At 36.4% G+C, this 72089-nt stretch overlaps 1 protein-coding gene across 1 annotated transcript; it reads right to left on the reverse strand.

Annotated features, from left to right (window-relative positions):
- Positions 1 to 50500: 50500 nt before the first annotated feature.
- On the reverse strand, positions 50501 to 51154 carry LOC116764575 (GTP-binding nuclear protein Ran-like). The gene has a single exon (XM_032653295.1). The coding sequence runs from the start codon at positions 51152 to 51154 to the stop codon at positions 50501 to 50503; it is 654 nt and encodes a 217-aa protein (XP_032509186.1).
- Positions 51155 to 72089: the final 20935 nt, after the last annotated feature.

Here is a 72089-nt window from a genome sequence, read left to right on the forward strand (position 1 = left end):
TCAATATAAACTTTATTCAGTCTTTTAAAATTATTGCAACCTGATTTATGATCAACATATAGTTTATCTTGGTGAATATACCATGTGTACTTGAATGCATATTCTTCTGTCATTGGAATATTTTATGAGTGTCAATTTATAGTTATTTAGTCTTCTATATCCTTACTGATTTTCTGTCCACTTATTTTATCAATTACTTAGAAGAGAGTTTTGAAATATTCAAGTATTTATTTCTCCTTAAATAGTCAGTTTTTGCTTCATTTAAGTTCTACTTTTAGGAGCATAAAAGTTCTACTTTTAGGTGCATTTAGTTTTTGCTTCATTTAAGTTCTACTTTTAGGTGAATTGATATTTTTATCATTAGGATTCCTTTATCTTTATCCTTGGTAATATTTCTTGTTGTAAAGTTTACTTTGTCTAATATTAATACTACCACCCCAGATGCTATAGACTGAAGATTTGTGTCCCCAAAATTCATATGTTGAAACATAATATCTAGTTTGATGGTATTCGGAGGTGAGGCCATTTGGAGATGGGTTAGGTCATGAAGGCTCCACCCTTATAAAAGATTATAAGATTAGTACCCTTATAAGAGGATCCAAGAGAGCTCCCTTGCCCCTTCTGCCAGGAGAGAGCACAGCCTTCTGTAAACCAGGAAGCATGCCTTTACCAAACATGGAATCCGCTGGCACCTTGATCTTTAACTTCACAATCTCCAAGACTGTGAGATAAAATTTCTGTTATCCCAGTTTATGGTATCTGTTACAGCTGCCTTAACACACTAAGACACAACTTTATGATTAATATTTGCAAAGCACGTGTTTTTCCATGAATTTACTTTAAATCTATCTATATCTTTATATTTGAAGCTTTTTTTTAAAAGATAGTATATAATTGGGTCTTACATTTTCATCCACTCTGACAATGTCTGCTTTTTTTTTTTTTTAAAGAAGATGTTGGGGGTAGGAGTTTATTAATTAATTTATTTACATTTGCTGTGTTGTGTCTTTGTTTCTGTGCGAGGGCTTACTCTAGTTGTGGCAGGTGGGGGCCACTCTTCATCACGGCGTGCGGGCCTTTTACTATCGCGGCCTCTCTTGTTGCAGAGCACAGGCTCCAGACGCACAGGCTCAGTAGTTGTGGCTCATGGCCCTAGTTGCACCGCGGCATGTGGGATCCTCCCAGACCAGGGCTCGAACCCATGTCCCCTGCATTAGCAAGCAGATTCTCAACAACTGCACCACCAGGGAAGCCCAATGTCTGCTTTTTAATTAAAATGTTTGGACTGTTTATATTTTAGGAAAATATTGGTTTAAGATTGGAGGGTTGTAGTTATTTTTTTCTCAAATGTTTGATAATACTTGCCAATGAGTTTCAGTTTTGTTAGTTTTCTCTATTGTTTGTTTATATACCAGTTGATTTACACATTTATTCTTTCCTCCCTTTACTTATTCTGAGTTTAATTTGATCTTATTTTTCTTGTTCTTTATAGTGTCTTAGATCATTGATTTTAAATGTTTCTTCTCTAATATAAGCATCTAAAGATATAAATTACCTTTTAAAGACTGTCCTAATTGCATCCCACAAAGTTTAATATGTTGTGTTTCCCTTATAATGCAGGTCAAAATATTTTCTATTTTCTTTTGTGATTTTTTTTCTTAGGCTCATGTCTTATTTAGAATTATATTTCTTAGTTTCCAAGTATTTGGGGATATTACAAGTATCTTTTTGTTATTGATTTTTTAATATAATTCTAATTTAGTTTGAAAATGTATTCTTTATGTTTACAATCCCTTGAAATTAAGGCTTGTTTTTTTGGCTCAACACATGGTCTATATTGTGAATGTTCTATGTGTGCTTCAAAAGAATGTGAATTCTGTAGTTGCTTTATGTAGTGTTATATAAATCCCAGTTAACTGGTTTCACCTAGTGTTCTTTAATTGTTTGATAGTGTTTTTCACATCTTCAATATTCTTTGATCCTTGTCTCATTAAGCCATGTCCCTCAATCATCTTTATTATTATTCCTTTACTTGAAGCATTCTTTGTCTGATTTTTAATATAATCAGTCCAGCTTTATGTATATTGTTTTTGTGGTATATATTTTACCATCATTTTATTTCCAACCTTTCTGCATATTTATATTTAAATACATCTCTTATGGAGAGCATGTATTTGGTCTTGATTTTTTCCCAGTCTGACAGTCTTTGCCTTTTAATTAGAATGTTTAGATATACTGTAATTTTGATATGGTTACATTTAAGACTACCATCTTACTTTTGTTTTTCTATTCTTTCCCCCTGTTCTTTGTTTTTTTCCTCTTCTTCCTTATTTTTGATTAATTGAATATTTTCTACTCTTCTATTTTATCTTTCTTTATATCTCCTTATTTTGTTATTTTAGATGTTGCTGTAGAGATTAACATATACATCTTTAACTTACCACAACTTAACTTGAGTTAATATTATTCCATGCTATGGACTGAATGTTTGTGCTGAAGCCGTAATCCCCCCAAGTGATGGTATTTGGAGGTGAAGCTTTTGAGAGGCAATTAGGTCATGAGGGTGGAACCACCATAATGGGATTAGTGCCCTTATAAGAAGAGACATGAGAGAGATGATTCCTCTCTCCTCCTCATGTGGATACAGCATGTCATCTACAAACTAAGAAAGGGCTCTCATCAGGAATAGAATTGGCCAGGACCTTGATCTTGGATTTTCCAGCCTCTAGAACTGTGAGAAATAAATGTTTGTTGTTTAAACCATTCAGTCTATGGTATTTATTATAGTAGTCTGATCTGACTAAGGCATACCCCTTCATGTATAATATAAGGATATTACAGTGCTATGTTTCTATTTACTCCCCTTGTATTATTTTTCCTATTATTGTCATACCTTTTGCTTCTACATGTGCTTAAATCTCTTAATCCACTTCTATTACTTTTGCTTTAAACAATTTTTTAAATGAAGTAAAAAAAGAGGAAAGTTTTTTTTTTATATTTGTCTGCATATTTACTATTTTCAGTGCTTTTCATTCCTTCTGATAGATCAGAGGTCTGCACACTTTTTCTATGAAGGGCCAAAGAGTAAATATTTAAGGCTTTGTGGGCAATACAGTCTCTGTTACAACTACTCAACTCTGCCATTGTAGAGTGAAAGCAGCCATAGATAGTTTGTAAGCTAATGATTATGACTGTGTTCTAATAAACTTTTTAAGTGAATAATAATATTTGAATTTCACATAATTTTCAAAGTATTATTTTTTTGATTTTTTTTCCAACCACTTAGATGTGTGAAAATCACCTTAGTTCATAGACCAACCAAAAACAGGTAACTGGTTTAATTTGGCTCACAGTCATTAAGGTATACATCCTTAATGCTAGAATCATTAAGCCTCAACCTGAAGGCCATCTTGTAACATTTCTTGCAGTGCAGGTCTACTAATGACAAATTTCTTTTTTGTTTGTCTGAAAATCTACTTACAGTGTTTTCAAAGCCTTAAATATGTACTCTTTGGCCCTTCACAGAAAATGTGTGCAGACCTCTGATCTACCAGAAGGAATGAAAAGCACTGAAAATAGTAAATATGCAGGCAAATATAAATACAATTCTAGGCTGACAGTTTTTGTTTTGCAATACCTTAAAGATATTATTCTGTTGTTTTCTGGAAAGTTGCATCTCTGTGCTCTGTTCCCTCTGCCTGAAAGTGAAATCTTTGGTCCACAGCTGCAGCTTGGAAAGGTAGAATACTGAAGCAAATTCAAAACTCACCTTGTGCATTTCTCTTCTCTCAGGAACACAGTCTACATTGTCTTTTGTCTAGTGCCTAAAAAGTTGTTTTATATATTTTCTTCAGTTATATATTTCTTTTTTACAGTGAGAGTAAATCCCATTCCTGTTATTCTGTTGTGGCTGATCCAGAAGTCTTTTGAAAATGTTCAAAACATAAGTAGTATAATCATAAAAAGTCATGTTTGGGTCCTGAGAAATATTTAGTATTTAAGAGTAAATATTTTGCTCTATAATTAACCTCTTTCTCACTCTGGGTTTTCTAAACTTTTTTTTAAAAAATAGGAACCCTAGACATTTGGACTGTGGGGTCATAGCAAAAACCTTATCTTAGGCCATGAATCTTGATGGACATAACCTCAACCTATCAATGTTTGTTGAGTACTATCTATGTATAAGATGCTGGTAGGCCTCAGAATTGTTACTCTTGCAAACTCAAATATTATAAAATAAATCATGATATAATATCACTTTTTGAAGAAAAGTTAAAGAATAATGTCACAGAAACAAGATTCCACAATTCTAAATCATTGGAAGTTGATCTGAAAAATGAGTGTTTTCTGAAAAACAAAACAAAACACTGAGAACTGAATTTTAGTCCTAACTCTTTTGGAATGATATTTTGCAGTTCACAATATTTCCAGGCATTGCTTTCTTCCTCTTTGGTGCTCAGTGATCTTTAAGTTCTCTTAGATATCTAAAATTTGTGTTTCTCTCTGCATGTCCTTGTGTACCATTTGTACCTTTCTTCTGTCTCATGCAATTAGGACATAAATAGAAGAGCATAACGTTTTTGAGATTCTGCATACTGAATATGATTTTCTTTTTCTTTTTTTTTGCGGTACGCGGGCCTCTCACTGTTGCGGCCTCTCCTGTTGCGGAGCACAGGCTCCGGACGCGCAGGCTCAGCGGCCATGGCTCACGGGCCCAGCCTCTCTGCAGCATGTGGGATCCTCCTAGACCGGGGCACGAACCCGTGTCCCCTGCATCGGCAGGCGGACTCTCAACCGCTGCACCATCAGGGAAGCCCTGAATATGATTTTGATTTTTTAAAATACGAAATGTTAGAGTGCACTTAAGTTGCAAAAAATGGTTTTCTAAACGTAATAGCTAATTACCTTACATGTATGCTTTTATGTGTCCTCTGAGTCATATCTACTCTCAGTAGCTGCTGACAAAACAGGATTTTACTGCTGAAAGAGCAGCAGATCTAATACTACTGCAAAAGAGCAGGCTGAATATTATTTTGCCTTGGGTCATCAATAAAATTCTAGTCATGCTCTGATCCTACACTTTTTTATTGTTCCCCATGATACATGACAGGTAAAAGAAGACTTTACTTTTTCAGGCATTGCAGAGCTTAAATGAAGTATTGGAAAATACCTAAAAAGTCACAAGTCTTAGAGAGGTTGGAAAGCTTTCTCCCTGACTTAGTGACACACGCAAATTGGTGTGTTTGTTAGGGTAATGCTGAATGCTATAACAAATACACCCACATATAAAGTGGCTTGCAATAATAGGAGTTTGTCTCTTGCACATGTAGTAGTCTCTGGCAGGTGAACATGTGAGCAGTGCAGGTCTCCTTTTTGTGGTTGTTTTGGAGCCTGTGTTGATGGAGGCTCTGCCATTATTCAGGGATATAGGCAGATAGGGACTCTGTCAACACAACATACCATGTCCATGGCTGCAGTAGTCATATCCATTCCACTTAGTCAGAAGTGGGGAAAGAGCATGAAGAAGTTCATGAGAGGTTTCTGTGGGCCATTCTTCTTCAATTCCATTGGCTTCATCTATCTAGAAAACAGAAGGAGAAATATCAGAACAGGAAATAGAACCCAAACTGTCTGACTCCTGAGCCCATGCTCTTAAGTCTTCTACACTGTCTTTTCTGATCTTGAAGCTACTTGTCTGTCTTAGTCCATTTAGGCTGTGGTAATTCTGGAAGCAGAATTCTGAATATGGTTTAGGTACCTGGTAATTTTGCATGCTTTATTTTGGTGTAAAAATAGTTTGGGGGGAATATAACTGATGTGCTCAATGGGAGTGATTTTGCTATTTTTTAATTGTGGTAAAATACACATAGCAAAATTTACCATCTTAATCCTTTTTAAGTGTACAGTGGTGTTAAATACATCCATAATGTTGTGCAACTGTCACTACCATCCATCTCCATAGACCTTTTTTCATGTTATGAAACTGAAATTCTATATCCATTTGACAATAACTCCCCATTCTCTCCTTCTCCCAGTCCCTGGCAACCACCATTCCACTTTCTCTCTCTATGAATTTGACTACTCTAGGTACTTCATGTAAGTGGACTCGTATAGTATTTGTCTTTTTGTGATTGGCTTCTTTCACTTAGCATAATGTCCTCAAGTTTCATCCACGTTTTAGGATATGTTAGGATTTCCTTCCTTTTTAAGGCTGAGTAATATTTCATTGTATATATGTACCATATATTGGGTTGCTTCCATGTTTTAGCTGTTGTGAATAATGCTGCTATGAACGTGGGTTTATAAATGTCTCTTCAAGATCCTGCTTTCAATTCTTTTGGGTATATATCCAGAAGTGGAATTGCAGGATCATATAGTAATTCTATTTTTAATTTTTTGAGGTGCTGTCATACTGTTGCTCATAGCAGTTGTACCATTTTACATTCCCACCAACAGTACACAGGGATTTTTTCCCATGTTTTTTAAATAATTAATTAATTAAATAATTTAATTTTGGCTGTGTTGGGTCTTCGTTGCTGTGTGCGGGCTTTTCTCTAGTTGCGGTGAGCAGGGGCTACTCCGTTGTGGTGCATACACTTCTTATTGTGGTGGCTTCTTTTGCTGCGGGGCATGGGCTCTAGGTACGCGGGCTCAATGGTTGTGGCTCGTGGGCTCTAGAGCGCAGGCTCAGTAGTTGTGGTGCACGGGCTTAATTGCTCCACAGCATGTGGGATCTTCCCGGACATTGGCAGGCAGATTCCTAACCACTGCAGTATTCCTAACCACTGCGCCACCAGGGAAGTCCTTTCTATGTTTTTTAAGGGAGGGTAGCTATGATGCGATAGTAAGTGCATCAGCTTTAGATGAATTTTAGTCCCTGCATATCATTCATGTGACTCAGGACTGTATGATTCTTAATCTCTCTGAATCTCAGTTTTCTCCTTTTTAAAAAATACCTACTTCACAGGATGCTGTGAGATTAATAAGATAATGTGTGTAAAGGCCACTGGAACTGTCAAGTGCTATAAAAGTGTGAAATATTTATTATGATATATTTGAATATTGAGAAATAAAAATCTGCATTTTCTTTCCTGATCCTGTACATATGTGTGCACACACATGGACATGGTGTCACTGAGGATTTCTCTATAGGGCTTACTATGTACAACACATACTGAGTTTCAGTAAAAGTTAAATTTAATGCCAAGGATAATAATCTCATGGAGAAGAGCTCCATTTTATACCATTAGCATAAGAATATCAATAGAAAAATCCCTGCTGTGTATAGCTAAACCTATTAGCCAGTAGTGTGCTATGCCATAACTTTCCTTTCTGAAGGAAAATATTTAAGACCCAGGGAGTTGTGTACAGTCACTATGACTGACTTAGGTGGATTTAAGTAGCTTTGGCATTTAGTATCTATGTGACAAAGGCCAAGTTCCTATGTCTCTGAGCTTCAATTTATAAGTTTCAAAACTGAGGGAATTAGAATAAATCATTAGGGGCTTTTCCAGATTTGAAAATCTCTGATTCTAGGGTCACTGTGTGGTTGGTCTAATATGATCTGATTGTTAACTCCTGTCAGTGTTCTTGAGTTCAGGTAACATAATGGATCCAGAAGCAATTCATTAAGAAAGTAAAGTAATAATAGAAGTAAGAATAATTTCTACCAAGCATGAGTGAAATTTCTCAAGTCCAACAAAAGAATGACTTGTGGTTGGATAAGATCTGATAATGTTTGTAGTCTTTGGAAGAAAAATTATATAAAAAATGAAAGACTGTGATTATTAGTATGCAGTTAAGAAAAATAGTATAATGTCCTAGAGTAGTTCTGTCCAATAAAATATTGTGCAATGATAGAAATGTTCTATACCAGCGCCACCAATATGGCAGTCATTAGCCACTATGTGTCTATTAAGAGCTTGACATATGATTAGTGAGACTAAGGAACTGAAAAATTTGAATGTTATTTAAGTTTATTTAATCAAACTTAAATAGCCATATGTGGCCAGTGGCTACTTAACTAGAGAACAGTTATAGAGAATATGATCTGTTCCCTGAATTATAAACTTCTTTAGGGCAGGAAATGTGATTCTTCATCTTGCTATGCATTCACTAAAGCCAACACAAGGAGATCAATAAATAATTGTGTCAATAAAGGATGTTCCTTAAAAAAATGATTTGTCGTCAAGTATATTTAGAAAATACTGTATCTTCTATCACATTTTTTGAGATTTGTAATGCACAATAACACATTAAATTCTTTGACAAATTCTCTAATAGATAGATATATTTTGTTTTAAATCTACATCTTTCAAACTTATTTCACTACAGACTTCTTTTATATATGTGTGTGTGTGAGAGAGCGAGAGAGAGAGAGAGAGAGAGAGAGAGAGAGAGAGAGAATGAATATCCCATAGAACACAATTTGGGAAACAGCTCATTTATTGAGAGACATGGGGCTTGGTTGGTAGAATACAGGACCACCTATCAGATGGATGAGCTCACTCTGTCCAGGTGCCTAGATTCTTCTCTCTATATAATATAGATGGAAGATATTGATGGAGTGAAGGGTTTGGAATAGAAACCAGAACGTAGGCATCTAGGAAACGGGGATAGAAAATATTTAAGGACTCAGAACCCTCTGTGGAATTGGGGAAGGAGGCTTGTATCTGGAACTCCATGTGAGAATGGTCTTCATAAGGTGAATACCTGCTCCCTTGAGAAATACCGTTTCTGACTGTTGAAAGTAATGTATGTTCTTAATGTTTGTTGTTTTTTTGAGTCCTTAAGGATCGTTTATGTAGATGCTTTTTCTATTCCTTTTGGAGGAGTGTCAGCTTTAAACCTGAATTTGGTATTTAAAGTACTAGGATTTCCCTGAGAGAGATTTTTGAAATTTGTATTAAAATGAAACAAACAAAACCTCCAATCCTTATCCTTGGGTTTCCATGATTGAAATTTTGGTTGGAGTTGGATCACATTTACCTAAAAATCAAATATGGTTAATATCAAATATAAGGAGCAAGAGGAGAAAGATCAAACCTTCTTGTTTATCTAGCTTTGTATAATCCTGAGAGTCTATGCATAAAAGTGTGAGTGAGAAGTAGAGCTGCCTGAAACTACCTGGTATAACACATTTTTTCCAGAGAGTAAAAATACTTGGCTACCTCTTGATTTATGAGGCAATGAAATATTCCAGCACATAAATATTGACGCTGAGACCCATGGGATATAGGAGTGCTAAGCACATTTGCAAGACATAAAGACCAAAGCTAAATGAAGTTACATCTTTTCCTATAAAATGCAAGCTGTCCCTCAATGGATTTTACCATTCTGTTGATTTTATTTCCTCCATCTTTATAATTGGAGACATTCTGCCAACCTGTTGAAAACACCGCTAGTATTTCTTCCTGAAATTTAGCCAACCTACTAATTATCCTTAAAATTCTGATTAGGCATTTGCCCCTAAAATTAACACATCAGCGAAATACCAGAATTTTGAGCCAGAAGCTGAGAACAGGAAAATGGCTAAATAAAGCTACTAAAAAAAACAATCTATAGGAACAATTTTCTGACATGAAATAGATTTTTAAAAATTAAAAATATTATATTTCATTTAACTTGCCTTGGAGCAGGAAGAATCTTTTTTTTTTTTTTTTTTTTTTTTAAAACTGTGTGTGTGCAAGCACGTGTGTGTGTGCGATGATGCTTATTTATTTATTTTTTTGCGGTACGCGGGTCTCTCACTGTTGTGGCCTCTCCCGCTGCGGAGCACAGGCTCCGGACACGCAGGCTCAGCGGCCATGGCTCACGGGCCCAGCCGCTCCGCGGCATGTGGGATCTTCCTGGACCGGGGCACGAACCTGTGTCCCCTGCATCGGCAGGCGGACTCCCAACCACTGCGCCACCAGGGAAGCCCAGGAAGAATCTTAATTCTGCATATTGAATACAGCTGCCCTAACATTTATTTTTTTATCTGCATGGACAGGGGCACCATGGAAACAGGGTAGAGGTTAGCATATACAGATGCAGATGCTGGTAGGTGTATAGATGTTAGAATTCTCTTGTAGAAGGTTGCATAAAATAAGTCGGGGACATATTGTGTTGTATCCCAAGGATTGGTGGGGAAAAATGCATTTCCCAATCAGGCCCTGCTTTTCAGCACCATATAAGAATCCCCTGGGAAGCCATGAAGCTTTAGAAATCTTACTTCAGTTGTAATTATCTCTCTTCTCCCATCAGATCATATCATCCCTGAGAATAGAGATAATAATAATGATTGTATTCTTTAAACAAACATTTATCTCAGGTCTGCTAGATTCCAGGTATTGTTCTAGGTATTATAGTCGTGGTTCTTGCTTTCAAGGAGTTTATATTCTCTTGTTGGGGGAGAGACAAACAATAAGCAAATGAAGGGCTGAATATATTTCAGATATTCACAAGTGCTGAAAAATAAATGAAACAGGTAGCATGATAAAGAATGAGGGTAGTCCAGGAAAACCTTTCTGAGAATGGAACTTTAGAGCTGGGACCCAGCATGAGGAAAGAGCCAGTCACAAGAGGGCAGATTGAAGTAAGAGAAATAAGTACAAATGTGCTAGAATAGGAGAGTTTTAGTTTTCAAGGACAGAAAGAAGATCAGTAGGCTGGCTGGAGTAAAGGATCTGTTGGGAGAGTACAGCCAGATTACATAGGGCCTTGAAGGCCATGTTAACACTGCTGTTTTGCTGAGTGCTTTACCTGCATGGTCTCACTTTGCAAAACCACAACTCATTTAAATTTCAACTTTGTCTCTTCCTCTGTGATGTGAACAAGGCAATGATGGTGACTCTCACCACTTCTATCCCATGTAGTACTGGAAGTCCTGGACTGAACAGTTAGGCAAGAAAAAAGAAATAAAGGCATCTAAATTGGAAAAGAAGATGTAAATTTATCTCTGTTTGTAGACGACGTGATCTTATATTTAGAAAACCCTGAAGACTCCACCAAAAAAAAAAAAAGTTAGAACTAATAAAAAAATTCAGCAAAGTTGCATGCCACAAAATCAACATGCAAAAGTCAGTTGCATTTCTGTACACTAACAATGAACCATCAGAATGAGAAATTAAGAAAACAATCCCATTTACTATGGCATTACAAATAATAAAATACTTAGGAATAAACTTAACCAAGGAGGTGAAAGACTTGTATTTTGAAAACTATAAAACACTGATGAAAGAACTCAAAGCAGACACAAATAAATGGAAAGACATCTCATGTTCATGGACTGTAAGACTTACTATTGTTAAAATGTCTATATCACCCAAAGTGATCTACAGATTCAGTGCAATTCTTATCAAGGTCTCAATGACATTTTTATAGAAATAGAAAAAACAATTCTAAAATTCATACGGAACCACCAAGGACCCCCAAATAGCCAAAACAACTTTGCAAAAGAACAAAGCTGGAGGCATCACACTTCCTGATTTCAAAATATATTACATGCACCATGGGAATATAAATTGATACAGCCACTATGGAGAACAGTATGGAGGTTTCTTAAAAAACTAAAAACAGAACTACCATACGACCCAGCAATCCCAGTACTGGTCATATACCCTGAGAAAACCATAATTCAAAAAGTCTTGTACCGCAATGTTCATTGCAGCTCTATTTACAGTAGCCAGGACATGGAAGCAACCTAAGGGTCCATGGACAGATGAATGGATAAACAAGATGTGGCACATATCTACAATGGAATATTACACAGCCATAAAAAGAAACAAAATTGAGTTATTTGTAGTGAGGTGGGTGGACCTAGCATCTGTCATACAGAGTGAAGTAAGTCAGAAAGAGAAAAACAAATACCGTATGCTATCATATATATATGGAATCTAAAAAAAAAAAAGGGTCTGAAAAACCTAAGGGCAGGACTGGAATAAAGACCCAGACGTAGAGAATGGACTTGAGGACATGGGTAGGGGGAAGAGTAAGCTGGGACAAAGTGAGAGAGTGGCATGGACATATATACACTACCAAATGTAAAACAGATAGCTAGTGAGAAGCAGCTGCACAGCACAGGGAGATCAGCTCAGTGCTTTGTGACCACCTAGAGGGGTGGGATAGGGAGAATGGGAGGGAGATGCAAGAGGGAGGAGATTTGGGGATATATGTATATGTATAGCTGATTCACTTTGTTACAAAGCAGAAACTAACACACCATTGTAAAGCAATTATACTCCAATAAAAATGTTAAAAAATATATTACAAAGCTACAGTAATTAAAAGAGTATGATACTAACATTAAAATAGACATATAAACCAATGGAACAGAAGAGAGAGCCCAGAAATAAACCTTTACATATATGGTCATCTGATCTTTTGACAAGGGTGCCAAGAATACACAATGGGAAAATGGTGTTTGCAAAACTCGATACTCACAAAAAAATGAAATTAGACCCTTACCTATGCCATACGCAAAAAGAACTCAAAATGGATTAAAGACTTGAACATAAGACTTAAAACTCTTGGAAGAAAACATAGGGGAAAGGCTTAATGACATTGGTCTTGGCAATATTTTCTTGTATATGATACCAAAACACAGGCAACAAAAGTAAAAACTGACAAGTGGACTACATAATCTAAGAAACTTCTGCACAGCAAAGGAAACAGAGAGAAAAGGTAACCAGTGGAATGGAACCTGTGGAGAAATAATTTGCAAACCACATATTTGATAAGGGGTTAATCTCCAAAGTATAAGGAACTCCTACAACTCAATAATAAACAAATAATCTGATTAAAATATGAGCAAAGAATTTGAATAAACATTTTTTCCACAGACAACGTATAAATGGCCAACAGGTATAGCAAAAGATGCTCAACATCACTGACCATCAGGGAAATTCAAATGAAAACCACAATGAGATACCACCTCACACCTGTTAGGATGGATTTTATCAAAAAAAAAGATAACAAATGTGGAGAAATTGGTATCCTTGTAAACTGTTGGTGGGAATGTTGGGGTGCAGCCACTCTGAAAAAAATTATGGAAGTTCGTCAAAAAACTAAAAATAAAACTACCATATGTTTCAGCAATGTATATATTCAAAGGGATTAAAATCAGTATCTTGAAGAAATATCTGCACCCGTATGTTCATTATATTGAACATCTGCTTCATGTTCATGCATCATTGTTCACAAATGTCAAGACGTAAAGCAACCTAAATATCTATCAGTGAACGAATGGATGAAAAAATGCGGTATACATACAATGGAATATTATTCAGTCTTAAAAGAAAATCTTGCCATTTGCAACAGCATGGATGAACCTGGAGGACATTATGCTAAGTGAAGTAAACCAAACTCAGAAGGACAAATATTACATGATCCAACTTATCTGAGGAATATTGTCAGAATCATAGAAACAGGGATTGGAATGGTTATTTCTAGGTGATGGGGAGATGGGGAAAAGGGGAGGTATTACCCAAAGGGTAGGAAGTTTCAGTTATACAAGATGACTAAGTCCTAGAGATCTACTATATAGCATAATGCATATAGTTAACAATACTGTATTGTATATTTTAAAATTTGTTAAGAGGATAGATCTTATATTAAGTGTTCTTATCATTTTGCCATGACTATCAGGAAACTCAAATATAAATTTAATTATAAAAAGTACAATAACCACAGGAGCCTAGGTATATATTAATTTGTATCTCCCAGTAGCTGTAGGCTTGAAATTTTCCATTTCTATTTTAATACTCATACCTTATATGTGTCTTTAATTGCAGTACCCTCAAATCCTTTTCAGACAGGTAAAGCATTATTTGTAAACTAACATGCTTAATAAACAACCATCTGCAATGGTAATAGGCATTTTCTCATTCCTGTAGTCATAATTAATTTCACAGTTTCATTCTTTGGGGTTTTTAGCTTTATAACTAATTCCCATTATCCTTTCACCAGTTATTTGTGTGCTGCCCAAATTACCTCAGATCCTTCTACCTGCCCTCCCAAGTTGTGTAGACTTTCTTCTAGTGGTTTATATCCAGATTCTCTTGGAAAATTTCTCTATGGCTGCTAGGTGCATTAACAGTTTACACAGAACTGGAAGTACCTGGGAGTTCACATCCTTCTGGAGTGGCCCTTAGTCAATGACCAATTAAGGCCTAGCTCCTTTACCTCCAGTTGGGACGAACTATGATATGTAAATTATACTGTAGAGCTTTTAGCTCCAGCAGGCTGAAGCTGAGGCTGGTGGTGAAAGTGAGGCTAGGACTTCCCATGGAATCACACCTTTGCATGGCTTCTTCACCTCTGTTGTCCTGCTTTCCTCATTTCCTGACTGGTTACTCTTGGGAGCACTTCCTTAATAAATTTCTTGCACATGAATTCTCCTCTCAATGCTTGCTTCTAGTGAACCTGATACCATTTATTGAGTTTGGATCTTTACACACACACACACACACACACACACACACACAGACACAGTCTTAGAACACTGACTGTAGAAGAAAAGGGCTGAATATTAATATTTTAATTAAAGCATAGAGACATTCAGAGTAGAACGACATAACTATCCCAATCCTAGGGTAATTAACAATAAGTCCTTACTGGAAGAACCAAACTTCTTCAGGGATCTTTTTTTTTTTTTTTTTTTAAACATCTTTATTGGAGTATAATTGCTTTACAATGGTGTGTTAGTTTCTGCTTTATAACAAAGTGAATCAGTTATACATATCCATATGTTCCCATATCTCTTCCCTCTTGTGTCTCCCTCCCTCCCACCCTTCCTATCCCACCCCTCCAGGCAGTCACAAAGCACCGAGCTGATCTCCCTGTGCTGTGCAGCTGTTCCCCACTAGCTATCTACCTTACGTTTGGTAGTGAATATATGTCCATGCCTCTCTCTCGCTTTGTCACAGCTTACCCTTCCCCCTCCCCATATCCTCAAGTCCATTCTCTAGTAGGTCTGTGTCTGTATTCCTGTCTTACCCCTAGGTTCTTCATGACATTTTTTTTTTCTTAGATTCCATATATATGTGTTAGCATACGGTATTTGTCTTTCTCTTTCTGACTTACTTCACTCTGTAGGACAGACTCTAGGGCTATCCACCTCATTACAAATAGCTCAATTTCATTTCTTTTTATGGCTGAGTAATATTCCATTGTATATATGTGCCACATCTTCTTTATCCATTCATCCGATGATGGACACTTAGGTTGTTTCCATCTCCGGGCTATTGTAAATAGAGCTGCAGTGAACATTTTGGTACATGATATTGTTGATGAAGATATAGTACCTACAGTGGGTGGAGTGAGGCAGAGTGGTGGCTTTGGAGTCAAACAGATATTAATGTGTATCCTGACTATGACACTCATTAGATGTACAACACAGTATGTCTGCACACCTTATTTTTCTTACGTCTAAAGTGGAAAACATAATACCTACCTTGTAGGAATGTTGAGATGATTAGAGATTGTGATGTGTAAGACAATAGCCTCAGTAAGATGTTCATTCTCCAATTAAACCTACAATTTTTAGAGATGTAGAGGTAACATTTTATTTAAAGAGAGATAAGATTCTTAAATACAAAGAAGAGAAATCTCATGGTGGATGGGAGTGAGATAGGAAAACCAATGGAAAGTCATTAGTAAGATGCAGAAGAGTCAAGGCAAGAAAAAGATAAAAAAAAAAGAACCATTCAACTAAGATTTCTTTTAGTTGTTAATTAAAGGAAGGAGATTAAAAGAGAAACTAGACCTTAATATCTGTCTGTTCACTGTTGAATTTAGTATAATACCTATCACAGAGAAGGTTCTTCCTCTAAAATAGGATCTCCTTGAATAGTGTTTAGAATTTGTTGTCTAAACCTCTTGCTCAAATTAACCTCATAGTAAATCTTACATAGCTCTTATTCCACATGTGGATTCAGTCATTTCCAAAACACAGCAACAGTAAAACTTTTAGTGCTTTTTGTAGGGTATCTAATTAATGAAAGGTTTAAAATATCACTCTGGTTAGATATGTAAGTTATGGGGATGGTACCAGATCATTGTAGTCAATATCCTGGAGTCTGGAACAGGCACACCAGGATATCAGCAACAGAACATTATCTCAGCCAGGACTATTTATGTTTGGACATGCTGCTTTTTACAAAGTAACACTATTAATGAGGGCTAATTCAATTTAGCTGTTCAAAACAATGGAACATTTATTTGTCTAAATAAATTTGAAGAAATATTGCCAAAGAAATAAGTGAAAGATTCAAGCTTGCTCATTTGCAATGGAATGATTATTGAAAATGATAATGGAAATGACAGTTATAAAACTAAGTCCAATGAGAGAAGCTGTGAAATTATGACCACAGGGGAAAAAAGTTTGTTAGGAACACTCACTTCTGGGGACAGTTTGGCTATGGAGGTGGAGTAAAATAATGGTGAGTCTGACTCTGGACACATTTAATAGGAAACATAGCATACTCTACCACCCTCCCCTCCAGATGAAACAGATGGCTCTGTGGGGAGCATATAGTCCTGGAAAATATCATGGGAAGATACCGTTTAAACAGAGGTCGGAGAAAGAGACTACGACCAAATCACTATCCTCATCTTTTTGTTTATTTCATGGGTAGACAGTAACATTCTTTCACCGTGTGCTTGCTATGAAATTTTGGAAAAGGCATATGGTGATATGTCCAATCCAAAAGAACTATGATTCAATTCTAATAGATAAAGGAGAATAGCAAAGAGGCAGCCTCTGTATATTTATGTGGATTAAATACCAAAGCCGTGGAAATAGTTGTAGGATGACTAAGCTAGCCAGTCTTGTATGATGTAATCATTCTATTGGGAGACATTTTCTTGAATCTTTGCTAATTGTACTAAACATTAAGAGAATTACCACAGTTCCCTTTGAAACACTTCTGTCCAAAGGAGAAGGAAGAGAAGGATCAAGTAGTTGGGACGAAAAGAAATGGTAATGGGTGATAAAGCTTAGTACAAACCATTTTTGCGTTAAAATATAGGGAGTACCAAAGTATATTTTAGACACCATTCATTAAAAATCAACTTGGGGGAAACAGTTTAAAGTTTTCCTAATTGAAAACAGATTCAGTTACAGAACAGGAATAATCTCTGAGTCTCATTAATTCAATAAGAAAGTAAAGCATATGCTTCTAATAATCCAATATAAGATTAGCCATCATGCGTATAATTGCGGGTATCATATGAAATTCACTTTCTTTAATTATGTGTATTCACTTCTCTTTAAGAATGAGAATTCTAAGCTTTTCCACATAAATATATTTATACTTTCAAACCAATTAATGTAAAAATGATCCTCTAGTTGGGTTTCAAAATATTGAGAAAATCTTAACCTGAGTCAATGAATGTCAAGAAACTGCTTTTAAATTAAACATGTGAAAACTTTTAGATTTTTTGTGTTTGAAAATGCTTATACTTTGGAATGAAATAATTCATCTAGCTAGACAGAAAGCATACCCCACGCTGTACTAAATTTTGTTTTGAGCAACATTGGTTTATATTGTATATACTTTCCAGACTAAAACTATTCATCTTGTGCTACCATGAATTCATGTGTGTGCTGAAATAGCATTTCTGTGAGAGCTAGTAGTTTTCTAGTTGTACCATGAAAACCATTGATTATGCATTACGAAGAATCAGCAATAAAAACAAATGGATAAACTGGTGTAAAATGAGTGTTGTTATCTGATTCCTTTAAGGAAGCCAAAAAATGCTATTGGCTCTCAGCTATGTAATCCCTTAAAAACTGTACTCAGGACAATCTGGCAACTCCTATAACTCAGTATAAAAATCTCCATAAATAGAAACATAGGACTTTATGCTTCTTAGGCATAAATAGTTATAGAATGAGAAAGGGTGGGGAGACCTTTTAAGTGCAGATAGCAGGGCGGAGATGGACACCCTGTATCTCTTTTCTCCTCAGAATTCTTTCTTTAGTAAGAGAGATATGATATATGCAACTATGAAGAAAAAATGCACTGACTGAAAAAACATTCAGCTTTTTTTTTTTTTTTTTTTTTTTTTTGTGGTACGCGGGCCTCTCACTGCTGCGGCCTCTCCCATTGCAGAGCACAGGCTCCGGACGCGCAGGCTCAGCGGCCATGGCTCACGGGCCCAGCCGCTCCGCGGCATGTGGGATCCTCCTGGACTGGGGCACGAACCTGTGTGCCCTGCATCCGCAGGTGGACTCTCAACCACTGCGCCACCAGGGAAGCCCAAACATTCAGCTTTGACAAGAGCAAGCTTTAGAACAAAAAGATGAGAACAAATATCTAAACAGACTTTAAAGACAACATTAAGCAAAGTGATTAAAGAAGTTTAAAATCTTGTTTTGCATTTGCTGGAGCACATTAAAAAATAAAATACCCCTCTCTCCCTTGTTCTTATATGCTTGTCTTCCAAGCAAAAGATAGGAGGACCAAAATGAGTAGTTAACTTGGATTGACCTTCGAACAGCTGCCCCATTAAACTTCAGAGGGTGTGCATCCTCACTGTTGCAATCAAGTGACTATAGCTAGTGCTTTTGTGTGTGTTAAAGCTGAAGAAGCACTTGAAAGAGGTGACTAACCCTTTTGGATCTGAATCAACAAAATGTGTGATGCTCTTACATGAATAATATTGTCATTTGAAATATAAACTTTATCTATTTCTCTGCCCTTTGAAAAAAGGTGAAACTAGTCATCTTGATTTTGCTTATCTTATTTATTGAAGCTCTGCCAATATTTCTGCAGAAGAAAAGAGATGCGTTGACACTTTTCTATTACAAAATGCATAAATAAAATGTTTTGGTGTCATATAGAAGTTTAAATATTGAGAATATAATTATACAATTATGGTTTAAGGTTTTCACATTGATTATCTTTAGAGAGAGTCTGGGATAGAGAGGGTTAATGGGCACACTGAAATGAGCAGAGAAAATGCCACTGCAGGTGTTTGCTTTAACAGGGTGTTGATGGAAAGCCAGGGTGACCTAAGTAGGGATATAAGCAAAAGAGAGAAAGTGTTGAAGGGGCTAGTATAAAACAAGTATGTGACCATGTCAAGCTTTAATTCCTAGAATTGTTCTGGCTTTTCTTGTTTGAGAATGCTGCTTTGCTAATTTCTGTATAAGCCCAATTTGTTTTTTATGAGGACAGGGCAATTAGAGTGGAGATTTCAGAAAAAGAGTTATTTAATCACACATAGGAAGCTACAAATTCCTTATTTTCATTTGACAAACTTAGCAGGTAAAATGAATTACTTCTCTAGGTTTTCTTTGTATATATTCTTTAACTTTATATACTAGGAAATTTATAAGATATACACATACAATAGCAGAGAGACTAGTGTAATGAACTCCTATTTATCCAACCTCCAAAATTATCAGCTTCCCTGCCAACTTCCTGGCTCCTCTCATCTCCCAGAGTATTTTCCAGCAAATCTCAGTCATTATGTCATATCAACTGTTATATTTCAATATACATCTCTAAATAATACTCTTTTAAAATATATCTACAACCCCATTATCATACTAAGAAGTGCTATATCATTTATAGTACCATAAATAAATAATTTCTTAATATAAAAAATCCAGTGTTCACATTTTTTTATCTCATTTTTTAATGATTTGTATGACTCAAATAATGGAATTGAAATAATGTCCATACATTACAATTGGTTAGTATGTTTCTCAAGACCCTTTTAATCTATAAGATTACTCTTTCTGTTTTACTTTCTCCTTGCTTTTTTTTTTCTTTTTGGTGGTTGTCATAGCAACTGAGCTGTTTGTTTATAGGGTAGAGCTTGCTGATTACATTCCTGAGGTATTGTTTACATGTTTCTCTGATCCCTATGTCTTCTGTAAATTGTTGGTTAGACCTAGAAACTTGATTAAATTTAAGTTTGATATTTTCAGTAAGACTACTTCCCAGATGTTACTGTTTACTTTCATAAGGATGTACAAAATCCTTATCCTGTCTAGTTGTTTCTTTCTGTATGTGTGATGTTAGCAGCCATTGAAGATCTTTATCTAGATCTCTGTTTCTTTCTTTATCTAGATCTCTGTTTCTTTCATTACTTTTTTTTTTGGCAGTATGCGGGCCTCTCACTGCTGTGGCCTCTCCCGTTGCGGAGCTCAGGCTCAGCGGCCATGGCTCACGGGCCCAGCCGCTCCGCGGCATGTGGGATCCTCCTGGACGGGAGCACAAACCCGTGTCCCCTGCATCAGCAGGCGGACCCTCAACCATTGTGCCACCAGGGAAGCCCTCTTTCATTCCTTTCTATGAAAGATTTGGCTACCCTGAAATACAGCTCATAAAGTCAAGGCGGAACAATTGCTAGACTCCATCCCTTTAGTTATCAGTTAGTATCATTATAAATTCACGGATTAAATCCATTTGATGCATCTTGACCCACAGTGCCACTATCCTTACTGATAGAAGATAGCCTTTGGACTTGAATAGCTTTTGGACTTGAACTACAACATTGCCTCTTCCCTGGGTCTCCAGCCTGGCATACCCTGTAAATTTTGGACTTGCCAGCCTCCGTAGTTCTATAAGCCATATAAGCCAATTCCTTAAAATAAATCTCTCTTTCTCTCTGTTTCTCTGGAGAACCCTGACTTAGACAATTGTTAAACAAAATTTGTATTAATTCAGCAGAGTCTTCCTGAGTGTCTGTTGTTTCAGGCATTCCTTCAGGTGCTGAATATACAACAGAGAAGAAAATAGACCATCTTTTATTGACCTCCTGGATCTTAAATTCTTCTGTTTTCACCAATTAATTACTTCTTTAAAATGCTTTGAAGCATCACTCCTTTACTATTTATGCTATTTGTTCAGCATTTTAGTTTCACATGGTAGACATATAATTATTATTTTGCCCAGTCAATATGTGTTTAGAATCACTCAATTTATTTGCTTACTCTTTCTACTCCATATAAAACAATTCTTCTGGGATAACTTTCCTTTTCTGGAAATACAGCTTCTAAAAGTTCCTTCAGTAAGAATCTGTTGGTAAATTATCTGACCTTTATTTAATCTGAAAATATCTTTTTTTTGCCCTCATTCTCTAAGGTTTTGATATATGTATAACTTTAGGTTAAGAATATTTTCTTTTGGAATGAAATAATGCCATTTGCAGCAACATGGATGCAACTAGAGATTATCATACTAAGTGAAGTAAGTCAGAAAGAGAAAGACAAATACCATATGGTATCATTTATATGTGGAATCTAAAATATGACACAGATGAACCTATCTATGAAACAGAAACAGAATCATGAACATAGAGAGCAGACTAGTGATTGCCAAGGTGGGGGAGGATTAGGGGAGGGATGGAGTAGGAGGTTGGGTTTAACAGATGTCGGCTTTTATATATGGAATGGATAAGCAGCAAGGTCCTACTGTATGGCACAGAGAACTATGTTCAATATCCTACGATAAACCATAATGGAAAATAATATATAAAAAAGAATGTATATGTATAACTGAATTACTTTGCTGTACAGCAGTAATTAGCACAAGATTGTAAATCAACTATTTCCACTGCCTTTCAATTATTAAAAAACAGTCAATTGTGTGTCTTTTCTCTGGCTACTTTTAAGACCTTCTTTTGGTGTTGCACTGTGATGTGTCCTAAAGTTAGATTTATTTATACCAATTGGTATAAATTTTTACATCATGGATCTGAGGGTTTATGTCTTTCTTTTAGTCTGGAAAACTATCCGCTTTCTCATTTGGAATACTACTTCTATCTCTTCCTCTCTTCTCCTTCTGTAACTCTAATTATATCTATCCTATACCTCATCACTTTATTTTCTCTGTATCCTAATGTATATTTCATATATTTTATCTCTTTATCTCTCCATACTATATTCTGCAGACTTTTTTTGGCCCAAGTGGGCCAAACCTTGAGGTTTTTCAAATTTTAGGGGAAACATTCTGTCTCTCCACATGTCTCCAAGTTTGCATGCTGTCCGTTTCTTTGACGTTGGTTTATTTCTAGCTCATCCTATTTTTATTTCCTATATCTATTTCCATATATGTTCTCTGTGTGTGTGTGTATGTGTGTGTGTGACTTCTTGTTAGATTTCCTACCATGGATAGGCTCTACCTTTTTTCTACTGTCACAATGTCCTAGTGAGGTTTCACAATAAGTGTTAGACCCCAGTGTATCAACGTTCATATCCCCTCAGGTACTTAATTCTACATAGGAAACCACTGCTTTGGAGAATTCAGAGTCAGTAACAAGTTTTAAGTAAGCAAATGCCTTGATTTTACTGTATTAATAAATTATGAACATTATGAAAATTATACAATGATTAAAATAGCATGAAATAAATCATACAGATAAACATCTTCCTTCCCCAGTGAATCATCTTGAAAGTCTATTTAGATGTGCACACCTTGCTTTACACAATGGAAGTTCAAAAACAATTTTTAAGCAGGGGATATGTCATGATTAAATTGGTACTTCAATGAGATCATCTTGGGTGTGGCAAGGAGGAGGTTGGATTAGAGCAGTACTCAACTTTGGCTGTCCATTAGAGTTACACTGATAGCTTTAATAAAGTTTTGATACCTCAGATGTTTAATTAATCTGGATTGGGGCCTAGGCGTCAGCATTTTTCTAAAACAACTCCCCCAGGTCATCCTATTTTCAAGCCATTGTTCAGAACTATGGAGCTAAGGCAATGTAAATGGAGGGAAAGATTTAAATTTAAGAGATAATTGTAAGACAGAATTGTGTGATCTGATAACCAACTGGGCATGTGATAGTGAAAAATGAAAGATAACTGAGAATTTTAGCTTAGATGACAACACATGCACGAGAAGCCAACTTTTGTGTTACTATGTGTTAAAGTAAGTGCTAACTATGTGTTAATTTAATCTTCACAGCTGTGGCAGGAGCTGCTATCTGTTCACCATTTCTCTTTCCTTCTGTATGTAGAGCTGGACTACATTCCCCAGTCTTTTTTTTTTTTTTTCCTTAGGCCATGTGATTGAGTTTAACCTAAAGGAATGTGGGCAGAAGTGATACATACCATTGTAGGTCTGTCCCATAACAACAAAACCTCCTAGGAAATTGTCTTCTTTCTCTTTTATTTTTTGTTTGCTAAATAAGGCTGATGCTCAGGGTGTGTTTATGTCATATCTTCCTTCTTTCTTGGGTGCCTTAATGAATGCATAGAGAAGAGCAGAGCATCACAACTTTTACTTACCAAATCATTGAAATTGAGGTGAGATAAATTTTTGTTGCCTTAAGCCAGAGATTTCTAGGTTTGTCTGTTACAGCAGCTAAGGTTACCTTAATAATTCTATAAGATAAGTGCTATTATTAGCCTTACTTTTCAGATAAATGTAGCAGAGAGAGTAGGTTTTCATGGAAAGACTTTGAGATGCCTGTATTTCATTCAAGTAAAGGTACTTAACAAATATAGGTGTGAAACTTATGATAGTGGTCAGTGTGATAAATACATTTGTGAGTCATCAGCATGCAGGTGATTGTTGAAGCTATGGAAGTGAAAGTGATCTCTTGAGGAGACAAAGCAGAGAATAAAGGAAGTGGACTAATGATAGAATTTAATACTAGTAATATTTAAAAAGAGGATCTATTGTGGGAGACCAAGAAAAAAGTTAGAGGTTAGAAAAAAATGAGATGGAGTATCATCAAGAAAATCAAGAGAAGATATACCTTTAAAATGAAAGGTCTATCATAGTGACAAAAGATACAGAGTTCAGTTAGCTAAAAACCAAAGAAAAGGCCACTTATTCAATTAAGTGGTGAATGCTGACCTTTATAAAAGCCCTTTCAGGAGGTTGGTCAGATTGGAAGTTGAATTAAAATCATTTGACACGTGATTCAAAGAGAAAACTTGTGGGTGACATATGTAGTTCATCTTTTTAAGATGTTTCGCAGTAAGGACAAAAGGTACCATGTAGAATAAGCATTTTGATCCCTGGGTCAGCTGAACACCAGAAAAATGAGATTTGTGACAGTAGGGTATGTTTCAGACCAGTTTCTTTGCTTTGAGAAATTTCTACATGTATTAGAAAATACACGAATCACTTTTATTTACCCCAATAATATTTACATATAAATATTAAATGTAAATGGAACTATGTCTGAAAAAGTTAGCACCTTGAAGGCAGGATGATATAAAATTAGGTAGACTGAAACAAAGTGACACTCTAAGAATTAAGTTTAGGGATTAAAAAAATACGGACAGCATCGTGTTGTAGGAAAGTAGAGAATAACTAAATATGTTATTTAGCCAGGAGAACAGGAAAGAAAGAAACTTGGAGATGAATCATACATGGTGATGACTTGCTAATATACATATTGATATTATACAAATCTGATTCATATTTAATGAACAAGGGTTAAAATCCATGCTTCTTTTCGTACTTTACTTGTCTCAGGCAGGAACGCTGTATTTATATTGAGAATGTAAAGAAATATTAAGAAAAAGTGTTGTCCCTTTGTCTTGGACCAAGGACTTTTACTTTTTTTGCTGACAGTAGTCAGAGATCAAACTTAGCCAGATCAAATTTTCTCAGTGGCTGAGAGGAGGAACAGCTAAGCAGGTCAGTTTCTAGTAGCGGAATTGGAAGTATGTGGTAGGAAAAGATGAAGCCAAGGATATCTTCAAGCAGGTATGTGTGTTGAGTATGGATTATCTGGTGTCTTTAATTTGTTCTTGAAATTATTTGTTGTTATCTTCTGCTCTTTTCTGTTGTTTCTCTTTTTCTTTCTAAGTACATATTTTTTATATGCATTTGGTACTGGGGATATGAACTCAGGATTATACTTTCCCTCCTAGATTAGGAGCAATTTGAGGGCAGGTTTATTTTTAATCAGAGTCTAGTTACATTGAAGCATAATCAGTGTACAATAAATAAAATTATTAGGCTTTCTAATAGTTCTCCACTGAATTGGGAATGAGGACAGGCAAGAACAAATTTTCCTGAGGAGCTGAGGCACAGGAATGCAGAACGGTGAAATTTGAAGTAATCTGAGCAAATCTGACACAACCTCTCTATATCTGCACTCTATAGTACTTGTATTTCAATTCAGTTCTAAGCTCACTGAAATTACTTTTAATGTATCCTGTTTCTATCACAGAATTTACCAACATTAAAAGGAGGCATCAGTCTCTTAAACTGATCAATCTTCTTAAATTCCCAGGATCTGGGAAAAGTTGTTTGAAAATAATTATGTGATTTTAATATATTGTTTGTAGGTTTCATTCATTCATTCATTTATTCATTCATTCAACAGATATTTTTAAGCATCAAATATGTGCTCAGTTATATATCAGGTTCTAGAATTACAGTGGTAAGCAAGGGCCTGATCTGTGCTCTATCGAGGCTTATAGTCAAGTATAGATTAATCAAACAGCTCATGCTGTTTGAAATGGTATATAATTAAATGGAAATTAATGTTTCTAGGGGCCGTATAATGATGGAAGCTGATCTAGACCTGGCTTGTGTGTATTGAGGGGAGAAGGGGATGTACTGGGAAGGCTTCTCAGAGGAAGTGATGCCAGAGCTGAGGTCTGAAGGCTATTATTTGTTTATGTCACTGTTTTTCCATTATAATATATTTTTTACCATGAGAACATATGATCTACTTCACAATGAGGCCATTGGCTTTATGAAACCATTTTAAGTACACAGAGGGTGGTGAAAAGCAAGGGCTGCCTGTTCCTTGCTGTCTCCTTGCATTGCAATAAGAAAATTTTGTGCATTTGAACTGACTGGGTTTATATCCTGTTGAAATGGACAGTACTGGTGCAGGCACACAGATAAGAGAAATAAGTGTAAATGACCATGAAATGCAAGGGGCTGTCTTGAGAAGAATGCTCTTATTTTATACTCTGAGATTGTAGCTTAGATGTGACAGTGGAAGTAAGAGACACCTTTTACTTGGGGACTTCTCTGGAAGTGCCTGCTTGTTGTAGAAATTCACCTTTTCTACTAGTTGTAAGATGCTAGAAAAATTGTTCAACCACTTTTGGTCTGCTTTCTTATTCACAAAATTGGGTTAATAATTCACAGTGTTTTCTGAGCACTCTTCTGCACTTGAGCTGTGAAATACAATACACATTTTATTTATGATGGCCAATGAATACTGCAGTATTTATTGAGTGGGAGCAGATTTGGAGGGTACTAAACTCATGACAGATGTTTATTCATGTAACATTATGTACATATTACTGGCTAAAATACATCCTCAAAAATTGAAATTTATACATGAAATTGAAAAAATATATATAAACCATGCATATGAGAAAGGTAGTAGGACATTAAAACATTGTGAAGATCATAGACTTTGGAATAAGTTAACAAGTGGTTAACTTGGGCAGACATTTTACATGTTTGAGCCTCAGTTTCCTTATCTGTCATAGGGGGATATTAGTAACAGCGAATAATGGTAGTACCTTCCTCATAGAGTAGTTGTGAGAATTAAATGAGGTGATTATTTTGATGTAGCAAGCTCTGGTTCATATTAGCCAATATTATGAGGGTTTTAAAATCTCTTTAAAATGTAAAGCTCAGTTTCTTGAATTAATGCAACAAGGAGTAGGTGGAGATGTGCCAGAGGGTACTAGGAGTCACAAAATAAATGTAAGATATCTTCCTGAAGTATATTTTATTGACATTTACATTTTAATATTTTTATATGGAACATAAAAACATTCTTTTGAAATTTTTAGATAAAGAGAAATGCTTCAAAGAAATATGCTGCCCTTGCAGGGTGGCGTAAGGGTTCAGACTGCAGCTCTGGAGCCTGGGAATGTGCATCCATTCATTTCTTTAGGCTGGGGTTCGTCAGTGGCAATGGTTAAGAATTGCTTGTCAGGGCTTCCCTGGTGGCGCAGTGGTTGAGAGTCCGCCTGCCGATGCAGGGGACACGGGTTCGTGCCCCGGTCCGGGAGGATCCCACATGCTGCGGAGCGGCTGGGCCCGTGAGCCATGGCCGCTGAGCCTGAGCGTCCGGAGCCTGTGCTCCACAACGGGAGAGGCCACAACAGTGAGAGGCCCGCGTACCGCAAAAAAAAAAAAAAAAAAAGAATTGCTTGTCAAAAGACTTAGCTATTGTTGAACGATGCAGAAGTAAAGGCATTTCTTGTTCAACCATTGATTTCAGTAGATTAAAAATCAAGAGGATTATATGGATTTGTCTTTGCAAATCCTAAAGTGATTTTCTGGATTTGGGAAGAATGTTGACATGTTTTAACTTCACCCTTAACTGAGAAATGTTCCCAGCATCTTGCTCTTGTAAGTAATTGAAAACACTGTCAACTCAGATTGCCTCTGAAAAAGGCAAACTAAGGTGTTTTCAGAGACACTAAAATATGATATGTCTCACATTTATTTTGGTAAATATCTTGATTTCCTTATTTACTGTGAGAAAAAGAATTTGGCAAATTTTCAATTCTAAAATACATAGTTCTTAGAGAATATACTGTATATTTTCTCCCAAATTTATAGAATTGCCAAAACCTAAATCTGTGCTTCTTTATTAACATTTGGGTGTTATTTTAAAAGAAAACCTGGACTTAATTAAAACATAGGCAGAAAGAATATGTATATATATATATATATATATATACACACACACATATATATATATATATATATATATATATATATATATACACACATAGAATAGATTTTATGTCACATTTCACTTGTGTAGCTTCTGTATTGGGAGCTTCATGTTTAACTTTTTTATTCTTTTAAGTGGAAATTGGGGGCCATTAATTGGAGGAGGAGCTGTGAGTCTTGTCTTTGGGGTTTTGCACATTCATTTCTCTTGTTTGGGAGGATCCCTTCCTTTATCTTTTGGGCTAATTCAAAGCCCACTTTGGCTGTTGCTTCCCCTATGAAGGCTCTCAGACCATCCACCCACCAGAATTGATTATATCTTCATCTGTGCAATATTTTGGACCCACTAAAATACAGAGCAGTGATTTCCTTACATATCTGTATTTCCTATGATTTGAGCTCCTTTGTTCAGATTCCACATCTTCTTAATCTTATGAATTCAGGCATGTGAGAAGTCTTCAAGACCTGTCTATTAATTGAAATTGACTCAAAGAAGGGTTGCTAAACACTAGTAGCCGGTGGAGTTGAGAATATAGAAGATGTCCACAGAGGCCTTCTGGAGGTATTAAAAGAGCCACTTGTCTCACAAAAGTACCTCTGAAGCAACAACAGGGCCTCAGATGGTAGAAAAGTCCAGAGTTATACCAGAATATATCTGTTCCTCCACAAAAACTATGTTGGGAAAGGATCAGTATCCAGGAGTATAGATGGGGCACCTTGGGGATGAATTAAGTCAGCATTTATCAACCTTCAACTTGTGAACCTATAATATGGCAAGTAATTATGTTTATTACTCAAGTAAATTGTTAATCAAGTAATTTATTAATTAAGTAATCTATAAGCCCTACAAGCTATGAATCTATAATATGACAATTAATTACATATTCCTTAATCAAGTGATTTTCACTCAGGTCTGTGGTAGTTGCTCTGGGTAGATTGGGGATACAGAAGAATTATAGGCCTGTTCTCTGGCATGGAATAGCTTCAGTTCAGTGAGGGGCAGGCAAAGCTAACATACCTGGAACTATAGGAGACAATATAAGCCAGTATAACAGGATGAAGAATGGGATGTATCTTTTTGTTGGAAATTAATTAATACTCAAAAGCTGAGGATATCAGGTGACAAGCATGCTCAAGTTCTAAAAGAGAGATGCTGTCTCCTTCACTGTCAAGCCTTGAGATGACGGCAGCCCCAGCTGACACTGCAAATGCAGTCTCCTGAGAAACCCTGAGCCCTGCTGTGCCCCAATTTCTGACCAAGAGAAGCTATGAGATAATCAGTTTCAGTTATTTTAAGCTGTTAAATATGGGAGTAATTTGTTACTCAGCCATAGATAATTAATACAGTGTCCTTTTAAAAAGTAAAAACACAAGGCCCTCAAAAAAATAAAAGAGAGATGCTAGACAAGTTTTCATAAGATTTGAAAAGATGCAGCAAAACTGGACTATGAACTTTAAACTCCCATCTTTTACTTGGAGCTGTAACAGAAATCTAGAGCTTCCTCTGACAGGAGATTCTTTGCAGAGGTTTGTGACTCAATCACCTCACCTAGGGGACACAATCAAGTTGGGGGAGAGAATCTGTAACAAATATCAGCGGGAATCAAGAGAATGTCTCTGAGAGATTAGGGGTGTTTTCCAGAAGTGGAATGTGGCATACAAAAGTTCCCAGATGTTTGAACTATAATAAAAATATTTTGTGCACTGGAAATGGATGGATTTATACCCTACTGAAGTGGACAGTTTGGGGAAAGGACAAATAGGAGAGAAATGACACATGCAAAGTCCATGAAATATAGGATAGTGTAGGGAGAAGGGAACATGATGCATTTTCTGGGAGAACATGACGTTGTCCCCTTTAGCTTTGTGGAGAGAGCAGCTGATTCTGGAGTCTGGCTTGAAGTCAGGAACTGGGTGGAGCTTCTTCCTTCTGTAAGGCAAGAAGGGAGAGGTGTGCTTCCTGAGCCAGAAGGCCGTACTCACAAAATCTGGTGGATAAGAGGGGGGTGAGTTTCCATGGGAGGGGTGTATGCTTAGGATAGTAGTGGTGTTGGACCTTGCCCAAAGTGTTGCCTGCAGGGAGGCGACTTGCACAGAAAGAGGATATGAGAGAATACTGTTGAAGGCTGCAGTTGGATGGCTACCAACAGACATTAGGCAGAGAGGGCATAAAACATGTCAAGCTTCCTAAAGGAAGTAACTCCAAAGAAGCCATAAAAGTGCCCCCCAAGAAAGAACTAGCTTGTGCACCTGCACCACAGAAGACCCTAAATTACAACAATGCTCATCAAAGAAGATATTGATTGAATCATCTTCTTCCTGTATCTGCCTCTGGATGGGTGACAAGCTGCAGAATGATTGAGGAAGATGTGGGGCAGGGAGAGAAAAAGAAGAAACCTTCTAATGTTTGAAGGTGACGTGGAAAGCAGTATGATTTGCCCAAGATACTGCATAAGATCTAAGAAGGGAGAGCCAGAAGAGAGTGTTTGAAATCAGTGGTGGATGTCTAGAGCCCTTTCTATATTTATCCTGTTGAGTTGAGCCCATTCAAAAACATGCTTCTACACATTTAATTAAAATGAAATCATATGGATATATTTATCCTGTTGAGTACCCATTCAAAGCTTCTACACATTTAATTAAAGGTATGGAATGACATAAGAGCCGCGGATGAAATTCCATATGGATGAATGGTTGGGAAGGCCTCAGGGAGGGGCTGTGACTTTACCCAACTCCTAGAGTAACGACTGAGAAAGAGCAAAGAGACAATTTTATTGTTAATATTTTTACATATAAATATTACTTCTCCACTTTTTACGCAAATGGTAGCATACCGTATATACTGTTTTATGTCTTGCCTTTCTACAGTTAATGTATCTTGAAGATTTTTTCATACCAGAATTTATCATTCTTTTATCATTCATTTTTATGTTATCTATTTTATGTTATCTATTTTATGTTATCTATTCATTTTATCTTATTCTATTGTAGGACTGTACTGAAATTTATTTGACCAATAAATTTTGATTGATGCTTAAATTGTTTCCAGTCTTTCTCTATCATTAGCAATGCTGCAGAGAATAATCTGTAAAAGTTTAAGTGTAGAATAAATTTTTAGATGTGGAATTGCTGCATTTTAAAAAATAAATGTTGGCAGATTGCCCTTCATGAAGGTTGCATGGGATTTACACTTGCACCAGCAATGTGTGAAAGTGACTGTTCTGTATTCACTCACAAACACTGAATGTTAAGTTGTGTTTTAAAAAAAATTTTATTGTAGTATAGTTGATTTATAATATTATATTAGTTTCAAATGTATAGCATAGTCATTCAATATTTTTATTTTGTAATGACTTTAAATAGATTATAATCCCTGTGCTTTACAATATATTCTTGTTGCTTATCTATTTTATACATAGTATTTTTTGATGAAATAATATATTTATTGAAGAAAATAAAGCACCTCATTAGCTGGAAATGAATGATAATTTTGATTTACCTTGTATTCGTCTTGTGTATTCATAAAACTAGTACATTTTGCTTACAGTTTCCTATACCCTTTATATGAGCTGAAATCAGCTTATGAAAGAGAGATAATGATGATCAGTAAATCAATGCTCAATTTTAATTCAGGTTGCATAAATAAAAGAAAGATGGCATAATATGCTATTGTGCTGGTTTAGTTAATGTTTCTCTTCAGAATTATAGGAATTGTGATGATGTTAGCAGTGAAAACCTGTACACTTTTCTGAATCTAACCAAAACGAATTCTATTTTGTTAGTTTTGTTTTGCACCATACTGGCTCTCAGGTGATTGATTGGAGGAGGCTGGGGAGACCCACCTATTCCAACCACAAGGATCACCTTCTATCAGTCTATGGATGCTCCATTACAACTCTTCCTCCAAATACAATCAACATTATTGGTCCAGTCTGATTTTCTGCATTGTGTTTGGAGAGATTGTTTTTGTGCACTCCACCACTCAAGTATGGCTTAGGACTCAGGTGACAATGACTCTTGTGTTATATTTCACAGTATTCAGATCTAGTCCTTCAGCCCCTCCCTCCTATATCAGTTTGGCTCATAAGCACCTTGTAGATTTCACTTGCCTTGCTTGTCCCCCAGGACCCATGGTTAAGTCATTTCAGTGTTTCAACATTTCTTTTACCTTGCTAATCTCTAGTGTTGGATCACCCCGTTATCTGCTTTCTCCACTGCTAGGTAACCAAGCTGTGTTTCAGAAAGCCACGACAGTTTTTGGAATGAGGTCTGTGCAGCATCACACTCTCTCCTCTCAGCTATGTCCTCAGTGTGTCTTACTCTCCTATTTATCTCTTACAGACTTTCTAGAATGTTTCTGAGAGCAATTGCACCAAATCTTTCTCGCTATTTTTCAAACACTTGATTACTCAACACCCCCAGCATAGATGACTTGCTGTACTTTGAGATCACATGTGTCCCCTGTTTTAATGCATTAGCAGTCCCCTGTGGACTTTCTCACCAAGTCCAACTTCTTAGCTGCATATTCAAGACCCTTCATGCTTTGGCCCCAACATCCATGCTCTTGTGTGTGTACCCGAGGGTTTCCAGTTTTGTTTTGTTTTTTAATTGTGGTATAGATGTTTTACAATGTTGTGTTAGTTTCTACTGTACAGCAAAGTGGAGTTCCTTGTGCTGTACAGCAGGTTCTCATTAATTATCTATTTTATACATATTAGTGTATATTATACATAGTATTTTGTATCTCTTAATCCTATAGCCCTATCTTGCCTCTCCTGCCCTTCCTTTCTCCACTGGTAACCAATAGTTTGTTCTCTGTATCTGTGAGTCTGTTTCTATTTTGTTATATACATTCATTTGTTTTATTTTTTAGATTACACATATAAGTAATAACAGAGTACTTGTCTTCGTCTGACTTACTTCACTAAGCAGCATACTCTCTAGGTCCAAAAATTTCGCTTTTTTTATGGCTCAGTAATATTCCATTGTAATTATATATCACATCTTTTTTTATCCTTTCATCTGTTCATGGACACTTAGGTTGCTTACATATCTTTGCTATTGTATATAATGCTGCTATGAACATTGGCATGCATGTATATTTTCAAATTAGTGTTTTTGGCTTTTTTCGAATATATACCCAGGAGTGGAATTGCTGGGTCATATGGTAGTTCTATTTTTAATTTTTGGAGAAACCTCCCTACTGTTTTCCATAGTGGCTGCATCAGTTTACACTCTCACCAGCAGTGTATGAGGGTTTCCTTTTCTTCACATCCCTACCAACGCTTGTTATTTGTGGTCTTTTTAAGGATAGTCATTCTGAAAGGTGTGAGGTGATATCTCATTGTGGTTTTGATTTGTATTTCCCTGATGATTAGTGATGTAGTATCTTTTCATATGCTTACTGGCCATTTGGATATCCTCCTTTGAGAACTGCAGTTGAGTTTTTAAAATCCATTTTCTATTTTTTCTTTTATTGATTTGTAGGAATCCTTTATAATTCTGCACAGTAGTCCTTTGCAATATGTATGTACAGCAAATACCTTTACACATTCTGTGGCCTGCCGTAAGAGTTATAATAATCTTTTGATATGCATTTTCTTCTAGAAGCTTTAAAATTATACCTTTCACATTTAGGTCTGCAGTTCATCTAGGATTGATCTTATTTTGGGGTGTATAGTGTAAAGTAGGGAAGGATATTTTTTTTCATATGGATATCCAGTATACCTGGCTTCATTATTAAAGAGATTTTTATTTTTCCATCACACTAAAGGTGTTATCTTTTATCATTAATTATGTGTTTGATCATATATTTGAGGGACTACCCCTGGATCCTGTTTCTGTTCCACTACTTTGTCTATAATTACACTAAGACACTCTGTCTTAATTATTAGAGCTTTATAATAATTATTGATTTTTGGTAGTATAAATCTTCCAGTTTTATTGTTTTTCTTTAAGATTGTCTTGGCTACTTTTTGCCCTTTTCCATATTCATTTTTAAATCAACTTGTCAGATTCTACACACAGTGAAAGTAAGAAACCTATTGAGACGTTTTGGGGATCACATTGAAACTGTAAATAAACATGGTGAGAATTGACATGGTTATGACATTGCGTCTCTCAATTCATGAACATTATCTATCCATTTAATTAGGTCTTCTTTAATTTCTTTTGATATTTTGTTGTTTTCTATGCAGAGTTTCTGTATATCTCTTGTGAAATTGATACCTATATACTTGCTATCTTTTAAGGCCAAAACATTTTAATGGCATTTGTTATAAATTTCATTTTGTATGTGTTTGCTGCTGTTTTTGGACTCCAATTTTTATCTTTCCAGCCCTATGAGATGTGTAACACTGCCTGAATTCCCATCTTCTTAGCATTGCTTTCTCTTGGACTTCTTTGCCTCTCAATTTCTGAAGCTTAGCTTTGGTGGGGAAGAATGGGTCTGATTGTTGAGCTTACTTCTCTGTGTTTACCTTCGCAGAGCTTGGTCTTTCAAGTCCAGATTGCATTAATAGCTCTGAACTCCAGCTGTTTTCTCAGTAGTCCAAGAAAATATCAAATCTTTGTTTTAAAATGAGTAAAAACAGGCACAAGCAAATACTGAAATTAGTGAAATGAATGAAAAATTAAGATTAGTGAATTAATTCATTGTAAACTCTGTGAAATTAAATGTTAATTTATATTCATTTTTGTACCTACTCATAGTTGTTTTGCAGTCTTTGATAACTTTAATTACAGAGTATTTTAGGTATTAACTAAAATCATTTTTCTCCGTATATTGAGTCTAAATAAAAGGAAACCTTCAAACGAAACAAAACAAACTTTGCCCAGCTTCTTCTCTTCTTAGCTACTGGTCCCTCTGTGGTTTTACACCCTGTCCATTTGTGTCACTTATGAATTGATAAGTGCCTTGAGGGTAAAAAACAGCATAGAATTTAAGGCTCACCTAAATGATTTTTCCTTCTGTCAGGAATCTTGTCTTGGTACCTCTTCAATGATGTCAAACAGATTTCAAAAAAAAATTTATCCATATGTTCTACTTGTTCTCAGAGAGAAGTGGAATATCTCCTGATCTTTATTTCTTATTTTGCTGTTCACTTGAGTTTTCTCATTTTTAGCCACTCAATTATATTTTATTTTATCAGTTTTATTGTTTTTCTCAAAAAAATTAGTTCTAGATTTTTTAGTATTACTACTATTTTACTAATCCATTGAATGCAGTATTTTCCTTATTAATTTTTTTCTTTTGCTCTCCTTAGATTTATTATTTTTTGTTCAGTTTGTTTCATTTCTTGAGTTAGATGTATATATATGCCTGTATGTTTTAATTTATTTACAGTAATTCAATATGTATAGTTCATGTACTTATAGGAAATTGCTATACATATATATATATATAAACCTATAAATATTTCCCTAAGACTGAGATACAACTTATAGATATTAGTATGGTATATTCTTATAGCAATCTATAAAGATATGCTGCAATTTCAGTTTTAATTTTCTCTTTGACATTGTTCAAAGAGAGTGGTTTTTTTTTTTCATTTTCAGAGTGTATGAACTTTCTATTCTTATTTCTAACTTTATTATGGCCAGAGAATTTGGACTATTTCTGCTTTCTAGAATTCATTGAATTTTTTTGTGGCCTAATAGCTTCTTGAATTTTTCATGGATACTTGAAAGAAAGCATAGTCTCTGTATCTTCATTTTCTGCTTTTAATATGCTTCTATTTCTTCCTTGAATATTCACTAGTTTTTGTGAATATTGATACTATCTTTTATAATATATAGATATTTCTACTATTATAGTTTTATTGAGCATTGTACCTTTACTATTTTAAAACTTTCTTCTTTTTTCATTGTATGTTATTTTTTTTGCCATTTATTCAATCAGTGTGATACTTAGATCATAGTTTCTGACTTGTTTTTATAGTAATTTATCAATTCACTTAAAATTTTTCTAAATTAACATTTCAGGTTTGATTTACGTTTAGTGTATTTGCTTTGTGATCAAATATGGAAAAATTTTTCTTACAATAAATGAATACAATTTTTTAAATTCTTACTGAAATAACAAATATGTTTCATCTTAGTTTGTCATATTTTATTTTATATTTTTATAGCTTTTAAAAATATTTCATGGCTTGCTCTGCTTTTTCCACTTTATGTTTGTGCTCCTTCTTGTAATTAGAAAAGTCTATATATTTTGTGGTTGTCTCCCATAAAACCATAATTTTATATGATAGTCTTAATTCTTTCTGTAGACAATAGTTAATAATTTTCTAATACGATTAATTATAAAATTAGTATGATTTTCTACTTTCCTGACCCTTCTCCACCTCCTAATTTTAACTATATGATATTTCTTAATATTTACTTTTGGTTTTATCAGATAATCTTCTTCTATTATTGATTTTTCTGATTTAACTATTTTTGACCTCCAACTGTTAAAAGTAAGTCAACATCCTTACATTACCTGCCATCTTTATTTCACCTTCCTTCTTAACATTTTGCTTATATACTATTTTTTTTTTTTAATTTTATTTATTTATTTATTTTTGGCTGTGTTGGGTCTTCGTTTCTGTGCGAGGGCTTTCTCTAGTTGTGGCGAGCGGGGGCCACTCTTCATTGCGGTGCGTGGGCCTCTCACTGTCGCGGCCTCTCTTGTTGCAGAGCACAGGCTCCAGACGCGCAGGCTCAGTAGTTGTGGCTCACGGGCCTAGTTGCTCCGCGGCATGTGGGTTCTTCCCGGACCAAGGCTCGAACCCGTGTCCCCTGCATTGGCAGGCGGATTCTCAACTGCTGCGCCACCAGGGAAGCCCTTGCTTATATACTATTAAGAGCTGTAATATCCTTTTCTGTCAGCAAAACTCCACAGTTGTTTTAGTCTTAGACCTACAGTTACATAGATGTAACTCACTGATATTTCTTTTGCCACTCTCTCCTGTCGTCTTTTTGTGGCCTCTAGAAAATTCATCCAGACAGCTTCATAGGAACAATATTCTTCATGTTCTTGCTGTTATTAATATATTATCAAACTTGATTTTTAGCCTTTTGAACACAGACTTGTGTTGAAATACTAATGAGGAAACATGAATGACGTGTTTGGTGGACACTTTTTCTTCTTTTGTTCCTGCCACTCTCTGCCTCTTGCTGTCTACCCAGTTATAGGGGCAGGGCTCTCAGAAGACTTGTTTCTGCAAAGTGACTTTACGTCTCTTGGCAACAGGTGAATGGTCTTGAGTAGGCACCAGACCCAAGTTCAGTCAGTCAGAGTCCCATCTATAGACATTTGGGGGAGAGAAGATGATAGAGATAGAGATAGGGACAGGGACAGGGACAGAGAGAGAGAGACAGAGAGAGAGAGTCAGTCTTTCTCTGGGTGGCTGAACCTGTAAATAAGGCTGTTGATACCCGGTTTATAGATAGTAAATGGGAAAAGCAGAGATTAAAAAAATAATAAATGGGGCAGTAGTACAGAGAGATGCAGAGCTAAGTGAGGAGGAAGACTTTCTAGGTTTCCTATAGATTCTAGTTTATGCTTCCAGTTTGTTCCTGAGACCTGCCTGCTTCTCTTGTTTCCATGAAACATCTTTATAACCTTATAGTAAATTCACCTATTTTACTGAAATAGATTTCTTTTATTTGCAACTATAATAAGCCGACTCATACCGTGAATGTAATCACAGATCACAGTCCATCCAGCTAAAAAGAGTAAGAAAAACTAGATTAGATTACTCTTTCTTATCCTGCAGGATATTTTCAACTGTAGAGTTCACCATGTGAATTCAAACAGACTCTTTATTAGCTAGCTCAGTTACCAGATTAGATCTGGTTTAAGTACCAGGAACTTATTGGCTGGTCACTATAATACAATAGTGCAAAATTAAAAGCAACTGAGAGGTTCAGTCATTTGTATTGGTAGTGGCTCATTAAGTCAGCCACATGAGCTGCAGGCAGGTACATCTGGATTCACACAGCTTGCTACTCTTTCCCTTCAATTCTGCTGTGGATATCTATGCTTGCAGCCCAGCCATTGGCTGAACTTAAATAAGCAGTCTGATCAAAAGGCACACCTCACCAGATAGGGCTATTTCTATAACCCTCACAGTCTATAATCCAAGGCATAGCAGCAGGGTCGAAGTATCCCCAGGTAACTGAATATTCTCTTGGTACTTTGAAGAGCAGCCTGAACTTCTTAAACTTCTCCAGAATTGTTGGAGACATGGTGGAGGTGGCTGAGGGAGGAGCTGTAGCCTTAGAAATCATCCCAGTCAGGCATCTTGGTAATGTGTAGGCCTGTTCAAAATACATACAAAAATGTAAAGCTTAATTAGTTTTTAGCTTAGAACTTGGTTGAAAACTTCATTTAGTCTTTTTATTTCTTTCCCATTATTGAGACAACAAGATATTTTATTTAACAGAAAATAAAGGAAAATGAAACAAAGAAAAAAGTCACTCAGAGTTCTACCAACCAAAGAAAAACACTGTTAATTCTAGCATTTTGGTATTTTTTCTTTCTAGATTTTGTTTTTAACTTTTCAATATATTTATTCTTTCATTTGCTTGGCATAATGTTGTGTATTTACAATTCCGAATCTATTTTTTAATCCATGAATTTTCTGTATTATTATAAACTCAATGTAAATATTTTCAAGGGCTTCATAATATTCTTTGAGATGGATATCACATAGTTAATTAACCATTGCTTTGGGACATGAATATTTCTAATTTTGGGATTTTTTAATGTTCCAATAAATCTCTTTTGTATAAAATTTTTCATATATGTAGAATTTTTTTGTACATTAAATCTTCAGACATTTCTGCTCTGATTTTGAATATTTTATCTCTGGCAGTATGTCAGTATCTCACCTTGGCACAGCTTCCCTTTACATTTGCAGGGACTAGACCTGGGTCTGTGAACCGAAGGGGGCCCACAGCAGGTCTGGGAATGCTGAACTTGAACTGCTCATTTGAATGAATCTGAAATCTGGTTTGATCCCTTTGTTTTCACCTCACTGCATCCCAAAGATGAGAACTGGCTGAGAACGTGCCCAGATTTGGCTCTGCCAGCTGGCAAGGCATCCCCAAATAATAGGAGATTATTAGAATCCTGCCCTTTTCCAGAGAACTTTTATCCACTTTCATCTTTGTGTTGTGCCAGTTAGGTACAGTGGTTTTCTTTGTATGTACCCTGGCAGCCCTATCCACATAGATTTGGGAGGAAAATCTCACAGAATGTGAGATCCTTTTAGATAACAGGAGTTTTGTTAATTTTAACCCAAAGATACTTGTGATGGCAGTGGGGCTGTGAGTGTCAGCTGCAGGTAAGGGCTTAGTTGCTAGGCTGCCTGTGTGGAACTTTGCAGATACTCCATTTCTTTCATGGCTACAGTCTTATTGAGATCAGCAATTGATGTGAAACCAAAAAAGGGAATCAGAGACAGGGCTTCTAGAAGAGATGACATCATGAGTCCAGTCCTTGCTTTGGGTGCCTTTATATGGCTCTGCTTAATTCCTTTTTGCAGAACTGGGGGTGGTGGTGGGCACTTCCCCTTCTCTGTTAGCAACCTGAACACTTCTAGTATTAGTAATTGAAGAGATATTGATGGATCTTGGGAAGGGGTTAACTTCTTTCCCTCTGGTTATTGTCATCAGTGGGCAGGGGGACATACTCAGGTGGTCAGGTCGTGTGTGGGAGCTGAAATTCCAGATAAGAAATAGTTGTCTTCATCTCAAATAGCACCTCTACCTCCATCCCTGGGCCTAGGATACTGGGTTATTTCTCTGCTATTGCTCAAAGAGAAATGCCAGTATATTCCCATGGTGTGTGTATTTGTGTGTGTGTGTGTGTATAATTAATGAACTATTGCAACATGTTAGCTGCTTTTTTTGCCAGAGGGAATCTTATAGTATTTTATAAAATACTAGAATTTTAGAGCCAGAAGACACCATAGATATCCATTAATCTATGGATTAACCACGATAATTTTTTTACTTTCTTTCTTTTTTTTTTTTTTTTTTTTTTTTTTTTTTTGCGGTATGCGGGCCTCTCACTGTTGTGGCCTCTCCCGCTGTGGAGCACAGGCTCCGGACGTGCAGGCCCAGCGGCCATGGCTCACGGGCCCAGCTGCTCCGCGGCATGTGAGATATTCCCGGACCGGGACATGAACCCATATCCCCTGCATCGGCAGGCGGACTCTCAACCACTGCGCCACCAGGGAAGCCCTTTTTCTTTCATTTTTATTGAGATATAATTATCATAGAGTACTCTATAAGTTTAAGGTGTACAGCATAATGATTTGACTTACATATATCATGAAATGATTGCCACAAGTTTAGTCAATATCCATCATCTCATATAGATACAAAATTAAAGAAATAGAAAAAAAAATTTTTTTCCCATGATGAGAACTCTTAGGATTTACCCTCTTAACAATTTTCAGATATAGCATACAGCAGTGTTAATTATATTTATCATGTTGTATATTATATCCCTAGTACTTATTTACTTTAGAGCTGTAAGTTTGTACCTTTTGATTGCCTTTATCCAATTCCCCTTCCCCCACCCCACTGCCTCTGGTAGGTACAAATCTGATCTCTTTCTCTATGAGTTTGTTTGTTTTTTAAGTATAATTGACATACAATACCATGGTAATTCCTCAGGAAAGCGATGCAGAGCAGTTTTAGGGATTTTTCCAAAGCAGAAGAGGTATTGACTCAGCCCCGTCTACAACCTGGGTATTCTGGCCTCAGCCAATGGTCTTTTCATTACAAAAAGCCTATTTTTGTAGTAAGAGAAAATGTTTTTCTGTAATTTTTTCTTTTTTAGAACAAAAATACTTTGCTGAGGCAGGAGAAAGAATAACACAAAAGATTCATTATTATTACTATTACTGTTACTATTTAGCATACTATTTTATACTTGTTATTTTTAAAAAACACTTTACTGATGTATAATTAGCTTTCAGAAAGCTTTACATAATGAATTTGGAGATGAGACTATACCTGTGAAACCATTACCACAATCTATGCCATAAACATATCCATCACCTTCAAAAGTTTCCTCCCCCTTCTTTATTTATTATTATTTTTGTAAGAACACTTGACAAAAGTTCTACACTCTTCAAAATTGTAAGTATACAATACAGTATTGTTAACTATGGGCACTTTTAACTATAGTCTGTGTAGTAGATCTGTAAGACATTCATCTTGCATAACTAAAACTTTGTAACCTTTGACCTCCTGGCTTGCCCCTCTCCCTAGCCCTGGCAACCACCGTTCTATTCTCTGCTTCTATGAGTGTGGCTATTTTAGATCCCTTAGATAATTGAGATCGTGTAGTGTTTGTCCTTCTGTGTCTGGCTTATTTCACTTAGCATAATGTCCTCCAGGTTCATCTATGCTCTTGCAAAGAGCATGATTTCTTTTATTGTTAGCCTTCTTTTTTGTGTGTATGCACATTTTCTCTGTCCATTTATCTGTCAATGGACATTTGCTTTGCCTCCATGTCTTGGCTCTTCTGAATAATGCTGCAAACTAACATGGGAATGCAGATATCTCTTCAAGATCTTGATTTCAATTCCTTTGAATATATACCTAGAAATGAGATCTTTGGATCATATGGTAGTTCTCTTTTTAATTTTTTTGAGGAACCTCCATACTACTTTCTACAGTGACTGCACCAGTTTACATTCTCACCAGCAGTATATGAGAGTCCCTTTTTCTTCATATTTTCACCAACACTTACTTTTGTTTTTTTTTGTTTTGTTGATAGTACCCATCTTAACAATTGTGAGGTGGTACCTCATTATGGGTTTGACTTGCATTTCCCTGTGATTAGTGATAATGAATGATGATGAGCACCTTTTCATATACCTGTTGGCCATCTGTATGTCTTCTTTGGAGACATGTCTGTTCAGCTCCTTTGCCCTTTTTTAGATTGGTTTAATTAATTTTTTTGCTATTGAGTTGTAAGAGTTCCTTGCAAATTTTGGATAATAATCCTTTATTAGACACATGACTTGCGAATATTTTCTCCCATTCCGTTGGTTACCTATTAATTTGTTGATTGTTTCCTTTGCTGTTCAGAAGCTTTTCACTGTGGTGTAATCCCCCTTGTCTATTTTTGATTTCGTTGCTTGTGCTTTTGATGTTATATCCAAGCATTCATTGTCAAGGCTGATGTCAAGAGATTTTTCCCTGTTTCCTTTCAGGAGTTTTATGGTTTCAAGGATTATGTTTAAGTCTTTAATCCATTTTGAGGTGGTTGTTAATAGAGTTATCAGTGGAAAAACAATATATATAACATGATAACTATGTCTTTGTTGAATGGATATATTGAGAATCTCTGCTTTGCATATATCATGTCTATTTATTTTGTTGAATGAAAAGATGGATACAAAGCAGGACTACAAAAGACTTGATGCATCCTCCTGAAAACAAGTAAATTATAATATTTTATCCTTCTTAAGGTTTTTTATTCTTAATTTTCTATCATGTAATATTTTTCTTATTTGTTTATTTTCCTTTCACATGTGTGGGGGTTGAAGAGTGATAAAAATGTTTCACATCCCTTTGGACTCCTTCTTTTCCAGAGTTCTGCCAAATGTCCACTAATGAATTCAGTGTAGGGCAGGAGTCAAGAGACTTGAGCTGTCTCTGTTGAGTTTGGGCAGGTAATTTCATCTGTCTGGGGACTTTCTACCCCTTAGGTATAAAATAAGTCATTGTACTAAAGACGCATGTAGTTCCTCATAACTCAAAAATTCTATGTCTTTAGCTTTATAATAAACATATATTGTTTATATGAGAACTGTGAGAGCTTGGTACAGGGCACTTTGCCTGGGCTTTATAAACAGTTGTCTGATCAAACTTCTGTCATAACTGAATGATGGGAATCAATGAGCATTTATTTAATGAGTGGTTTATCCTCCTCCACTTCTCCCATCCTCTCAAAATGTACAGGTATATTTAAATGGTTGCACAGGAATCAGAAGAATTCAATATAGTGTTTTGTTGATTAGAAACAGAATGTCTAGAGCCTGACAGACTTGTGTTTGAGTCCAAATTCTTCTCCTCATTCATGTGAATTACTTAATTCCTTTGAGGTTTAGTTTCCTTGTCTGTAAAACAGAGATGGTTATATCCCTTCATTGGATCATTAAGAAAATTAAATGATATAGTGTGTAAAGTGCCTGGCATATATTGAGTATCAATAAATCTCTATTGATTTTCTGCTCTTTGAATTTCAGATTTGCCCTTGAGTAACTACAGAAATCATGCTACACACAGGTGGCAGTTGCTGGCCATCTCTGGTGTGCCTTAGCTTGGAGGTGCATTACTCTGATTTCTGCCTCCATTTCACATGTCCTTCTTTCCTGTGTGTCTGTGTCCTGATTTCCCTCTCATTATAAGGGTCACAGTCACTGAATGAGGGCCTGCCCTAGTCCAGTTTGACCTCATCCTTGCTTGATTACATCTGCAAAGGCCCTATTTCCAAATAAGATCACATTCACAGGTACTGGGTTTTACTTCTTCCTTTCCAATCTGCATTCATTTTGTTTCTTTTTCTTGCCTTATGATAGTAAATAGAACCTTAAGTACAATGTATTAGAGAAATGCTGAGAGTGGTCATTCTTGTATTTCTCGTGATATTTGGAAAGAGTCTATTTTATCCCTATTAAGTATATTAGCTCTAAGTTTTTGATAGATGCCCTTTATTTGGATTCAGGAAGTCGCCTTCTATTGCAATTTGGCTGAGAATTTGTTTTTAAAAATCAGGAATGGGTGTTGGATTTTAGGAAATGCTTTTTCTTCATCTATTAAGATAATCATGTATTTTTTGGTTAAAATAATGAATTATATTGATTCTTAAAAAATTTTTATATTGATTCATATTTTGATTGTCAAACTAACCTTTCATCCCTGGGATAAATCCCATTTGGTAATAATATATTATCCTTTCTGTATATTGTTGTATGTTATTAGTTAAATTTTTATTTATTATAGAATATTTGCACTAATATTCATGAGGGATATTGGTCATTGGTTTTCATTTCTTGTAATGACTTTGTTATGTTTTGGTATCAGACTAACAGTGGCCTCATAGAATGAGGTGGAATGGATTCCCTCTTCTTCAATTTTATGGAAGGGTATTTATAGAATTGATATTATTTCTTCCTTAAAAATTCGGTAGAAATAACCATTGAAGTCATCTGGGCTTGGGGTTTATTTTGTTGAAAGGTATTAGCTACAAATTTGGTTTCTTTAATAGGTATAGGAGTACTCAGGATATCTGTTTCTTCTTGTGTGAGATTTAGTAGTTTGTGTGTTTCAAGGCATAAAGTTTTTCATATTTCCTTATTGTCCTTTAATATCTGTAGACTCTATAGTGTTGTTACTTCTTTCATTTGATGCTGTTAATTTGTCTTTTTTTGCCCCAGTTTGTTTGAGTAGAGGTTTACCAATTTAATCTCAAGGAACCAGTTTTTGGTTCAATTTCATTTTTCTATTTTTTCCCTTTTTTTCTATTTCATTCATTTTTACTTTGATATTTATTATTGCTTTCTTTCTAGTTACTTTGAGTTTAATTAATTTGAGTTCTTGTTTTTCTCAATGCTTAAGGTGGAACTTTAAGTCATTGAGTTGACTCCATTCCATCTTTTCTAAAATAGGTGTTTAGTGCCATGAATTTCCTACTAATCAATGTACCACAAATTTTGAGATGTTGATATGTTGTGTTTTCACTTTGACCCAGTTTAAAATACTTTCTGATATCCTCTTTGATTTCTGTTTTGATCCATAGGATATTCAGAAACGTGTTTTTTAGTTTCCAACTAGCTTGGGATTTTCTTAAGGTCTTTATTTATCTTTATCAATCTATTATTGATTTCTAATTTGATTACACTGTGATTAAAACAACATACTTTTTATGACCTGGATCCTATTCCAGTTATTGAGACTTATTTTGTTGCCCAGAATATTGTCTATATAGGTAAAAGTTCAGTGTGCACTTGAATGTGTATCCTACTGTTGTTTGGTGAAGTATTCAGTAAATGTTAATTAGTTAGGTCAAGTTGGCTAATGGTATTATTCAAATCTTTAAAATCTTCACTTATTTTATGTCTATTTGTTCTATAAATTATTGGAAGAGGGGTTGAAATATCCAACTGTAATTGTGGGATTTTCTGTTTCTCCTGCAAGTTCAGTTAGTTTTTGCTTCATATATTTTGAAGCTTTGTTTTTAGGTGCATAAATATTTAGGAATGTTATACCTATTGATTAATACTCACTTATAATTATTATTATCTTCTTTATCCCTACTAGTAATTTTTGCTTTTAAATATACTTTGATATTAATGTCACCACTCCAGCTTTCTTTTGATTAATGTTAATATGGTATATGTTTGTTCATATTTTTACTTTTAACCTATTTGTTTCTTTATATTTAGGGCATGTTTCTTGTAGCAGTATATAGTTGTGTCTTTAAAAAAAGTCTATCTGTAATTATTGATATTTTGGTTTAAATTGATCATCTTGCTATTTGCTTTCTGTTTGTCTCATCCATTTTTTATACCTTATTTCCCCCATTATCTTCTTTTTGTTGGATTAACTTAATATATTATGATTCTGTTTTACCTATATTGTTGACTTAACTAGATAGAGCTCTTTTTTATAGTATTTGCTAGGTTTTATATTATATATCTTTAACTTATCACATTCTAACTTCAGGTAAAATTATACCACTTCATGAACTTTTTATGAACTTTTCAATGGTATACATCTTTTTCTCGCTGTCCATCTTTTGTGGTTATCCTCCCTGTCTAATTTTACAATGGTTATAAACCATGTTTATTCTTTTTTAAAAAATTTATTTATTTTATTTTTGGCTGTGTTTGGTCTTCGTTGCTGTGCATGGGCTTTCTCTAGTTGCGTCGAGTGGGGGCTACTCTTTGTTTTGGTACGTGGGTTTCTCATTACGGTGGTTTCTTTTGTTATGGCACTCGGGCTCAGTAGTTGTGGCTCGCAGGCTTAGTAGTGGCTCATGGGCTTAGTTGCTCCGCGGCATGTGGGATCTTCCTGGACCAGGGCTCGAACCCATGTTCCCTGCATTGGCAGGCAGATTCTTAACCACTGCACCACCAGGGAAACCCCAACCATGTTTAATCTTACTATTATTTTTGTTAAACAATTGTCTTTTAAAATATATTTAAAATAATAAGAATAATATATTTTCCCATTTAATTGCCATTTTTAGTGCTCTTTATTCCTTGTGTAGATCTTTATTTCTACTTGGTATCATTTTCTTTCTGCCTGAAGGACTTTTTTTTTTTTTTTCTTTTTTTTCTGAAGGACTTTTTAAAAAAACATTTATTGTAGTAATGATCTGCTGGTGACAAATTCTTTCAGTTTTCTGCATAAGTCTTTATTTCATCTTCTTTTTTGAAAGAAATTTTCACTAGGTATAGAGTTTTAGATTGACAGATATTGTTTCACTGGGTTTTTGCTTGCATTTTTTCCAGACAAGAAATCAGCTGTCATTCTTATTTTTTGTCTCTTTGGATGTAATACAACGTTTTTCCCTCTGACTAATATTTTTTCTTTATCACTGATTTTGTGCAGTCTAATTATGACATACCTTGGCATATTTTCTTCAGTTTCTTGTGTTTGGGGTTTCTAAAATTCTTGGCTCTATGGGTTTATAGTTTTCAGCAAATTTTAAAGAATTGTAGCCATTATTTTTTTCAAGTATTTTTTTCCACCACTTCCATCATCCCCCAAACCCAGAGACTCCAATTATACATATATTAGGGCTGCTTGATTTTGTCCTACACTTCATGGAGGCATTGTTCATTGAAAAAGCTTCTCTTTAGTTCATTTTGGGTAGTTTTATTGCTACGTATTTAATTTCATTAATATTTTTTTCTTCAATGTCTAGCCTGCTCTTAATCTTATCCAGTCTATTTTCATTTCAAATGTTACATTTTCTCCTTTAAAGGTTTGATTTGGATTTCTTTCTCTCTCTTTGTCCTCTCTACTTAAATCTCTGAATGTATGATATATAGCTGTAATAACTGTTTTAATGTCCTTGTTTTCTAATTTCAACATACGCATCAATTTTGAGTCATCTTTGATTTATTACATTTAAAAATTTATTTTCCTTGTTTTTTTGGTCTGGTAATTTGTTACTGGATTCCATCTGTTGTAAATACTACATTGTTTGGTGTTTATAGGAATAATTTTTTTTTTAATTTAGAAAAATTACTTTTTTATTACTATAAATATTCCTGTATTTTGTTCTGGAATACATTAATTTTGAAGGGTTTGGTTTCTTCAGCTCTTGCATTTACTTACGATTTGTTAGGTGTAACTGTAGCAGTGCTCAGTCTAAGGAGAATTACTCCACTAATAATACAAGACCCCTCTTTGTAGTCTACCCAAAACTCAGTGAATCATGAGGGTTTTCATTTTGGCTGGTGGGAACAGACACTATACCTGGCCTTGTGTGAGTGTTGGGCATTATCCCCTCTAATCCTTTTGTGTGACTCTGCTCAGCTTCAGAAAGTTTCCTCACATACACTTGCTGATTATTACTCAGCTGAACACTGAGGGGTCCCTTTGCAAGCTTAGGAATTCTTTCTCTGTATATCCTTCTTCTCTTTGGTGCACTGTCCTAAGAACCTTCTTCACAGACTTTTACCTCTATCTCCTCAAGTTACAAGGTACACTCTGCTCTGCTTAGATACCCTCTACTTGCACCATGATTTGAAACTTTCTTAAGGAAGTAAACTAGAGCAACTATAGATATCACCTTACTTGTTTTCTGTCTTTCAGTGATCACTGTCCTTTATTGCCTGATATCCCATGTCATGAAAACAATTTAAAAAATATTTTGTCATTTTTGTTGTTTCAGGCTGGTGTGTACATCTGGCCAGAAGCAGAAATTTTGGGTTGTCTTGAAATCTTAGTTAAATACTCTATGGATTTTTTTTTTTCAGCTTCTCTATGCTTATATCAAATCTCCCAAATAAGACAGTGAACTCCTCTAGGACAGGGGATTCATCTTAAACTTGGGCATGTTCCCTGTAACACTGTGTAGTTTGCTGTAAATTTTAAAAGTTACTGGTACAAGGGTAATGACTGCATAGGAATTATTTGCAACATTCTTTCTGTCCTTGTCTATCACACGATATTTAATAACGTCATCTTGAGTTTATTGTTATCTGTGTTCCTCTGAAGGAAGAGGAGGGTTGAGTCAGTCTGGCTTTGAGTGAAAGTAGGAGTTACAGGGCCTGAGACCCTGGGTTGTAAACGAAATTTACAACTGGGTAGAAAAGTTAAAGACCAAATGTTGAGTGAAAGTCAGGAAAAGGAAATACAGAGGAGCCCATTGACTGGGATTCCAGTGAGGAACCAGAAGTATGGAATCTGGGAACAAGGATAAAGGGGGAAAAAAGCAGTCCTGCAAATATCCTGAGGTATGTGCTGGATGATATCCATTTGAATATTTAAAAAAAAATCACCTGGTATAGAAATGGTAAAAAGAGTGAATCTGGCATAAAGGGACAGAAGTTTGATGGAAAACTCACTTGATGCACATTAACTCTAACTGGTTCCTCTCCCAATTCTGTTAGTGTGGCTCTAATCGCTACATTAGCTCTATAAACCCCACCATCCTGCTTATTCGGAGAGGTTTCCTGGCTCTGTTGTTTTATAACTAAGATATTTGTAAACATAATAAACACTCCCACAAAACATCCGTCTCAAAATTGGTTCCCTTTCTTCATAAAGGAGCCAGAAATTCTGATATGATCACAAAAAAAAATCATGCTGTTTGTTATACTAAGGGCGTTTGATTACCTTAGCAAGTGTTTTAAATGAATAATAAGTTTAAAACTCAAATAGAGTATTATAAGGTAATATCTCAAAACATTTCAGAATTATTTGCTCTTTGTTCAGATACTATAGCTTCTAGGTAGAGCAGTGTCTGATAGGCCTTACTCAATATAACCATAAATTTCTGTGGTTTCTACCCACCCATCAGATTCCATAAAAGCCAGATAAAAATTCCTGAAGATCATTTAAAATAATAATAGAGCTATGTCCTGGCACTATGATGAAGGCCATGCAATATATTATCACATTTAATACTTGCAATAATGCTATGAAGTTGGTATTGTTATTATTTCCATTTACTAGAGGAAAATCCAGTATAGAGAGTTTAAGTAACTTGTCCAAAGTTGCTGGTTTTCAGGAAGATCAACATCAGATCTGTTTGATTTCAAATTTCTTAATCACTGTTCTGCATGATTTTCTCTCATTCTCTCTTTTGTCTCTTTTTTGGAGGGAAGGACTGAGCTACAAATTCAACAGGCTTTACATAATACCAATTTATCATTATTTCACTTAGTCAAAAGGTGCTATAGACTTAATGTTTTTGTCCCCCCAAACACATTTGTTGCAACCTAATCCCTAGTGTGATGGTGCTTGGAAGTGAGGCTTTGGGGAGGTGATTAGGTCATGAGGACAGAGCCCTCATGAATGGAATTCGTGCCCTTATAAAAGAGGCCCCCATCAACCATGTGAGGACATAGTGAGAAGATGGCTGTCTATGAACCAAGAAGTGGGCTCCCATTAGACACCAAAACTGCTGCCACCCTGATCTTCTTCCCAGTTTCTCAGAGCTATGAGAAATGTCTGTTGTTTAGGCCACCTAGGCTATGGGTATTTTATATTTTGTTATAGCAGCTCAAATAGATCCAAGGCCATTCAAGAATATGTTCTTGGAATTCATCAAAAAGCCCTGACTTCTTTGTAATTAAAGGGTATGCTTGAATTAGGAGTCTCACTTCCACTCTCTGCTACTACCTTAAAAATGTATTCCAAGATAAAGTGGCACTGTCTACCCATAAAAATTCATAAAACACAGTAGGTTTTCTATATTTTTGCTACTGTAAAATTCAGGTTAACCTTCCTTTTACTGGAACTCAATGCAAACCGAATATTCATGATTTATTGGGAGGGAGAGAATTTATCTGGAGGTTGTGGGTATTCCCTCACAATGACTGATAGGGGGCAGCAGAGGGCTTTACAAGTGAGCATGGCTGAGGCCAGATGAGAAAAGCTTTCCTTGGGTGTGTTGGGAGTGGGAATAGAGAGAAGGGTGAGCAGTGGTGGAAAGAGTTATCAGAAATCATGAAAGGCAGGAGAAAAAGGAATCAAGTCATGGGTGTAGATAGACCAGGTAGGAGAGAGTCAGAGAAATTGCCAATTAGAGTTGAAGATAACAACCAGTTAAATAGACAAAACCCCATCTGCAGGGCTTTCTGTCTAGTCCTATCCAGCTTCAAGCTATGAAGAACTATAATTACAGATTTAAAAAATCTTAGGTGGTACCAGTCACAATCTTATATACTTTATATTTGATATTATATTTGTTGATTATTTTTATTACATTTATTTGTTATATTTGTTACATTTATATTTATTATTTCTCATGAAAATATCATAAATTCTTTTTTTTATTTGAAATACAACTTTATTCTGATTCTAAATGAAAAGGAATGGGAATGACAGTAGAAAACAAGATTCTGCCACTGAATATAGTGATGTGACAACAGTCTTATATTTGAAGCTCAAGGAGGAAACAACTGTGTTGCAAAACAGCTAAATATGCAGGTCCAAAAAATGAAGGTTTTTTTTTTTACTGCCACATTCACTCCGAAGCCCATTCATCTCATTTAGCATCCCAAAGATTAAGCACATATTCTGCTTAGCTATATAATAAAGTGGCAAACACACTGCACCACTGACATCACAGAACAGTTGCCTATAAGACTAGACTTCTGACTCTGGGTTCCAGCTTCACTTTCTCACATGTCATCATCTTCGTCTGGGAGAGCAGTTGTCTGAGCAGCCTCTAGATCATGCTTATACCGCACTGCCAAGGCTGGGTCCATGACCACTTCTGGCGGGGTGAGAGCAGGCATGGCAATGAACTCCAAGTTAGGGTCTCTGATCAGTTTCATAGCAAGCCAGAGGAAGGGCTTTTCAAAGTTGTAGTTACGTTTGGCAGAAATGTCGTAGTACTGAAGATTCTTCTTTCGGTGGAAGACAATTGACTTTGCCTTAACCTTTCTGTCCTTAATATCTACTTCGTTGCCATACAACATGATGGGGGTGTTATCACACACTCGTACCAGATCTCTATGCCAGTTAGGCATGTTCTTGTAAGTAACTCTCGATGTTACATCAAACATTATAATGGCACAATGAGCTTGAATATAATAGCCATCTCTTAGTCCACCAAATTTCTTCTGACCAGCTGTATCCCATACATTGAACTTAATCCGTCCTTTGTTGGTATGGAACACAGGGGGATGGACCTCAACACTCAAGGTAGCTATATACTTCTCAGATTCACTAGTCAGATGACGTTTCACGAATGTATGAGTAGTTTTTCCAGTACCACCATCACCAACCAATACAAGTTTGAACTGAACTTGGGGCTGTTCTTGGGCAGCCATCGTGATGTTACTTCCAGAAACATCTCTGTGCCCTCTGACTGAACTCATAAATTCTTACAAAAATCCTATGGTGGGGATTATCCAAATATTACAAAAAAAGAAACTAAGCAAGTGCAGAAAATTTGGGGTTAGATCTTAAGGCTAATCTAATCTCAGATCATAGGCTTTCTCCCTTAAATTCTCAACAAAGTGACAGTTTTCTTCCAGTAAAAGATTATTTCTGCACCCAGGAAATTTGAAGAAAATCAATGCAACGGTATTTTAAAAATTCCAAGTTCCCTTTATAAATCTATTTTTTGTCTAAGCAATATTCTTTATTTTTTTTAATTTTTATTTTAACATCTTTATAAGCAGTATTCTTTAGAATGCACTTATTGGAATGAAAATCTTTCCTTGGAGATTTGTAGTTCTTTGGGATACCATTCAAATAATTTAATTATCAAATTATCTGAAGATAATAAGAGAATAGTAGGTATTAGACTAGGGACTCTCTCAGTTGCAGAGGTGTATGTGACCTTGAGGGCTTCAGTTACTTATAGAGTTGACACTTCCTCTCAGAAGCTGTTATATTACCACATAAACTTGATTTATGCTAAATTTAGATAAAAAATGAAGCAGCCATTATACGTGCTCAGATTATTATGAGGCTGCAATAATTTATATACATTGGTTGGTATTTAAAAATTCTAACGTGATTTAGAAATTAATATTTAGACGTTTGTTTTCCAGCATAATTCTGGAGGAGGGGCCAGAACTGTGGAACCAGTATTCTCTCATGATTTGATTAAAACAGTGAAATCAGAAAAATTCTACAAGAGCAAAAGAAAAAGGTGATCCTAGCATTGGTATAACAGAATGCCCTTCAGGATGCTCTACCTCATCTCAGAATAGCCTGCAAAAAAATGAAAAATACATAAATAAAAGGATACATAGGGCAACCAATAACAGAATATTGTTTTCTCTTATATTGCGTAGATGTGTCCATTTTATGCATATATTGTAGAACTATGCCTAGGCTAGTAGGCATAGTTACATACCTATGAAATTAAGGCTATGTAAAATTATTGGATAGAATCTTTAAAGTTTGAGACTCTAAGATGGTCTTCATGATTCCTGCTTGCTGATATTCATGCCTTTGTCCATTCCCTTGCTCTGAGTATGGATGGCCTTGTGACTTGCTTCTAACCAATAGGATATGGCAAAAGGATGGACTATGGACTTGCATGATTATGCTACATTATTTAAGAATCTGTTTTGCTAGAGAATTTCCTTATTAACTTGATGAAATAAGTAGCCATATTGAGAATGTCCATGTGGCAAGGAACTTAGGTAAGCTTCACTCCAAAGGCCATCAAGGAGCTTGACCTCAGTGCTACAGCTGCAAGAAAATAAATTCTGCCAACAACCTGAGTGAGTCTGGAAGTAGATTCTTCTTCAGTGAAGCCTAGATGAGAAAACAGTCCTGTTGGTACCTTGATTGCTGCCTCAGAAGACCTAAGAAGGAGGACCCAGCTAAGCCATGCCTAGACTCCTAGCCCCCAAAAACTGAGATGATAAATATGTGTTTTTTTAGGCTGTCAAGTTTGTAGTAATTTGTTATTCAATGGTCTATCTAATATATACTCCATCTAGCTAATATTAGCCTTACCTCTAATTACTCTCATATCACTTTGTTTAAATCTTTAAAAAAGTTCACATAATAGTTGTTTACTTTTAATTATCTATCTCCCTTCCCCTAAATCTCTTACTAATTTTGTAACCTCTGATAAGTCACTTGAATTCCCTGAAGCTCGGTTTCTCCATCTATAAACTGAGTTTAATCATACCTATGCCCCCAAGGTTGTGAGGGTTAACTAGACTTGTGTTTGAAAGAAGCCCTGTTTGATGTTTTTTTTTTTTTTTTTTTTTTTTTCCAGTACGCGGGCCTCTCACTGTTGTGGTCTCTCCCGTTGCGGAGCACAGGCTCCGGACACGCAGCCTCAGCGGCCATGGCTCACGGGCCCAGCCGCAGGGCATGTGGGATCTTCCCAGGCCGGGGCACGAACCCATGTCCCCTGCATCGGCAGGCGGACTCTCAACCACTGCGCCACCAGGGAAGCCCCCTGTTTGATGTTTTAACTCCTGTTTTTTCAGACTCTTTCTAGATAGAATTAACTTTAATCATGATTCATTCTGTATGCCCTAGATTTTGATGCATATCAGGCCCTAAAATCTTGGCTTACGCCTTGGATTCTTGTCTTCTGGTCTATCTGGCTCTCTGAGTGGCCAACAATGCTTGTTTATCTCTGACTGCTTTGTTGCAGCTCATAAGCTGAGCTTATTACACAAGAAGGGTGGTGGTGGCCAACAGTCTACAACAAATGAGAATTTCAAAGCTGGTTTTTTAAAAATATACTTTGGTGCTCTTAGAATAGGGTGGTCACATCCAGCCAATTCCACTACCCTCTTCCTACTAGATAAACAAAACATGAAATTTCTCTTCCGGTAGCATTGAGTCCACTGGGAAAAACATGAACACACTGTGCTTTTAATTAGCTGGAGAATGAATTCTGAGCCTGGGCTGTTTAAAAAAGTTGGGAGCAGAATCTCAGCACCTGCAAAATGGTAACAAGTTTCCTGGATAGTTGTGGTGGCTTATCTGAACATGAGTTCCTTACAGTACCCCAAAACTACCAGTGCCTTCAGGGCCTCCATAAATAAGTGCCTGGTTTATAAGTTTGTATCTTCTGATATAAATCCCATGCTTTGTTACCCTCTGAAAAAACTGTATGTGAATGAAATGTCACAGAATTATAGAAAGGAACTTAGCAATAATCTAGCTAGCATTTTTAATACTGTACTCTCTGCTGTGCAGTGCTTGATAGTGTTTCATTTAATGTGATCCGACTCACTCGTCGTACAGATGGAAAAATCTAAACAATTTGGTTAATTGGCAACTATCATTTATAGCATGTGCTCTACTTCATCATAGTGTTTATATATGAACAACTGAGTACATAAATTACATTTACATGGCAGTTTGAAAGTAGGCAGTGTAATATAATGGTTAGCATCCCTGGCCTTTGGGTGATACAGATTGGGGTTTGAATCCTGGTCTGCTGTCTCCAGCTGTGTGCTATAGGATGAGTTAATTAACCTCTCTGAACCACTATTTCTCCATCTGTATCTTGGAGATTAAAATGCTACATCGGCTTGTTACATGAATTAGATAAAATTAAGAACGTGAATGTAAAATTAAGAATCTAAGTGATTGTGTAGTAAAGTGTGCAGTAAATGATAGCTATTATTATAAAGTACTTTCATATCAATTAAACTTCATGTAATAGATTATTACTATTATTATCATAAACTACATTTTATCTTTTAATATTATCTTATTACTTTACACTTTTTGCAAATAAGAAAATGAAGTCATAGAAAAGAGGTAAATGCTGGTCAGGTGTTCTGTGATATTAGGCAAGAGCTGAGACTCAGATTGAGATGTACAGACTTCAGCTCTCAAGCTGTTTCCTATTCTGCAATGCTGTTTCTTTACAGTAAGTGCTCTTTCCATTCAGCTGAGAACTTAGCTCCCTGCTTAGGCTATAACTCCTTGAGGGCAGGAATTTTGCATCTCCAGGGAAACCAACACATAGGCCTTCAATAGATATGTTTAGTTTATAAAAACAAGTTAACACACAATTCTAAGGAATATGAACTCTTAGTACAAGATAAGTCACTTGTCCCTCAAACTGAATCTCAAAGGCAAAAGCAAGGCAGTTATCACAGAAGGACAAAGTGCAGCATGAACTACCTAGAGATCCAGGACAGGGCATCATTGCTGGGTAATTACTTTGTAGAGGTAATTATATAGGCCATATTTGCATATATTAGCCTAAGGTGGTGTGTGTGTGTGTGTGTGTGTGTGTGTGTGTGTGTGTGTGTAAAAGCCACATTTTTCCTCCTTTCTGCCCCCACCGAGCACAGTTTCACAATTTGGTGTTCATAAGGATATAGGGCTTTATTGATTAATTACTTCACCTAATGGGTATTTATTGAGTTTCTAATATGTGTCAGACACTGTATTAGACCCTGAGGACACAAAAATCAGTAAAGCCGAGTCTTTCCTTATGGAACTCATAGTAGGGAAGAAAGATGAAATGTTAACTAGAAAAACATATTTGTGATAACCTACTATTGAGATTGAGGTAAGCTCAAGTTCTTAGAACACATAGCAGGGAGATTCTGATTAGGACCAGGAGGATCAAAGAAAACTCCTTGGAAGGAATGATAAGTGAGCTAAGTCTCAGAGGAGTTAACCTGAATAGGAAGGAAAGGTGTCTATTAAATACCACATGCTCAAAGACATGGAGATTTGAATCATCAGGAGCAGTTCTGGGAAATACAGGTGATTCAGAGCATAACTCAGAGGGAGAGGACCAAGGCCATAAATGTAACTGGTGAAGTAATCATGGGCAGATCTTGAAGACCTTATAAAGCACTTGAAGGATTTTGGACAATAGTTTAAGGCATTTAGAAACCATTAAAGCTTTAAGCAAGGGAGTGACATAATAATATTTGGAAAGATGACCCTAATCATTTGTGCAGAATAAGACTCATGGGCTGATGCTGTTGGAAGGAGAACCTTTAGGAGGCTGTGGAAGTAAACCAAGTGAGAAGTCGTAGCAAGGACCTGGTCACCAAAATATAGGGCAGAGGAAGGAGAGGAGGACGCTGCAGACGACACCCAGACTTTGATGCTGGTGACTGGGGAACGGTGGTATAATTCACTAAGGAGTAATGAGGAACAGACTTTAGTGGGCCACAGGGAGCGCTTGGTTGTGTGGATGTGATAAGAAGGGAAAGGGGAAGAATGGATAAGGATATTGGAGGGAAGCAGTGGTATCACTGAAGCCTGAGCTGGAGAAAATAATGATGTTAGGGGATGATTTATCGCAGCAAATAGAGAGAAAGAGGGAGGTGGAAGAGAAGGTAAAATAAGGACTAAAAAGTGTTAATTGGATTTAACAAATATCAGTTACTAGTAACCATGGTAAGAACAGTTTCAGAGAAGAGCAGGAAGCCAAGAAAAGATGGTTATATATTTTTATTTGGAGGGAAAAAAGCCTAAGGATAGCATGGAAGTCATATTAAAGTTTTCTTCCCTCTGGGAACATGGTAGGATTTCATTTTCTCACACCCTTTGACGTTAGAGCTATGTGACTTGGTATTGCTAATGAAATGTAAGCAGATGTGACATTGTCACTTTGGGGTGGAAACAAGCTGGTGTGTAATTTTCTACCTTTCTTTTTCCTGTCTCAGAGATCTGGAAAGCATGTGTCAAGACAAATTTCCCGTTAGCCTGCTTGAAAGACTACAATGAACACAGTATCCCAGGTGACCCACATTGAGTGTGTAACATGAGCCAAAGCTCAGTTAATGTTGATTTCTCTATCTCTTGCATTTTGCATTGCATCTCAGCTTTGTATCCACCAATTTCCTTTTTTATCTTTAGAGTTATTTACTCTTATAATATAGAAAGTGTACTATGTGACCCACATGTTCCAGTACCCAGAACAGATTGACTAGAGGCTCTGTGTCCCAGTTCCAACTTCCCATAAGAGAGAATTTGATTGGCCAAGCTTGGGTCAGTTGATCACTTCTAGCTCTAATAAGCTTTACCACAATATGGAAGGGGAAGAGCTATGTCATGATACATAAGTTGTGATGGGAGCACAACTCACTTCATGAGAAGAGGTATGGCATAATAGATGGTATCTTTGACATCTCCAGTACAGTTATGAGACTTCAGTGACTGTATCTTGTGGAATTAAAGGCACTGGCTCACTTCAAATAGGGTAGATGCAATCTATAACCGTATCTAACCAAGGGTCAAAGAGGAAGTTCCCATACTTTCAGTACCAATGTTCAATGCCCAGTATTTTGGGTGGGGTGTGGGTGGGAGTTGGAGGAAGCTATAAATCTCTCTGTCATATGCAAAACCATCAGGCCAGAGGGCCAATGGCTCCAACAAGAAACAAAGGTGTAACTCGTAAGTAGGAGGCTTCAGACCAGCTCTGGCAATGGCTGCACTTGCACATAAGAGGAAACATACCATAAAAGATCATTATTCTCATCTGAGGGCAAGTTATTGACTTATTGGGGAAGAGGTATTCAGTAGATGGCAGATCCCCAAATCAAAAGGTCTTTAATCCAAGCAGCTGTGAATGATGCGGGGGATAGCTTATTGTAGGGCCACTATTAACTTTAAACGAGTATGATTTCTCCGTTTCATAATATCAAATTTCTTGCTTGGTTAAAAAGCTAAGTGAAACAAATCTTTTCATAAAACTTTCCTTTAGTGTATTGTGGCTGACAAACTTGCAAGTAGGCAGTTTGTGAAAGATGATGGGGTTTCCGGCAGAGATATTTTCTGAGATTCCAAGTGTGATCTTGGACCAACAGAAATATGATGAACTTGGAAAGTAACTGGAATCCTTAGTTCTCCATGTATTTCTAATGCTAGAGTTTTGTTGCCATTTGTACAACTGGACAAATTTTTATTTGCCTTAAGAAGGGGATACTATGAAGGGAAAAAAAGTGAAACTCTCACCAGTGTTATAAACTCTGGAAACTCAGAAAACTCTCACCTGATGTGAAATCGTAGCTTCTTTTTCCAAGCCAGTCAGGAGCAGAATTAATTTGCCTCTGATATTCTTGTGGCCAAAATCAGCACAGCAGGCATAGGATAAAACCGAAGTGGGCAGCAGACTATTTCCCTCCTCAGAGTTCTGTCTTCACATGATGGGACTCAGCTCTATTTCTGGCCTCTCAGCCATTGATCCTGCCTGAAATCCGAACTCATGGCTTCTGCTCATAACCACTCTTAGCAGGGTATATGCTCAATGGCTTGTTGATTAACAATAGAGGGGAGTAAAGGTCTTTCTAAGTTTATGGTAATGATTGCCTTCTACTGGGTAGGACTTACTTCTGACCTAGACCTAAAGTATTTGCCCAATAGTATCTTGCTGTTTTCCAGGCATGATACCTGAGGCTACAGTCTGGTTTAGATTTTTTAATGAAATCCAATCAATATAACATATTTGGAGGTTGGCAGGGGCTACAAAAGTTAATGGAAGGATTTTAAGCTTCAGACAGTCATAAATGCCAGATAAACCCAAGCTTCTACTTGACTATGCTATGATTGGGAGTTAGTGCCTGCTGAGTGTTTCCTTGGAAAGCAGCCCATCTAAAGCAGATCAACCATGTGGACCTGAGGCACAGTAATTGGAGAAGTCCTGGACTCTCTCCCAGGAATGCCTTTAGTGTTATCTTTTGCCATTTTAGTTATTGTTTTTCTGAACTATCATATATATTTTTATAAATAAATAAATAAAATTGTATAAAAGTGGACCTTTTCCTTCCACCGAAGATGCAAACTCCTAGAGGGAAAGGAGCATGATTTTTATTTCTAGGGTCGTCTACAATACCTAGTAGAGTGTCTGAAAGGATGCAGATAACAAGATGCCTGTGAGAGATTCTCTGAGGCAGACTTTTACTTGGTTTCAAATGCTGTTGTTTTTGTCTATATTTGCTATGATTATTTAATTGGCTCCATCCAGCTCATTGTCCTGCTTTGGTCTCTAAATAGTGTGGTGTGTATGACTGTTTATATGGCCTTATAGACTCAATATCTAAATGACTGAGATAATTGCATTTCTGAGCTTCATTTTACAGATACATAAATTGAGACCCTGGGTAGAGTGAAATCAAAACCCAGGTTTTCTCATTTCCGTGTCTGTTTGCTTTTTCCATGCCCTTGAACCCATTGCCTTGCTCTGCCTTCATTTCTTCATGATCTCTGGTTACATGTCCAGCTTTGATCTTGACTCAGTCTTGACCTGGGATGGAATCCCTGACTCTCCCTTGACTTACTCTTGTCCTTTAAACCTGGCCTTTACCTTTGATTTCTAGATTTCTAGCTATTTTCTTCCTCTGCTATGCCCTGAGTTTAGTCTGACACTGGGTATCTGCATATATCCATGAGCTGTTATCATCTGAAAACACACACCCCAAGGCTTTAACACAAGGAGAATCAGGAGGGCTGCTGAGCAAGGTTAGAAATGCCTTGCACCTGCCTGGAGTTAAGCAGGTGGAATGATGACCAGCAAGGCTGCAAATCACCAGGCTGCACCCAGCCCTAGGGCCTCTGAGGAGAGTTATAACTTAAAAAAGCATTAGAAGCCCTGAGGCCAGCTGTCTGTTCTTAAAGTATCCAAGGGTGCTTTTAGTATTTTAGAAGAAGGGAGAACTTTCTAGGAGGGAGTAAGTTTGCCACTCACAGATGGAAGCAATTCTCTAAACCAAACCCTGGAAAACATTCTGGTGATTTATCAGCTTAATAGCAGCTTCTTTCTCTCAGCAGAATTCGGAAAGGCTGAATAAGACTTTGACTCCTAATTTAGGGAATACAGTATGTACAATACTTAGTTTTAGTGAAATGAAAAAAATGGAGCTATGTATTATCATTGTTGCTGTTATTATTTATTGAAAAGTATTTAAAGCATAGTTATTTACCATGAGAGGCCAACTTTTCATTGAGAAGAGACCCAAGTGATTTCAATAGCCAAACTCTGGGCTGCTTTTAGCATCCAAAACAGCAACCTTCCTAAAAAGCATTCCTCTCTGTCAGATTAGTTTATCAGATCAGCTGGCAAAGAGCTAATCTGGCCTGCTTCTTGCTGCTCCAGGCAGCCTAGAGGCAAAACTGAGACTAGGAGGAGACTAGGTGGACTTGGTTAAAGGTGGAGTTTATTGAAGTTTCTTTGTGATGAAGGGGAGGAATTCTTCTTTAAAAGAAAAAAGTGGGGCTCTGGGCTACTGGACTAACTTGACCAGACTGGTCAATTCAATTCAAAGAAATGCTCCAATTGGTCACACAGGTTGTAAATAACCAGGAAATGTAGGCAAAATAGTTTAAAATTTGTGCTTGTTAGGATTATCTGGAACACCTGATCTTGAAGTCTGATTCTATCAAAATAACTAAATGTAACTCATAGAATTATAAATGGGACTCACTGAAATGCGTTCATTTGTCTGTTTGCCAGTTATTTCTTGTTTACCATTTATGTGGGGAGAGGGGAAGAAGCATCAACTTGCAATTGTTAAAAGCATACTGGAATTTCAAAAAGCCATGACTCTTAAATTCTCTCCATCTTCTCTTTCAGTAACTCCTTATCATCTTAATTTCATGGGTCAGATGTTAGGTTGAGCCCGAATTGCAGGTGCTACTGAGAAGGAAATGGCTAAATGAATAATATTTTTTACTGTTTAATATTTATTGAATCCATCTATTTCTAATTACAATATTGTGTTTCATCTCCTACAAGACTGCTTTTGCACGTGGAGTGAGATGACTTGTAACATATACTGCCATTATTATCAGGGACTTCTTATAGTTATCATTGTTGATTTAAAACCTTAGCAAACTGCAGTACACAGAAATCTGAAATAAAATGAACATCTGGCGACAATGTACCTTTCTCCTTAATTGAAAAAGTTCCCTATGAAATCTAGTGTTATTCATAGCATATACCTTCATTTGCTGCTAAACAGAGACACACAAAAATATAATATATCACATTTTATTGGTAGAAATGTGAAATCTTATAGCATGCACTGTGTTTTATGTGTGTGTGTGTGTGTGTGTGTGTGTATGTATGGGCACATAATATATTAAATATGTATTAAATATATATAATATATTAAAACCATAATATATTAAAACCCAGTACTGCACATATTGTTTTCAATAGATTTTTACTGGTAAATTGGGAAAGAAGAGTAAGAGGGATAGAGTGGGTGTGTGTGGTAGGCACTCAGCATAGGTTTGCTGAGTTGAGTTGGGTGCCTAAGACAGAGTGGCAGGGTGAAGGTCTGAGTTCCAAGGTCTGGGCTGTCCTGAGAAGTCACAGAGAGGTTGGTTGGTTCCTTCTCAGTTCTCACATTCCTAATCTTTCACACTAGTGTATTTCTGGCCTTCTTCATTCTCTGAGCAAGTCTTTAATGCTGTTCTTTGTCTGCTGACAACTTAAGAAAGCCCCCTGCAAAGGAAGAGTGAATCACTAACATGGACAGAGATAAATTTTCCAAGAGGAAAAGGTGAGGAAAGGGAAGAGGAAAAGTGAATAAATAAGATACCTATTTCCCCCTAATTTAATGCACAGGCACAGAGGAAAATTTAGCTCTGCAAGTTTTTTTGGTTTTGAATAAGATTTAAATAAAAGCTTTCTAAACCAATAAAGACATATATAAAATTCCTGTTGTCCTCCTTTACAGGAAACTACCTGAATCCTGACAGAAGAGACACATAACTGAAAATAAATTGCTCATTTTGGAGAAATACATTAATTGAATGTATTTGATGCTGTGTAGCCTACTCATTTATTTAAAACATGGCAAAAAGTATTTTAATACTTAGACACACACACGCATGTAGACACATAGAATTTCGTTATCATGTGACAGTTAGGTTGGTTTCCTTTTGTGTTGAAATGGTTGGAATCCAGGAAATCTCATCTAGTCCTTTTGTATCTTCTAGAATAAATTAAAGAAACTGGAATTGAGCTTCTTAAATGGAACTTCAAAGTAACCCAGTGTTACTCTTAGGGATAATGTCAACAATATCTAACACACAAAACATTGCCCTGTCCATTTGTTTCTTGTGATTCTATGGTAAAAGATACTGCTGAATTAGTAGTATTATATTTGTACATGCATTTATGTTTTATAAATCTATTACCTAAAGGTAATGGATCCTAAATCTAGATTTCTATCCCTAACATTTTCCTAAGTTCCGGAAAGTTATTTCCAAATGCCAAATGAACATATTTCTAATTGTGGTAGGTAAAAATTTTAGGATGGTCCCATGACCTTTGCCTGGGTGTACTCCAGTGACTATGTTACATTACATGGCAAAAGGTTGGTAAGCAGTTGGCTTTAAGATAAGGAGATTATCTAGGCGGGACTAATCAAATCACATGAACCCTTTAAAAGCAGAGGGTTTTCTCTAGCTCATAGCAGAAGAGAAATCAGAGAGATCTGAAGCATGGGAAGCTCTGTTGTCAGATTGAAGATGGAGGAAGCCAAGGAGCAGAGACCCCTAGTAGACGGCCTGAATGAATCTGAAAGCGGATTTTTCCCCAGAGCCTCCAAGATAAGAAAAAGCCCAATTCTGATGAATTCCTTGAATTTTCTCAGCAGAGAATCTAGTTAAGCCTGCCTGAACATCTGACCTACAGAGCTGTTGCCTTCTGTCTGAGGTTGGGGCCTGGCTGTGGGCAAGGGGTGAACTGGGTTCAGACACCTGGTCCCACCACATCTTGCATGGGGTAAGGCAGTAGCCATCCATATCCTCCTGGGCTAGGAGCATCACAGTACACACAGATGACTGAGCAGAATCCTCTTGCCCACTTCTGAGTTAGGTCCTGAGAAGCATGGAGGTTGCAATCCTTTGAGGGTCTCCCATCTGCCATTGGTTTGGGCCGTGGGATACAGGAAGAAGATATTGACTGTATTTATATATTATTTGCTAAACAGGATTCCTTCTATTTAACTTCTTTTACAACTGAAATTTAAACCAATGTTATTGTCTAATATCAATCACCAGGAAAAAAATGTCAGTCAACAGTAATAGGCCCATAATATCACTATAATTTGATATGTAATTGGCCTATAATTTGATCTATAATTCATTTTTGGCGCTTTGACATCACGACCATTGAGTTTAGGTGCTCAGCCATTCTGATGTAGATTGCACTGTGTTGTGTTGTGTTCAAGTGGGTTTCAACTCAGTGAGTCCTGGATTGACTCTAACCTCAGAGTCTTCCTTGTGATCAGTTATGTGGTCATGGAAGCAAAGGGGTTGGGTGGGAGTAGTGGAGGGAACTTGAATTTGGGTTGAGAAACAAGGAATCATATGCAGAACCAAGGAGTAGGTAGAACCCGAAAATACGAAGTTAGTACAAAGAGCTGGAAAAACGACTTATATCAGGGGTCAGGCATTTGTGTGTAGCTTCCATTTCTGTCATTAGCATGCTGTGTTGGCTTTTTCAGAGCAAGTTTCTCAGAGTCTCAGTTTCTCTAGTTGTAAAATATCTGTTCTAAATAGGTCAATGGTTGTGAGAACTGGAAAAAATCAACGCCTCTTGAGCTCTATCCACATGCCTTCGCACTTCAAAAGAAAACACTATACAGATATGGAAGTTGGAGTTTTTACATTTAATGGACACGTAGGCATGGAAGGCCTAATTCTTTGATACTTAGAGAACAGCCATTCTGAGGATGCCCTCTTTGGGAGTGTTTTAAGTATTTGATGATTATATAATAATTGATTGTGCTCTCACACTTCAGAGCAGATTAAGTTTCTTTTTTAATTGTTCTCAGTTTAGTTGAGGTGTAATTGGTATACAACATTATATTAGTTTTAGGTACACAACATTATGATTCAATATTAGTATATATTGTGAAATGATCACCACAACAAATCTAGTTAACATCAGTCACCATACATAGTTACAAATTTTTTTCTTGTGATGAGAACTTTTTTTTTTTCAGGAATAGATCCAAGTACATATATAGAAAATTTTTTTAACATCTTTATTGGAATATAATTGCTTTATGATGGTGTGTTAGTTTCTGCTGTATAACAAAGTGAATCAGCTATATGTTTACGTATATCCCCAAATCCCCTCCCTCTTGCGTCTCCCTCCCACCCTCCCTAATCCACCCCTCTAGGTGCTCACAGAGCATCGAGCTGATCTCCTGTGCTATGCCAGCTGCTTCCCACTAACTGTTTTACATCTGGTAGTGTATATATATCCATGTCACTCTTTCACTTCATCCCAGCTTACACTTCCCCCTCCCCATGTCCTCAAGTCCATTCTCTACATCTGTGTCTTTATTCCTGTCCTGCTTCTAGGTTCTTCAGAACCTTTTTTTTTTTTTTTTTTAGATTCCATATATATGTGTTACCATACGGTATTTGTTTTTCTCTTTCTGACTTACTTCACTCTGTATGACACACTCTAGGTCCATCCACCTCCCTACAAATAACTCACAGTTTTGTTTCTTTTTATGGCTGAGTAATATTCCATTGTATATATGTGCCACATCTTCTTTATCCATTCTTCTGTCGATGGACACTTAGGTTGCTTCCATGTCCTAGCTATTGGAAATAGTGCTGCAATGAACACTGTGGTACAAGACTCTCTTTGAATTATGATTTTCTCTGGGTATATGACCAGTAGTGGGATTGCTGGGTCATATGGTAGTTCTATTTTTAGTTTTTTAAAGGAACCTCCATACCGTTCTCCATAGTGGCTGTACGAATTTACATTCCCACCAGCAGTGCAAGAGTGTTCCCTTTTCTCCACACCCTCTCCAGCATTTAATGTTTGTAGATTTTTTGATGATGGCCATTCTAAGCAGTGTGAGGTGATACGTCATTGTAGTTTTGATTTGCATTTCTCTAATGATTAGTGATGTTGCACATCCTTTCTTGTGTTTGTTGGCAATCTGTGTATCTTCTTTGGAGAAATGTCTGTTTTGGTCTTCTGCCCATTTTTGGATTGGGTTGTTTTCTGATATTGAGCTGCATGTGCTCCGTGTATATTTTGGAGATTAATCCTTTGTCAGTTGCTTCGTTTGCAAATATTTTCTCCCATTCTGAGGGTTATCTTTTTGTCTTACTTATGGTTTCCTTTACTGTGCAAAAGCTTTTAAGTTTCATTAGGTCCCATTTGTTTATTTTCGTTTTTACTTCCATTTCTTTAGGAGGTGGGTCAAAAAGGATCTTGCTGTGATTTATGTCATAGAGTGTTCTGCCTCTGTTTTCCTCTAAGAGTTTTATAGTGTCTGGCCTTACATTTAGGTCTTTAATCCATTTTGAGTTTATTTTTGCGTATGGTGTTAGGAAGTGTTCTGATTTCATTCTTTTGCATGTAGCTGTCCAGTTTTCCCAGCACCACTTATTGAAGAGGACGCCTTTACTCTATTGTATATTCTTGCCTCCTTTGTCAAAGATAAGGTGACCATATTTGCATGGGTTTATCTCTGGACTTTCTCTCCTGTTCCATTGATCTATATTTCTGTTTTTGTGCCAGTACCCTACCGTCTTGATTAATGTAGCTTTGCAGTAGAGTCTGAAGTCAGGGAGCCTGATTCCTACAGCTCTGTTTTTCTTTCTCAAGATTGCTTTGGCTATTTGGGGTCTTTTGTGTTTCCATACAAATTGTGAAATTTTTTGTTCTAGTTCTGTGAAAAACGCCATTGGTAGTTTGATAGGGACTGCATTGAATCTGTAGATTGCTTTGGGTAGTATAGTCATTTTCACAATGTTGATTCTTCCAATCCAAGAACATGGTATATCTTTCCATCTGTTTGTGTCATCTTTAATTTCTTTCATCAGTGTCTTATAGTTTTCTGCATACAGGTCTTTTGTCTCCTTAGGTGGGTTTAATCCTACGTATTTTATTCTTTTTGTTGCAATGGTAAATGGGAGTGTTTCCTTAATTTCTGTTTCAGATTTTTCATCATTAGTGTATAGGAATGCTAGAGATTTCTGTGCATTAATTTTGTATCCTGCTACTTTACCAAATTCATTGATTAGCTCTAGTTGTTTTCTGGTAGCATCTTTAGGATTCTCTATGTATAGTATCATGTCATCTGCAAACAGAGACAGTTTTACTTCTTTTCTGATTTGGATTCCTTTTATTTCTTTTTCTTCTCTGAATGCTTCTCTGAATGCTGTGGCTAAAACTTGAATAATAGTGGTGAGAGTGGGCAACCTTATCTTGTTCCTGATCTTAGTGGAAATCATTTCAGTTTTTCACCATTGAGACCGATGTTGGCTGTGGGTTTGTCATATATGGCCTTTTTAATGTTGAGGTATGTTCCCTCTATGCCTACTTTCTGCAGGGTTTTTATCATAAATCAGTGTTGAATGTTGTCGAAAGCTTTTTCTGCATCTATTGAAATGATCATATGGTTTTCTCCTTCACTTTTTAATATGGTTTATCACATTGATTGATTTTCGTATATTGAGGAATCCTTGCATTCTGGGATGAACCCCACTTTATCATGCTGTATGATCCTTTTAATGTGCTGTTGGATTCTGTTTGCTAGTAGTTTGTTAAGGATTTTTGCATCTATGTTCACCAGTGATATTGACCTATAGTTTTCTTTTTTTGTGACATGTTTGTCTGGTTTTGGTATCAGGGTAATGGTGGCCTTGTAGAATGAGTTTGAGAGTGTTCCTCCCTCTGCTGTATTTTGGAAGAGTTTGAGAATGATCAGTGTTAGCTCTTCTCTAAATGTTTGATAGAATTTGCCTGTGAAGCCATCTGGTCCTGGGCTTTTGTTTGTTGGAAGATTTTTAATCACGGTCTCAATTTCAGTCCTTGTGATTGGTCTCTTTATATTTTCTATTTCTTCCTGGTTCAGTCTTGGAAGGTTGTGCTTTTCTAAGAATTTGTCTGTTTCTTCCAGGTTGTCCATTTTATTGGCATATAGTTGCTTGTAGCAGTCTCTCATGATCCTTTATATTTCTGCAGTGTCAGTTGTTACTTCACCTTTTTCATTTCTAATTCTATTGATTTGAGTCTTCTCTCTTTTTTTCTTGATGAGTCTGGCTAATGGTTTATGAATTTTGTTTGTCTCCTCAAGGAGCCAGCCTTTAGTTATATTGATGTTTGCTATCGTTTCCTTAATTTCTTTTTTTTTTTTTTCTGATCTGATCTTTATGATTTCTTTCCTTCTGCTAACTTTGGGGTTTTTTTTTGTTGTTGTTCTTCTCTCTGATTGCTTTAGGCATGGGGTTAAGTTGTTTATTTGAGTTTTTTCTTGTTTCTTCAGGTAGGATTGTATTGCTATAAACTTCCCTCTTAGAACTACTTTTGCTGCAACCCATAGGTTTTGGGTCGTCATGTTTTCATTGTCATTTTTCTCTAAAAATGACAATCAAAACAAATCAAATTATTTTGATTTCCTCTGATTTTTTCAGTGATCTCTTGGTTATTTAGTAATATATTGGTTAGCCTCCATGTGTTTGTATTTTTTACAGATTTTTTCCTGTAATTGATATCTAGTCTCATAGTGTTGTGGTCGGAAAAGATACTTGATATGATATCAGTTTTCTTCAATTTACCAAGGCTTGATTTGTGACCCACAATATGATCTATCCTGGAGTATGTTCCTTGCACACTTGAAAATGAAGTGCATTCTGTTGTTTTTGGATGGAATGTCCTATAAATATCAAGTAAGTTCGTCTTGTTTAATGTTTCATTTAAAGCTTGTGTTTCCTTATTTATTTTCATTTGGGATGATCTGTCCATTGGTGAAAGTGGGGTGTTAAAAGTCCACTGCTATTATTGTGTTACTCTTGATATCTCCTTTTATGGCTGTTAGCATTTGCCTTATGTATTGATGTGCTCCTATGTTGGGTGCATAAATATTTACAATTGTTATATCTTCTTCTTGGATTGATCCCTTGATCATTATGTAGTGTCCTTCTTTGTCTCTTGTAATAGTCTTTATTTTAAAATCTATTTTGTCTGATATGAGTATTGCTACTCCAGCTTTCCTTTGATTTCCATTTGCATGGGAATATCTTTTTCCATCCCCACACTTTCAGTCTGTGTGTGTCCCTGGGTCTGAAGTGGCTCTCCTGTTGATAGCGTATATATGGGTCTTGTTTCTGTATTCAGCCAGTCTATGTCTTTTGGTTGGAGGCTTTAATCCATTTACATTTAAGGTAGTTATCGATATGTATGTTCCTATTACCATTTTCTTAATTGTTTTGGGTTTGTGTTTGTAGGTCTTTTCCTTCTCTTGTGTTTCCTGTCTAGAGAAGTTCCTTTAACATTTGTTGTAAAGGTGATTTGGTGGTGCTGAATTGTCTTAGCTTTTGATTGTCTGTAAAGGTTGTAATTTCTCTGTCGAATCTGAATGAGATCCTTGCTGGGTAGAGTAATCTTGGTTGTAGGTTTTTCCCTTTCATCACTTTAAATATGTCCTGCCACACCCTTGTGGGTTGCAGAGTTTCTGCTGAAAGATTAGCTGTTAAGCTTATGGGGAATCCCTTGTATTTGTGACTTTTCCCTTGCTGCTTTTAATATTTTTTCTTTGTATTTAATTTTTGATAGTTTGATTAATATGTGTCTTGGTGTGTTTCTCCTTGGATTTATCCTGTATGGGACTCTGTGCTTCCTGGACTTGATTTACTATTTCCTTTCCCATAATAGGGAAGTTTTCAACTATAATCTCTTCAAATATTTTCTCAGTCCCTTTCTTTTTGTCTTCTTCTTCTGGGACCCCTCTAATTCGAATGTTGGTGGCTTAATATTGTCCCAGAAATCTCTGAGACTATCCCCAATTCTTTTCATTCTTTTTTCTTTATTCTGCTCTGCAGTAGTTATTTCCTCTATTTTATCTTCCAGGTCACTTTTCCTTTCCTCTGCCTCAGTTATTCTGCTATTGATTCCTTCTAGAGAATTTTAAATTTCATTTATTGTGTTGTTCATTATTGTTTGTTTGCTCTTTAGTTCTTCTAGGTCCTTGTTAAGTGTTCCTTGTATTTTCTCCATTCTATTTCCAAGATTTTGGATCATCTTTAGTATCATTACTCTGAATTCTTTTTCAGGTACACTGCCTATTTCCTTGTCATTTGTTTGGTCTGGTGGGTTTTTACCTTGCTCCTTCATCTGCTGTGTATTTCTCTGTCTTGTCATTTTACTTAACTTACTGTGTTTGGAGTCTCCTTTTCACAGGCTGCAGGTTCATAGTTCCCATTGTTTTTGGTGTCTGCCCCCAGTTGGTAAGTTTGGTTCAGTGAGTTGTGTAGGCTTCCGATGTTGGGGACTGGTTCCTGTGTTCTGAGAGATGAAGCTGGATCTTGTCTTTCTGGTGGGCAGGACCGCATCTGGTGGTGTGTTTTGGAGTGCCTGTGAACTTATTGTGATTTTAGGCAGCCTCTCTGCTAATGGTTGGGGTTGTGCTGCTAGTTGTTTGGTATGGGGTGTCTAGCACTGGAGCTTGCTGACCATTGAGTGGAGCTGGGTCTTAGCCTTGAGATGGAGATCTCTGGGAGAGGTCTTGCTGATTGATATTACATGGGGCTGGGAGGTCTCTGCTTTACCGATGTCCTGAACTCGGCTCTTCCACCTCAGAGGCTCAGGCCTGACACCCGGTGAACCAAGACCCTTTTGGGAAGTCTGAGGTCTTCTGCCAGTGTTCAGTAGGTGTTCTGTAAGAGTTGTTCCATATGTAGATGTATTTTTGATGTATTTGTGGAGAGGAAGGTTATTTCCACATCTTACTCCTCCACCATCTTGAAGGTCATCTCTGAGATTAAGTATTTTGAACTAGAAAAGTAGAACATTTGTATGTTTGTGCTTACTAGGATTACAAACTGGGGTAAACAGGTACCTGGAGCATTGGATTTTCTTAAAAAATAATCTTTGAACAGAGGTGGTTTTGGCTAGATGATCTGACTCTTTCAACCTGCCTTTAGATGATCATAGTTTGATAATTTTCTGTACACCTGGACTGTTGTTTATTAATATTGTACAATCTGGGATTATAATGTAGTAGTCTTGATAATAACATTGTCTGATATAAATGTTTCCTATCTTATTTATGATAAACTGGCAAGTTTCTGCATCTCTCCAATTAGTGGGTTTAGAAGTAGAATTTTTTTGGATAACACCATGAGGTTATCTGGGTTATAAAATTTCAGAGGTGGGTCATTTTAACAGGGCAGTAACCCCTTGAACCATCATATAATTGCCATTACAAGGAATATATCTATATCTATGAGGGGAGGATATAGGTCCCTAAATTTATATAAAAGCTTTCTTTTCCTTTCTCTTCTCATTTAATATTACATTTTCGCCTTGATTCCTTCAGACTTGAATTTTGAACTCTGGCCCACAAAGAGGGTATGATGTCTTCAAAAAATCACTGTACTAGGCTGTTTCAGATTGTGCCCTGACTTAGAATTTGTTTGGTGGGAGGTTGTTTCTTTAAACTCTTTGTTGTCCTATTTGAAATTAATATACTGCAACACTTGTTAATATGGCTGGACCTTCCATGGTTTTAATTTGAATCACTGAGTTATTTAAAAGACAGTAGAGAGTAACTTTCATCCCTTTGGTGGTGTGCTAAGATTAAATACTTACTTTCTCGAGCCTTAGCAGCCAGTCTAAGTGAGGACACTGCAGAGGAGATGATGAATAGAACAGAGAAGCTGCAAACATCTATGACACCCCTGAAGGTGAAATTCAGCAAGCTCCTGCTGCTACAGTTTCTAAAAGTAAATACAGGATTTGGCATTGCTGAGACTTATCTCTACTCAAAGAACTCAAAAGATTTGAGGGGAAGGGGAAGGCAGGAAGTTGGAACGGATGCCAAGGCAGCTGGAGACAGACCCTGAAATAAGTAATGGTACACTATTTAGTTACTGAACGTGAGGGTGCTTCTATGCATCATGTTTTTAAAGGAGTAATTGATTTTTATTGCTACTAAGCCTGAAATAAACAAGTGATTTGATTATTTTGTCTAAATTAATTGGTAATGAATCAATTAGCAACCATTACATTCATCCAATCACCTAGTTACTAACTAGTTTATAAATCCACCACTCCAGTAAAAGGGGTATGTCTACACACGGCCTTTGAAACTCAATGTCCCAGAAAAAGGGGTTTTCAAACACATATTTGTCTTTTAGCTGCACATGCTTATGACTCATATGTCTGGTATCTTTTATATCTTGTTCACTATTTTAAAAATGGATTGAATAACTAAGGCTCGTTTTAACACAGAGAACCATTCCTGGGAAGAGAGAGTTATAGATGTCTAGCTATAAGGAAGTACCATGTTCCTATAGTTCTTGAGCTTGCAACAGTGTAAGCAGGTTTAAAGCTAGTGTTTACCCTCTTCCCTTTCAAAAAAACAATGTACCAAGTCTCATTCTTTACCTCTGTACATTTGAAGAATGATCCATCTAGCAGCTTATGTCTTCTACCAAGTGCTGTGCCACACAGTATCTAGAGACCACTACCAGAGATGTAAGCACAAGTTGGGAATTGGTTTGAAAATTCCCTTGCTCAAAAATGAGACATGAGGTCTAGAGCATGAGCTTAATAGCTTACATGTCCTTTCTACAACCTCTAAGGCTATGGTTATGGAGTAGCCTGCACAGAAGAGTCTATCTTCTTCCTTTGCTAAGTTTAGTAAATGCTGAAACATTTAGTAGAAAAAACAAAAGCATAGGTGCTTTTGTTTTTATCAGGAAACATATTTTGACAGTGAAATATTAAAATCTTCTAATTAAATTCAAATCAACTTCCAAGAATGCTTATAGTATTAGGATTGGTTAGACTGTGCTTCAGGAACAAATAAATCCTGGTATCTCAGTGGCTTAACATATAAACATTTATTACTTGCTCAAGCAAAATCTTCTGCAGGCTCAGCAGTTCCTTCACACACCTTCCTTCCAAGTGGTGACTCAGGACTTCTGATTGTGCCCATCTTGTTGCAGCTCTACCATTCAACATGGGGTTTCCTGGTTGCTTCAGCCATGGAAGAGAATTTAGAGGGTAGTTCATGGACTTTTCACTGCTTCAGCTCTAAAATGACAGGTGACATGTCCCAGCATAGTTTACTGGTCAGAACAGGTCACTTGGCCCCACCTAACTGCAAGGTCCCTGCAAAACAAGATCTGTCTTAGGTCTTAGATACAGAGCAAAACCAGATGTTAGTGAGCACTGTTAATGTCAACCCCACCTACAGTGTGCCGCCCACTTTGCTAAGTGGTGAGGATAACAAAGATGAGTGCAATGGAGTTTTCCAATTTAAGAAACTCATAATCCATTGGTTTAAAAATATGCTTATGAGATTT

This window comes from Phocoena sinus, chromosome 13 (assembly GCF_008692025.1).
Source record: "Phocoena sinus isolate mPhoSin1 chromosome 13, mPhoSin1.pri, whole genome shotgun sequence".
Taxonomy (NCBI): Eukaryota; Metazoa; Chordata; class Mammalia; order Artiodactyla; family Phocoenidae; genus Phocoena; species Phocoena sinus.

Excerpts from the sequence above, each read along its gene's own strand:
- LOC116764575 (XM_032653295.1), bottom strand. The coding sequence starts at position 51,154 with ATGGCTGCCCAAGAACAGCCCCAAGTTCAGTTCAAACTTGTATTGGTT.